The sequence below is a fragment of the Poecile atricapillus genome, chromosome Z (assembly GCF_030490865.1).
Source record: "Poecile atricapillus isolate bPoeAtr1 chromosome Z, bPoeAtr1.hap1, whole genome shotgun sequence".
Classification (NCBI taxonomy): Eukaryota; Metazoa; Chordata; class Aves; order Passeriformes; family Paridae; genus Poecile; species Poecile atricapillus.
The window spans coordinates 40,363,951-40,424,842 of NC_081289.1; the positions used below are offsets into that span (position 1 = coordinate 40,363,951).

The window sequence follows — 60,892 nt, forward strand, 5'->3', positions numbered from 1 at the left end:
AGACAGAATGAAATACAAACTTGTGTTTTGCTTATCAAGTTGAGCAGCTTTAAACCTTGTTTGTAAAAACTACAAATGCTGGTTGCTCACTCTTGGTCTTCTGCCTCTGGGCAGCTGTAACTAGCAGGTGAGTCACATACAGACCTCTCCCAAATGGCTGATGAACTTGAAATAGAGAACCACATTTAGCATACAGGGCTGCATTCTGACCATGAATCCTATTCATTCCCTAAGGAAAGACAGAAAGATGAAGAACCACTCTTTAGGGTTGGTCAAAGACTGATGGAGGAGGCAGAAGTGCAGATGATATATAAATGCTCCACAGTGGTGGCTGTTGAACATTACTGAACTTAAGAGCTGTCTGAATCCTTTCCCAGGCTGGGACTTCAAGATGTTGTAAGGCCTTTCCTCTCATCTTAAGATGAGACTGACAGTGCCAGTCTCTCTCCTGGGAAACAGCAGCCTAAACTGTTCTCTTGAAAAATTATGGAGGCTCTGCAGTCTCCCCAGGCAATCTGTCCCCCACATTTCACTGTTACATAACTTAATTCTCCTTTCTTGCAATTTCCTGCAATTAGTTCTTGAAGCTGGAGAACAGCTTGTCCCTTTCATTTTGCAGCTATTTCTATGTGTTTGAAAAAGGTTATTGTGTCTCCCCTCAGCCTCCTCTATTCCAAACTATGCAGTCACAGCCTCCCAGCTCATCACACAGAAGCCAAGCTGCTGCTGGCTGGTGATAGCTTTCAGTAACTGCTGACTGGACTGGGTTTGTACCAGCAGCCTGTAGGTGAAAGCCTTCAGCATCTTTAGCTCTCTGAGTCAGGCTATCCTTTCAAAGACGTGAAACTTTTTTCCGTAATCCATTACAGCGCATCAGTAAATATATATTACAGTACAGCATATTTCTGTAATTTTGTCCATCACATTAGGATATCTTAACAAGAGAAAAGGAAAAGACACCTTGTTTTACAAAAGTGCATTTTAGGGCCAAACTTAAAACAGGATTCCCAACAGGTCTTAAAGAGTGGAGAGGGAAAACGCAATATATTATGTTAACACCTTCCTCATTTCACCTCCTCTACTGAGCAAATTAAATGAAATGCATGAACCATGTCTTGGTCTGCAAATGAAACTTGGTATTTGTATTTGCTGCCATGTCTCAGAGTGTTGTTTTTCATTTTAGGCTTTGCATGGTAGTAAACACTGCAATGCTTTACATTCATTAAGCTGGGGCCCATTTACTCTGTGCAGGCAAAGCAAGTGCATATATCTCAGACCCATAAAGCATCAGTTCAGAATTACACAGGAAATAAATGAGACTAAGCCAGAAGCCCAATTTCCAGAGTCCAGCTCACTAAAGCTAAACAAGTACCATATATAAATATGGCCTATTCCAAATAAAACGTTAGTGTAATTTGATAACTGTCAATAATTCCCTCATTATGCCTAAATGAGCTTGTCATCCAAGGAGATTGCTGCATGGCTGATCTTAATTTGCTAATAAAAACCACAGAGAAGAATTTCAGCTAAGCTGAAACTATGTGATTCATAAAAGTGCAACAGTGCACTTTTAAAAGCATTCCTTCCCAGTTCTGGCTCCTGACTGGCTGAAGCCCAAAGCCAGTTTGCTCTGCAGCCTGTAAGACGGCAGCTTTGCTATGTAAGAACAGTGAGTGATTGTCTCCCTAAATCACTATTATTCCTTAGCCCATTATAGTTAATTTATTTTTAATCATGTTGTATAATAGAAATAAAATCATTGGATTAAGCATATATCTAGCAGCAGGAGCCCATTATCCTTTGACAATGTTCTGTGTCATTGACATTATATCTTCACTGTAGACAGTTTCCTTGCCATCATTAGTCCTAGAATGACTATTGGATTTCAAGGGTTTCTCCCTAATCCATAATGAGATTTACTTGCTAACAGCACAAAACAAAACAAAGATATGCTTCTATTGTTTTACTGACATGGGATTCTTGTTTTAAGCTATTCAGAAAAGTCAAGTATAAATCCAGATATTATAAGTATTTAAAGTTTTCCTGTATAATTCTGATTCAAGGGAAAGCCTTGATAACTTTGTAAGCTTTGAATATTTGTTGCTTATTGTGGCTTTATTTTACTTAAGCAAGCAACAATACCTTGCCAGTTCTTGAACCAAGTAAGAGCTACTATTTCTCACACGATTTTTTCAGACTGGTTAAAGCAAATCTCGGTAAAGTCCATTTTCTCCAGAAAGGGCTACAAGGGGTTCATCAGATTCCATGGAAAGAAAGAGAAACTTTCCTGCTAAGGTTGCCAGCAATTCCTCTGTGGTAAGTGCTAGCTAACAGTCAGCACTAATGTTGGGAGGTTCAAAACTCCTCCAGCATGCTGATGCCGATCCCCCTGGGATAACTCAACAGCTCTTCATTTGTACCAATGGCAGTCACAGTTGAATCTAAAGCTAGATTTTTCCACATCCTATTAACAGCAGCATTAGAATGCAGCAGGGACTATCCACAGAAAAAAAAAGCCTTTTCTGTTATCTCACAGTTATCTTTGAGGAGGTGGCAGATATCCCTGTGAAAATTATCTTTATAAATTGCCTCATATTTAAGGATATGCTGGTACTATCAAGTGGTGCCTTTTTTATGCTGAAATTGCTAGCAATACTTAAGAGTCTCTGCACGACTCTTTCAGCTGGGAGAGCAGCTTCAATAGATACCTGTTTTCCATATATGTAGACAAGCTGTGACACTTTCACCCTTATTGACATGATCTGCATAAGCCATGTGGTTTCCATTAAGAAGGGTCCACACAATATAGTCAACTCTCCATTATCTTGGCTAATAGGAGACTAGAAAAACCCAGATAAAGGAAAGACATGCATAATTATTACTTCCAGATAAGAGCCGGCTCAAATATTTCTGCACTGTGCTCCCCAGACAGAGCTTGTACTTCTGTCAGAGCTTGCCAGCTTAGAGTTTATTAAGTCAGGCATTACCTGCATCCATCTGATACAAGCAAGGCAGCTTGGGTGTCTCTATGATTTAATCACACCACAAATATTCTAGTAACTGAAAATCATCTCAACTATAATTAAATAACAACTTCCATATTCACCCTTTTATATGTTCTGATACTGGTACGGTGTAGACCCAGTCAAGCATGGCCAAGCCAAGGCTGAACGTGGAATAATAAGGAAAGGCAAATTATGCCTGAAATACAAGAGGAGTAAGTTCAAGACACAAGGGAATGTAGAATACATACAAGGATGTAGAAGGACTCCGGATTCACATGTAACAATGAAATTAAAACAAGTGCTTCCTATTATTTCCAGATTGCATTCTCAGAGGAAGCACTCTCAGGACTGCCACAGGTAACATGTGTGAACTACAACTACCTTTCTACATGAACTGTCAGAGGTTTCCTTTTATTACTGTGGTGCAATTGTTCAGCCATACTGGACATTTGTCAGCTGTGGGTTCCTGTAATGTATAATCTTCACAGACCTTTTAGTACCAATACATATCCTTCCTGATCTCTGATACCTACTGATATATAAATTGTATTGTTCAGTCACAAGAGACACTAAGTTCCATAACATATATGGCAAAGCAATATCTTTACCACTAGAGAAAGAAATGTTTTCTTACAAAGAAAATTAAAATGTTGCAAACCATTTTTTTTCTGGATTCTTATGGAAGGGAAGAGATAATGAAGAAATAAACTCAGACGTAATGAAATCAGCAGCACCATTTCTTATACATTGAAGTGAATCATTTTATGGAAACCAAACTGTTGCCAGGAAAGTTTTTAATGGTATACTTGTACATGACATTGTGCTGAAGAATTGATGACTATATTCTGCCACATTCCATGTTTCATTTACAAATTAGCATTGCCTTGGTTTTTGTGCATATTACAGTTAGACAGAGCTACACAATGATGCAAGCCGCAGGCCAAGCTGTAAAGGGAAAACTGATGGTTCTGATAAATTCGCCATCTCATGTGATGTAAGTGGCTACATACAGAGCAACTGACAGCAAATCACAGTGCCAAACATATCAAATCCCTAAATATCTGTTCATTTTACTTAGAGCATCACATACAGTGTTTAGATCACTGCGGAGGTCCTGGACAACATTTTCTATACTCCTGGTATCCTTCAGAATCTCAATGCTTTGCGTATATGGATTGAAATACACAGAGAAGGGACGATTGATTGATTTGGCGAAGTCTCTGGAAGGAAAAAAAGAAAATTAACTTACTTTTTTTTTTTCCTCAATCACTAAAGAAGAGAAAATTAGATTTTTGAGTCAGGGAAAATAATTTACCTCATCTTTTCTTTGGCCTCTTCAAAACTCTCTGAAACAAAGTAAACTTCCTGGAAAGTAGTGATAAGGCATTCTTGCAAACAGGTTGTCTTTGGATCGAATGTTTTCACATTTGCCTTGTCAGAGAGAGCATGCTGCAAAATACAGCACAGGATCTGTTAAACTGGATTTTGATATTGCATTGCATCTACATTGGCTGTTCATATATACAGCTTTTATATCACTGTCCTGTATGTTTCTCACTAATTGGTAGCCCGTCTTGTTTTACATACAGTGTTTTTTCTGTTTTAACAGCAAACAGAATTTGCTGTTTAAAAAGCTCTTACTATGGGAGATGGTTTTCCCCATAATAATTAAATAATAAAGAGGATATTAGAAATGCACTTGCCATGAACACATACAGATGTATATGTTCAGATGGAAAAAGGAAAATCATCAAATAACCATTCTTGAAAAGCTATACAATTACAAATATGTATGTCCCCAAAATCTCATTTAACTAACAGAATTCATCTCCGTCTTGTTGGGTAAATTGGGTCTGAGTAAACCATTCATGTAATCTGTACTTTACATTTTCAGGTCAAAATCATATGCTATTTTGCTGACAGTGAAAGTGAAACTACATGTCTGAAAACACATTAAATAATAGCAATGTACTGCAAGACAATGAACTGCATTACTCTTCTGCCGCACAACCTGAGCAACAATGCTTCACATAGTACTGCAAAGAGAAAATAACTAAACAGATATAGATAAGTACAGAAGAGACATTGGGCAGATACAGCAAATGCTGCTACGCAGAGCAGAGATTTCTGATTAACCTTTCTCTTTATATGACTTGCACAAGTCTCTAGCAGAACTGAAAATCAGGTACTTAAACATTTTCCAGGACAACATTTTCTAGCTCCCCTTTCAACCTGAATACTTGTGTTGGCTTTTGGATCTACCTTATCTTCTAGAGCACACATATTTTCATTGTCAGTGCTCTGTTACAGAAGTATAAGGTGAGGAAGCAGAGCATATTTAGGTCACCTTTCAACCTTCTTTAGTCCCCTGATATCTGTATAGATGAAGCTATGAATGAAAAGCATAAAGAAATGACAGGGAGGAAGCAGATCCCTGAGGTCTGAAGGTGCCTCTGATTTCTTTACTTTCTATGTGCATGGACATTCTTTATAGTGGAGTAAAGTATTAACCTTAAGGTATTCACCACAACTTTTATCCTTGGTCTTGCTTATGCTCATTCCTAAATCCCTGTGAAAGGCTCTGAAAATATCATACTAGATCTCAACCTGAAGTCTCCAAATAACAGGACAGAAAACTGGAACAAGAGCCTCTTCCTCCCACCTCCTCTCTCTCCAAAAATAAATACATGAAAAATTAATGCATGGAATCTTAAAATGTCAGGGAATTAACTTTCTTTAGTACATGTATCTTTTCCTTCTCACAAGGTTTGCTGTTTCTAGCCAGCCATCAGCTTAACAGGTTTGAAAACAAATATTAAAAATGGTCTCTCAACCATCATCCTCTTCTAAACAGACTGCAGGAACAGGCTCACCTTATTAGGCCCCTTCTATATCCCCGTTGTCACTTTCTCTTTGTAGAACCATGTTGTGGTTAAATGCTTATAAATTAAGGCATTTACCTCCTTCTATCAAAATGAATTTAGCTTTTTTCACTTGGAATTATAATATATTCCCTGGGAGGATAAAAATCTCCTCTTAAGATGCCTTTGTACTTCAAAACTTGGAGTGGGCTGAGTGAGGTTGATTCCATGCAGGGAATCGAGATTATGATACAGGCCATGATTTCATAGGAACTGACTAGTTCTGGCTGATGGATTCTTTCCAGTACTGTGAAAGGTTCAATGGAAATGATGATGCTGTCAACTTTTCTACTTAGTAATGGCCTCTGTTGGGCCAGGCCTAGTCCTTGGGACTGAAGTTATCAGTGGTGAGAAGGGATCCAGCCTGTGGCTCCTGCATTGTGAACAACTGCTCTGCTCACTGAGCCCTAATTTCATAAAAGGAGAGAGTTTAAATCCCTCTATCACAGGGGACGTCCTCTGAGAAAGCCTTTCTAGTTATTCCTCTCAGGTTATCCATGAAATGAGTCGTTCTTTCTGAAATGATCCCAGTTTAGTTATACATGAACAGAGCTGCTTCTTCACAAAGGAACTCTGCAGAGAGTGGAACATGAAGACAGCAGCACACGTGCACCCTGGAAACCAAGGGTAAAGTATTCAGATATGCCTTCAAAATTAGGCAACAACAGATCTGTTATTCTTAGGATTTCAGTTTGGAAACAAAAAGTGTAAATTCTTGTGAATTCCCACCCAAGATATCTCTGTCTCCCCTCCAGGAGAAATTCTTCTGGCTCTTAGATGTAGTAATTGTCATGGCTACCAAAGCAACGTTTCCATCTTTTCAAGTCTGGATGGTGTTTTCAAGTTCCACAGCCTGGCATCTGTAACGTGCTACTGAGTTGACATGCTGACACCAGCAATGCCAGAGTTCAGCACCTGAGCCTGCAGACAAAAACTTCAGAAAGACCATAAACTATCTAGTGTGAACTAGAATGGTCAAGACACTGACTCAAAGATGACCAGAGCATTTATCAGAAACTTTACAGTGCTGTAAAATGCAAGTCCTTGGCACTGTCAACATTATGAAGTACATAATCTCAACAACAACAAAAAAAGAAATATCTGGTGAGTCCAAAAGCTTTCAGATTCTGGCCTTAACATTTAATACATGTTATTCACTTATGGTTTCGTTGGACATTCAGTTCTTTAGTGAAGTCAAATGAGTAAGTACCTAATACATATTTCTCCATGAGGAAACTCAATGTTATCCACCTCCAATGAGATGTTAGAACTAGCACTCACATGGAAAATAGCTTTTGTTAAAACAGGGCATCTCACTGTCTTGTGGATCTGTGATAACTGTCTCTAATGGCCCATTCATACAGACTGTACTGGTAATGCTAATAAAACTATTGGTGAATCCTCAGTTCAAGAAATAAGAATTTGGAGTGAAACTTCAAAATCGATCATCACTGATTCTCAGGAAAAGCAGCAGTATCAGACAGCTTAAGGATTAGACAATCATTTGTACTGAAAATAAGCACAACAATAAAGAAATGCCTCCACTCCCTGCCAGATGAAAGGTTAAAAGAGTGATTGAGGCACCTAACCACAGGTCTCTACGGTCTAGGCTGTCTGATGCATTGTACAGAGAATGGAAGATACAGCACAGGATTTAAAGAAGACTTTTACACGTTTCTGAAGAGGCAGCTGGTCAGAAATACTAGGGCATGTCAGATGGCACCAGGCATTTACAACTGTGAATCATTTCCTAAGTGACCACTATCACTGACAGATGAAAAAAGAGTTTGGTCTTGTAATTCCTCCTATGAGTATAAAAATGGATTGCAATAATACAACTCAGAGCTTTTCAATTTTGAGAAAGAAAATAAATGAAACAAAACCCAAAAAGTAAAATCTGCAGCTAGCAAGGGGAAAACTTGAGAAGAGTTAAAAATACTGCACTGTCTGAGAAGTACAGGAGGTCAGAATAGGAACACAGGTGAGAAGTTGTGTGTGTGCCAGTACTGATTTTATCACCTTGTTTTCCCAGGGGAAGTACACAGTCTTGAAAAACATGCTCTTAAATGTTTTCCTTCTTGTCTACAAAATAAGTTGCGAATCTGAAAATGTTCTGATATTACCAGAAAATTTTGTTCAACAGTGTAATTTTATATATTGTCTAGAAAATACAGAAAATCTCTCTATTCAAAGATTCTTAAAATGAGCATCTGGGATCCAGGAGTTGTTTTCTTCATCCTCTTCAGGAAACAGAGCCAAAATTTGCATTTGAATCTTCTTGGTTATAAAGTCTAATGCTGGCACTTCTTGAATGATTATTAAAACAAAATAATACAATTGGATACTGTATTTTACTTTAAAAAGTTACAGAGAGAGATTTTAAGTCTACCTCTCTGTTCAATATAGAAGCATACAACAGGGATGTATGACTTGATCTACAGCCAGCTGAAGTTATAGGAGACTCCTTTAATGAAAGAGTTCAAGAGAGCATCACACAAATTAAATGGATAAAAGGTTCCAAAGACATTTGAACTGCTTTTTAGAAACACTTTTAATAATTGAAATGTACATTACTTCCGCCTTATCTCTAAGCCCCAAATATATACTGTGTAATAGTGTTAGCTAGAGTTAACCTGACTATATTAGGCAGAACATTTTATAACTACTTACTGTATTATTCGATTCCTCCCAGGCTTCATTTTTAATCTTCTCTTTCTCCTTATTTTGTTGTGCTTTTAATTTTTTTTTTTACTTTATGCTTTCAGAGCATGCACATAAGGAGATGCATTTTTCATTGTCTGAAATTTTAGATCTAAATACTGAGTGGGGAAAAAGATTTCAAGGGAATCCTATATTGATAGGCTGATGCACACATTTCTCTAGCTTTTACAGTTATTTGTTACTAGAGCTGTTGACTAGATTTGTGAAGTGTAGCAGTGTAATACAGAAACAGGGATGACTGAACAAGCCATTCATTCCTCCAAACAGCCCAAATACTGCTCACCATTTCTACCCTGCAAATAGACTCATGAATTTCTAGAAATTTATACAAATTATACATAAAGTTTGCCACAATTTTATTTCCTGTGCATACTGCTGCATTGAAAAGAGAGCTGATAGGGACAGAAGTTGGAAAAAGGCTTTTCTTCTTGCTCACAAAAGCATATTAATAAAAAATGCCTGTGCAGTCTCAAGGGCACCCTCAGTAAATTTGAATAGAACACCTATTTGGGCAGGAGCATTGTTCTGATGGAGAACAGGAAGGCTCTGCAGAGGGATCTGGACAGGATGGATCGATGGACTGGGGCCAATTGTTGAGGTTTAACAAGGCCAAGTGCCAGATTCTGCTCTTGGGTGTCATCAACCCCAAGCAGTGCTACAGGCTGGGGGAAGAGTGGCTGGAAAGTGGCACATCAGAAAAGGACCTGAGGATGCTGGTCAACAGCAGCTGACCAGGAGCCAGCAGTGTGCCCTGGTGGCAAAGCAGGCCAATGGCATCCTGGTCTGTATCAGCAATAGTGTGGCCAGCAGCAACAGAGCAGGGATTGTGTCTCAGCACTGGTGAAGAAATACCTCAAGTTCTTGTCCAGTTTTGGGCCTCTCACTAACAGAAAGACATTGAGGTTCTGGAGGGTGTCCAGAGAAGGGCAGTGGAGCTAGGGAAGGGTCTAGAGCACAATGATGAGGAGCAGCTGATGAAACTGAGTTTGTTTAGCCTGGAGAAAAGGGAACTCAGGGAAGACCTTTTAGTTACCTACAAGATTATAGACAGGTAGGGGTTGGTTTCTTCCTCCAAGTGACAAGTGACAGAAGAAGTTGAAATGGCTTCAAGTTGTGTCAGAGGAGGTTTAGATTGGATATTAGGAAAACTTTGTTCACTCAAATGGTTGCCAAACATTGGAGTAACCTGCCCAGGAAAGTGGTTGAGTTACCATCCCTGGAGGTATTTAACTGATGTGTGGTTATGGAACTTGAGGACATGACCTAGTGGCATATCTGGCAGGGCCGAGTTAACAATTGAACTTTATCATCTTAGAGAACTTTTCCAACCTAAACTATTCTATGACTCTAAAGTCAAGGTAGCAAAACTCAATATTTAAAGATCTGCCTTCCTAGCGGCAGGGATACTTTAGAATTTGAAATTCTGTGGGCCACAGCATCCCCTTCTAAAGTATGGCAGAAGTTATTTCTGAAAGGACATCTTCACTCTGACACCAATGAGAAGTACGAGTGTTGCACACATGAGGGGGACGTGTCACGGCCATGCAATCTGAGTCTCCTATTTATTCATCCCCACTCACCACTGAAATAGGCAGCATTGTTCTCATCATTTGCAGAGCAATTGCTGCTATCAATAAGGATTTCAGTTACAATCAGGATCTCAACAACAGTCTATCAGCATGACCTTCCTCAGGTCAAGGAAGAAATTTGCCCTCCCAGTAGGTACTAGGAGGGAGACTGCCTTCCCAAGAAACAGTAGAGTGGCAATGGCTTCATGCAAGGCTGTGCACCAAAGTCATGAATGCCCACATATTCTCCTTCCTAAGCACCTCCCTGATAATATCCTGCTGACAAGAAGAACATTCATTCCAGGATTGTGGTCTAGAAACAGCTTCTTCTATGGTCATTTTATCGGAAAACTTAGTAGTTTTTTTGCATTTTTTTTCCTTAACTTTTACCTTCTTTTCTACCCTGGAGCACACTTCCACAGACTTGAATATTTTTCACCTTATCAGTCCCTTCATGGAGACTATGTCTGCTTGTGGTATGGTGCTGTTCTGTTCCCACAGCACACAAGTGCCTAATTTCTCAGTAACTGAAATTTCTAACTTAAGTTCGGTTTATACAAGATCTGGTGAAATTTAGTATCTTATGATATGACAAGAGGTCAAATCAGATGATCTAGTAGTCCCTTCTGGCATCATATCTACAAAATATATATGTAGTATAAAAGAAAAGTATATAATATTATTGACTTATGGAAAAATTATTATGATATATATCTGGCCATAACACTGTAGCAGATCAATATAGTCCATTAATGTGCAGATTATTTAGCTTTTAGTGTTGCTTTGCAAAAGAATTATTCTTTGCATTTATACTTTGAGTTTACTGCTGAGCAAAGAACACAGATCTAGGGTCACAAATGTGTGGTACCAAATATGCAGACTTGACAAGAATAATGTATTTGTTTACAATACTGATGGTAGAAGATTTATTATGTTCTTGACTATTCATTTCCTCTTTTTTATGCCCTTAGATTTTGTAAATGATATGGTAGGTATTTTCAGGGTCATCACCTAGAGACCTTAACTGTTAGTTTGAATAAAAGGCCTGATTCTTTACAGAATCCTTCAGAGTTTGGGGCTTAGCACTGAATGTTGCTGAGCCAAAGGAAAACAAGTGGGACATCTTCATCTCTTTTCATTCAACCATCTTTGCACTGTGAATATAAAATATTGCCAGACAGATATAGAATTCTTCTGTGGCTGAAGTATGCACAGAACTGAGAGCAATTCTAATGCAATCAAAGAAAAAACACCGGAGAAGGTGATTTTCTTCAACATTTTTTTTTGTTGAAAGTATAGCAGTTCTACTAATGAGCTTCACCACAAATATTCACAGTTACAGGTAAAACAAACAGCAAAAAGGGACTGAAATACTCCTATTAAAATGCCAGGTAGCTCACTGAAAGCCAGCCCAGGAGGGTGGGAAGGTGTTCAAACACAAATAAACAACAGATATATTCCAAAATAGTTTTCAATACTCTTCCATATCTTACTAAATCCAAGTGTTTACCTGCAAAGCCACCAAGAGCTCATCTGGGTCTCTAAAGATAGTACTCATCCTTCTCTTTACCCTTCCCTCCCATCTTGCTAACAGACAGATGTATTATGTCCCAAAATACTACAGCTGTGACAAAATATCTTCTGCCTTTCCCCACGTTTTCTAGGCATTAAAAGAGGCAATAAATTATCCACTTCAACTACTCACACCATGCAAGGTTAGACACTTTCACCCTTAAAAGAATAGGGCTCTATGTATTATCACACAGGCAAGTTCCATGTGAGTTTATATGCCTTCCTAAATTTTAAATGTGATTAATCTACTAAAACAAGACCTTAATGAATGTTGTTCTTTTCATATCAATTATGAATCCACTCAAGTACACTGGATTACTTAGAACAGAATCATGTCTGATTTCTAACATTTTTTGTGGGTCTTAGAAATATGTGCTCCTCATCCAAACAAAGCTTTTAAAGCCCAAGGCACTCTTACCTGTTAGAACCCTTGAGCCTCCTTTGACAAGAAATGAAAATTCAAACAGAAATCAGTTTTTTAGTTTATAGTTGCTTTGGTACTTTGGGCCTTACAAGTCCATTTCATGCTTCAAGTGCCAGCTGATATTTCAAACAAAGCTTTTAGGTCAATACTATATATTAAATACAAGCTTTTTATCTTGAGAATTTTAACTTTTATTTTAAAGTCAATATATTTATATTCAACTATTATTTCATTAAGATTAAAAATTTACTATGCTTTAAGGGTACATACCTTTAACTCTCCAATAGAAGACAGAAGTCCTGCCCCATAAGCACGCAGTTGTCCTTCTTGCTTGCACAGGCCAAATTCAATTGTAAAGAAATAGCACTGCAAAATACACAGATATTCAGATACAAATAGTATAGTTGCAAACAGGAACTGCAGCAATAACAATCAGTACCATATTCACTCACCTGTCCCACTTCTTTAGAATTACCTACATTGAATATAATCTCATATAAAGTATATTATTGCTGTTAAGTAATTTAAATGTCATGTTCAGCAGAAAGGAAGTTTTGCACAAAAATTTGGGATTTTGTTCTTTGTCTGGGTACCCAAGCAGTTCGCAGGAATAGCCAGTTAGGAACAGACAAGCAAGATCATTTTTAGGTATCAAAGGTGCTGATAGTAACCTACCGAGATTTTTGAAACCTTCAGAAATAAATGAGATGCCTTAAAATAAAGTCCTGCAATGTAGTTAGTCTGTCTAGGAAAATCTGAAGATCTCTAAAATATATTTCAGAGCACTCAGTTTTAAACTCAAGATGATATCACTTGAAACTCTGCAACACCCTTAAGAGCTGTCTTGAGTTAGAATGAATTTACTTATATGTATGTGCTTCAGAGCCTTCTTGAATCGAGGGCTTAGTCTTCACTAGATTTTACTCTGTCAAAAATAAAGAACAAATATGGCATTTGCTTCTTAAATTACAGAAAGAAAATTAAATTCAGTCAAATGTATTCACTTGACCAATTAATTCACTTGAACAGTAACAATGGTTTTTTAGGTCTACATTCAATCAGGTAGCATATCTGACCTGTAAAACTGGTGACAAGCTGTGAAAAGAGATGTGTTAAATCAACATAACAGTATTGTATCTAACTTTGTTGTGCCCACCTAATGAAGTTAAATCTTAGGAAGATCATATGAAGCACTGACAGCCCACTGTCCACTAAATGCAAAAGATCACAGTCACTTCTCTTCTTGTGGTACTGAGCTTTACTTTGTTTTGTGACTTTGGTTTTGTGACAACACATCACATGCTTTTACATATTAGATCAAACAGCTGAGATTAAATAGTAACTATTTCTATATGTGAAGATTTTAGGAAGTTGAGTTCTAAATTATACAAAATTATTGCACATATATATATACATATCCCTATATGTTTGTGTTTATTACATTATCTGATCATTTCAGTTTTTGTGCAAAGGGGCATAACTCCACTGAACCTAGAAGAATTACATGTCTTTGCAGGAGATATGAATTTAGGATAAGAAATTACCTAACATTTTGTACTAAATTTTAATTTTTCTAAGTAACTTCAGAATAAATTCTAGTACAATGTTGTTGTTTTTTCCATTCACTTCCTCCTTAACTCCCAACTCTTCTAGACTGGGTAGCATATTAAATGTAGAAGACCAGACATTAACAGCTCTTTTAAGTTCAACAAATCTTCAGAAATTCAGAAATTATTAATTTCTTAGCCTCATAAAAGTTTCTGTAGAGCTAGTGATTCATAAAGCATAACACTATTCAGAAGGGTATAATAAAAAATAAATAAAAACATGGACCCCATGTCTGATCCAAACCTGCTCAGTCAGCTGAGAAGAAGGAACAGTGGCAGAGACTTCAAGTGTCTCAAGTCTGATTCCATCACAGTAGTCAAATGCACAGATAGCCATAAAGGGAGGTGGAAGCACAACATCATCAAACAAAACAAAACAAAGAAACAAACCCAAAAAAGTCTTATTTCCATCTCTGGCTTTGCTATTGACTCAGGTAAATGAAGCTGGCATAAAATTTATCAATACATCTGCAGCTAATATCAACACTTAGGAGGCAGGCAAGACAACTGGTTTCCAAAAATACCCCTGGGACAAACAGCCAGGTACACAAAATGACAAAGGCATCTATCACAAAGAGTACAAACTTCGTTTTCCCTGTCTAAATATTTTGCAAGAAGAACTATCAATAGGCCACAGTTCTAGTTGTGTACATGCTGACACTGTCAGAAATTACTCATCTTTGCACTTACATCCTAACATCTTTGAATTTGTCCTCCTCCTCCTCAAAGCTCCTTAAAGGAATCTATCAGGAACCTATTGTAGTTCTTATGATGTGAACATTAACATTTTGACAGACATATGGCAGGATTTGTCTCCTGATAAAACACAGTGATCATGGTCATTCTCATTCTTAAAACCAACAGCAGCTAAAAAGGAGTCTGGTGTTTGTATGTTTCAGACCTATAGGAGCAGCACTTTGTCCCCATATGTGAGGCACCTTTACTGTTGACCTCTCTGAGGCTGAAGAAGACCAAACCAATGTAATGCTGCTCCCAGGAGAAAGTCAAATGCCCACTTAGCAATCTATAGGGCCTGAAGAGAAAAGGAGGAGAAGCGTTCTCCACTCTGAGGATGTGCACTCCGGGGGCTGGAAGGCGCAGAAGGCAGAGAGCTAACACAGACACCGGAGAGAGCAATCCCTGCTGTCCTGGGTGAACAGTATCCTGCCCACCAGACAGGTAGGGCTTGATCCCACTTCCTCCTTGATGGATACACAGTACATAAAGAGGGAGCTTCTTTTACATTAGCTCCAAAATTATTATAATTGTTACTGTTATGAAAGGAAGTCATATTTATGAGCTCACGCTTGCTGGTGAGAGCCAATCTTTAGGATTTATAAGACTTGTACTCTCACTATAACTAGCTAAAAGAAAACATAAATGGCAACATGTCTGCCTACTACTAACTTGTGGTATCAGACTATGGCATGAAGAAAAGCCTTTCAAATTAAAAGCTGATTTATGAATTTGCCACATGCAACAATTACAATTTTGTATTTATAAGAGCCCTGCTCAGTCAAGAAAGTGCAAAGCTCACCCAATGCTGCCATCTTCAGATCGTTAGTCAGCAATGCACGATCCCCCCACCCCACTCACACACGCAAAGGGGGCTCAGTGCTCTAGAGTTTGCAGGCTTCAGTAAGTTGTGTTCTCAAGCCTAAAAACATCGAGGCATACTGATGAGGAGTTTAAATATTAACTATATAGCGACACTTTTTATAGACCAGAAACATACCCCAGTAAATGCATCCCTTTTTATGGTAAACTACAGTTCTGATACTCTATATTACACAGAGGATAAGTGCACTGGAGTGGGAGTGACTGAACAAAGCAGTGGCTCTTGAGATGAAACATCTTTTGAAGCCTCACCTGATGACAAAGTTGATTATTACACTGCTGTTACATGTAAGCTGGTGAATGCAGGCCCAAACAGGGGCATCCACGCTCTCCTGCTCTGATTTGAAACCTTGGACATGTGTCTGGCATGTTCCCTATGGCCCCAGATATTTGGTTCCTCTACAAACTACAGCAATATCTGGTTATCTGCCTTTACTTTCATTTCCACCTTATCTTTGGGGTAAAGTGTGTCTTTCCTATACACAACCTGTAGATAGGCTCTTGAAGTAGGAAAGGTGGCTTTCCATGTTGTATAAATCTCAAAGAGCCTTGCAGTAAAATGCTGCTCTGTTAGTCAAATCAGCAAAACAAGATGAAGAATCAAAATGCCAAATGAGGGATTAGAAATAATTTTTATACCAAGTGACATCAATCAAGACTGTGGCAGGAGCACAAGACTGTCTTCAGTATCACTTTATTCTATTTCTCTTATTTATTCAAAAATATATGAAAGATACTTTACAGTCATGCTCATGAAACATTATCTAATGGGTTCAAAAATTATTCAACAGATGCATGGAAGAAAATCCAATTAAGTGCTATAAAGTACTAATATAGCAGATTTCTTCCTTCAGAGCCCTTGGATCAAAAGTAATTGGCAAGTAAAGCAGTACATCAGGAAAATACCACCGCATGGCTTTTGACATACACTGTCCTGCAGATGTCTGCAATTGCCTGTGTCAGAGACCAGATACTGGGGTAGCTTGTCTGGCCAAGTGTATGTGTGATCTCAGGAGTCAGATCAGTTATCCTGCTATTGATAGGAAAGATATAGAGAACATCAAGCCCTGGCAAACCCAAACCTGGTCTCTAGAGTAAATTCAGTGTCTCTTCTTTACATTCAGATACTGTCCTGCAATAAAAACTGGACTACCATAAGAAAAAGAAAAAAATCAGTGACAGCTATGACAGCTAACAGAAAAAATCGTTATTTGAGGGTGCTTAGATATTTTCAAAGGCAGGAAAAAAGGTCTGATAGACTCAATTCTCCTCACCTGTCTGGTTTCTAAGCCTTTGAAAATCTCTTCTCACACCACATCATTTTGCATTTGAGAATCTCCCTCCTGGGACCTCCGCAAAGAGCTTGTGCATGGTGTTGAGCCCTAGTGTCACAGAGTCAGTGGTAGAAAATCTGACTTGTTCATAAAAAGGCCTTTCAAGCCATTTCACTTTGCTTAATTTTCTTATGGTATAGCTGGAGACCGGTACTTGTGTTCAGTTGGCAATTTTCAGCACAATGTATAGCATGAGATTTTATCTGTCCTCTGAAAGTACCTTATGAAAATGTTGTCAGGATGAGTCCTGAGAACACCAAGCATGTCAAGAGCTGATTCTCGTGTGCTCCCTGCCACAAGATGGGAAGAATGACAGCTTGTGTAATTGCATGACTGCAATCCTGGTACGTGGCCAGAAGACTCACCACTACATGAACTGCCAATGCCATGGGCCTACAGCCCCAAGATGATGTGCAGTAGCACAAACAATCAGTTTATATGTATATAAAATTAGTTGCCATGAAGACGATACAACTATTAATATATGTAAGTACTTGAAAGACCAGTGCCAAATAAATATCCTTAAGAAAATATATTTACCTTGTTTCTACTGGATTTCACATTTCAAAGGATACTTGAATGGACCACTCAATTCAAATGCATGTGATATGTTCATAATATGCAAAGATTAATTCCTCTTTTTTTAGGAGTCCTTTGGTATTTTAGTTCTAAAAATAATCACCTAGAGATTAAATCTCTCATATAGTTGTAACTATCTCATAAATAAATAATTATATACCACTGAAAGAATTTTAAAAATCCCATTGTTAGAAATTAATCCTAAGAATTAATGAAATAAAAGTATTTTTATTCCACCTGTAAAAGGTGTTCAAATTGCAAGCAACTCTCAACTCAGAAATAAGTGTGACTCTAACGTGCTTTCTTCATTCAGAGCTGGTGTAAATAAATTTTTGAATAGTTGCTTATTTTTCAATCTCAAAAACATCAATAGTCACAAAAAAACCAAAACCCAGCTGTCATTTCACATTTGACTGAATTATTCAAAATTCACAGTCTGTTGAGTAGTATCAGGAATGCTCTACTACAAGAAACAGATAGATGGAACACAGGTAACCCAGGCAACTAGCCAATACAGCCCAGTGTTGGGATCCAGACCTCCAGCAATACCAGCTATTTGACAGCTATTCATGCGGGAACATTATTGAGTAGAAATGCAGGGAGATTTTTGAACAACAAATAAATCTCATGATGAGCTTGTGAATAGATCAAAAGCAGAGAAGGAGTAAAATTCGATAGCCAAGCCTCATTACAGATGATTCACCTACCTCTAACAAAGACAGGAACCCTATTCACAACCAACAGCATTTCTAAATAAAAAAAAAAAAAACAACAAAGTTTAATTCTTCAGATTTATCTTCTTGAATAATATTGTTTAGTCTGCCACTTTGAAAAGCATTTAGGCTCAGTGAAATGAGGTTTCCTTCCGGGATTTCAAAGTGAATATATATAGCAGAAGATTCCTTTTCCCCTCATCTCTCTTCTTCACATTCAGACCTTTCACTAAGGGTGAATGCTTGGAACAATCTCTTTATAAACAATAGTTTGAGTAGATGTGGTGCTGCTCATTAGAGCACTCCGGGATAGGCACACACCAGCCTTCACATTTCTGTTGACAGTCATAGCACACAGTACCACTACATGCAAATTCCTTTAATGCATGGCTTGATAAACTCAGAGAAAGCATAGTGTATAGTGAACTCAGGGGGGACTTAACCCCTCATGAATATTTTGAAATTATGCTTGTTTTTTCAGGAGTTTCTGCAGAAAAACGCATAATGGTAACCAAAATAAAATTATCATCATGCATTTGTTAGGGAGCAGAAAATATCCCTCAAGCAGCTCAAGTAAGGAGGTAACACTGTATCTCCAACACTGGGGAGCCCAGCCAAGACCAGATAAATCTGCATGGCAGCTGCCAGCCTTGCAGGTGCAATATGACTTCAAGAACAAGACCTGGAGAACACTCCAACTAACTTTGTTAGTAGGATATATTCTCTTAGTTTAGTTATTAGGATAATGGGATAATATTCTCTTGAGAGAATATTTCTGTTGTTCATTCTCACATGAAGGAGGCCCTCTTGCTACTCCAAAGAGCAAGCAGAGAGAAGCACTTCTGGGATTTTTTCTGCTGTTGCAAAAGAAGTTGATTCCCACATAACTAAAGTCACATAATATCCCACTCCATGTTTGAATTACTTCAAAGTAATCTGAACTCAGGTTTTCTCTGTGCAAAGATGATTTCTGTCCAGCCCACTCGTTTTATCTTGGTCAAAAACCCTGGACCACTTCGGAGGTGAAGAATCAGGAACCTCAACACTTACCCAGAAAGTCTGGTGTTTCCTGGCAAGGCAGGAGCTCCCTTCCACCCAAGCTAGTGGTCACAGAGATGGTGCAAAAGATCAATGCCCCAAAAAAGCACACTTTCTCAACACTGCCAGAAAAAGAACTCCTAGCTTTTTCAACATAATTAACTAACAGTGCTGAAGCTTAACATGCAGCTAAGAGGATGAGACCACTGAAACTAGAAACTGCTGCTTAGATTATTGTTAAACATAAGTCATTGAAGCCCTAATGCTTTGTCCTTCCTATTTCCCCTTCCCTGTCATTTGACTCTTATCTAGAACAACTTCTAAAACCTGGGGGTTTAAGGTTTATTAATTTCATGTGGAGTTATTAAGAAAAAATGATGTGCAATAATGAACCATTTCCTTTCCACTTTATTTTACAACATATAACACAAATTCATGTTCAGTGCTCCCTATTTCAGCTGATGTGAGTATTCCCTCAATTCCTTTTCAAGCTGTTGATTCAAATTTCAGTCATCCAGAGATTTCACATAGGTAACATAACAGGGACAGTGAGGTTTTTTGACATGTTAGCTGGGACTACAAGAGACGGGATCCTCTGAAAGTCAAATAAAAAAAAAAAAAAAAAAAAGCTGAGTGAACATATCACTGCTGTCCAACCACTCTTCAGTCTATGCTGCCTCATATGCCATACTTGGTTCGTTAAGATCCTTCAAAAATTTACAGGCTGCAAGCAGGGAGTGTCTTTATGGCTTTTCCATTCCTATTTTACACCTCTTTTTCCTGCTACTCTTATAGATGAGGACTTAGTGTTAATACAACCTATGTTGTATTAACATAGGCAAGAATGGCCCCTATTTGCTAGACTACAGGGGCAGGGGCTAGCACCCCACAGTGTTGTCCTCAGCCTTGCAGTTTATGCTACAGCTTGGAGAGTATGACTCCTCCAGCAAAGAGCCAGGGACTTGAACAGGAGGGATCACAGAAGCAAGAGAAAATTTGAAACAAATACACATACAGAGATCATTTGTCTGTCCTTTGCCTGACAGCATACTCATTTTATGGGTCATTGACCCTAGGACTGTTACCCCAAATTGTGAACTGCCTTGCTTAGAAGAATATGCAGAGAAGAGACAAGACCCACCTCAGACACTTTTCTTCCCCCAGCATCCAGAGCCAGAATCTCTACAGAAGCCTAGCTCAGTCCTCAGGACACATTTACCAGTTACCTGTAGACCTCAGCACCAGTCCAACATTTTTCATCCTTCTCTAAAAAGGCCATCTTCCACTCCACAGCAAGCTTGCTAAGCAGGCAACTCAGAAGAGAAAGCATAAACTTGTAGCACCCCATGAAATACTCCTCAGGCTGGGGACACAGAGTTCATCCTTTTGAAATTGCTGCAGTGCTCCAAGGAAACCACAAAAGGGAAAACTGGCACAGGATTCTCTTCCACTTATCCTGGAAGAAGCTTTTGACAGAGCAGCTAAGTAAATCCACAGATTATCAAGTCACAAAGGTGAAACAACTAATCACAGTACAGGCAACCCTCGCTTTTACAAGCAGGGAGTTTACTGAACCACTGCCCTGTGCCAGTCCTCTGTCAGAATTAATTACTGTGAGCTGTGAGGCCTCTTTAGAAAGTACCCTTGGCCAGCCCAGAGACAGACCCCTGGTGTCCTCCCTAACAGGCGTGGGGAAGGCACCAGGCTCCTCTGGTGCTTCTAGTGATGCCAGTCCCTGAAGCAGGCTGTGTCCCCAGTAATTGCCAGGTCAATTACTGCCTACGACAGTTGTACTGCAGGGAGCGATGCAGGAGAGCCACTGAGCCTCCTGTGTCATCTTAGCCAAGGAGGGGTATGAACTTCTTGTGTACATGCTCAGCTGCAGAACTCCTAATGTGTCTACTAATGAGGGGAGGCTATATCATCAGAAAGGGGTGCAGCCTCCTGGGGCTGAAAGGATATCAGAACTTTTTCAAGTTCTGTAACTCTGGGGGCAAAAACACATTGAGAAAAGAGATAGAGACAACTGGCCAGTGACGTTTTTAAATTCTAATTTCAAGGAAAAAATGCAGTCATTTCTTCACAGTCATATTAATTTCAAATTTATTTTTGAGGAGCAAAAAAGAGTCAGGATTTCATTCCAAAATAATCAACATCCACACTAATTTTCTAAACATTTTAAAAAGAAAATTAAGTTCTTGTATCTATTTATTGAAAACTGATTTAATAGCTAAGCCTTGTTTTCAAACATCACAGTCTCTAACAGCAACACTGCATTTAAACTCAATGTTATTTTAATCACATAAATGCCAAGGGACTCCCAAAAGCTTTTGTGACTCTTAATGCATTAACTCAACCTGATTTGCAAGAAAAGAAGCAAAAAAGATAGTAGGCATAAGCACAAAAGTGTAAGTTCTATTCATGTCAAGCTGACAGACAGATCAAAGAAGTAGCTCAGGGAATTTTAAATATCTATTAATTTTGCTACTAAAAATATATCCAAATTGAAGATGTTTTTCACAGCCCCAAACAAAATCTTTTTCAAGTATAGTTGAGCACCTTCTTGCAGCACCCTGATATTCAGCAGTGAGGGCATATAAAATGAATCTATCATAACCACAGAGTAGTCAACTGAGTCACCACTAACTTACTTGCCAGCAGTCTGTAAACACAAAGCAAATCACATGAACATGTATTCAGCAAGGTGCAAAAAACATCCTGAGCAAATACCTGTGAGCAGAGAGGTTGTGGCTATTCACTTTACCAAAGTCAAAGGAATTTAGAGTGCCTGTGGTCTGGAAGTGACTTACCAAATGTGAAGATCACTCCAAAATTGTCACTAGTGATCAGATTCCCATGGATATGCAAGAATTCTGTGCTTGTATAGGCCCTAAATTCATTGCAGATATATAGTATAAATCTGCATATAAGCTAATATGCTTATTCAAAGATTAAAAATTAGTCCTATAAAGGTGTTTACATTTGAGAGATGAAAAATGTCTTGTTAAACTATAATTTTAGCTACTTTTATGTAGTCAAACTATATAATTATTACAATTACAGCCTACTGATTCAAGGTAGGGAACAAAAAATCTCTAGGGAACAAAAAGAGTAATATGCTTTACAGGGAAAAAAAAAATCATAATCTATGAGTACCCACTCTTTCCAGCATGTCTTGCAAAAGCTCTGAGCTCAAACTGCTTTATCTAGCACTATTAGTAGATGCCATATTTGTGAATGTCTGTAGAAAGTTCCCTATAAAGTGCAGAATATATAAAACCTACAGCTGACAACTGAAACAAGGTTCTTCAGTCTAAACTAATGCTATGTCTGATGAAAAGGCAAACTAAGAGAATAAGAGAGCGGAAGGGTTGTTCAAAGTGTGCCTGAAAGAGCAACACCATGTTGAAGTTCTGTTTCATCCACAGCTGGAATCAAACCAAAACAACCAAAATTAACAGTCCTTCCCTGTAGCCTTGTCTTTGGCTTCAACAGTTCTTTCAGGTTTAGAGTACTTATTTTAACTTTCCAAAATCATCAACAAATAAAACAAAAACCTTTATGCAATAACTTCAGAAGGCCTGCTAGCTCTAAGAAGTAGCTAACAGAATTTGTTGCATGCTGTACCACATGATTTTGGACAAAGGAAGAGACACAACTGCAAAATCATGTGTCCTCCAGAATCAATTCAATCCCCACAGAAACCCTTATTCCTAAATAAAATGTTTCAGAAAGGAAATTATAAATATTAATTTCACAGCAACAAATTCTACTTTAATTTTCATGTGTACAACCCTATGTCTTTTAGGAGATGGTACACATGGAAATGAGGTTAGTATTTAGCCCACAGACCTAGCTTACTGAAAGCAATAGCAAACTGCCCCCTGGCCCTCTGTAGCATCAGCACTGGACTAATAAATATATAATTAAGCTATACTTGCAAAATTATTATGGTAGATCACCAAAAAATATCTCAATTAAAATTTTATGGGACTATATTCTATCCAGCACTTTGATGCCATTTGATAGAAAGGTGATGACAGACATAAGAACCACTTCCAAAGCTGCAGCATTAAGGAATCAAGCCCTCAGCATAGTTATGGGTGCCAGAAATATTTTGTCTTACTTCCATACTTTAATCTGTGCATACAAAGAAACATGCTGGGTAAGATAATTAGACTGAATGCATCAGGTATGTCCAGCCCTGTGGCTGTGAACATTAAGTTGGCATCTGTTCAGCCCTGTACAGGTATGTATTTTAAGACTTTTTCCATATGATACTATTTGGGTTATGCATAATAGCTACATGTATGAATGTCCTTTTGGAAGCAAAATTATTTACTGAACTATCCCAGACAATAAAAAGAATAGTGAACGGTTTGAAGAGATCAGTGAGGCCACATCAGGAGCTGTGTCCAGTTTTGAGAGAGATGTATGAGATGAGAGAGTACGAGTATGAGAGAGAGCTGGAGTTCCTGGAGCAAGTTTGGCAAAAGGCTATGAAGCTGACTCAGGAACTTAGGAGCACATCTCTTTTTGAGGAGATACTGAGCAAGCTGGGCCTGTTCAGCCTTGAAAGAAGATGACTGAGCATGTACTTCATCAGTGTGTATCAGTATCTGAAGGCAGGGTGTCAAGAGGAGGGAGCTGAGCTCTTCTCAGTGGTGCCCAGCAATAGGACAAGAGAAAACGGGCAGAAACTGATGCACAGGAAGTTCCACCTGAACTAGAGGAAGAACTTCACTGTGGGGGTAACTGTGCACTGGAACATATTGCCCAGAGAGGTCATGGAGTCTCCCTCACTGGAGGCATTCAGAAACCATCTGGAACACAGTTCTGTGCAATGTGGCCCTTCTTGAGCAGCGAGGTTGGACCTGATGATCCACTGTGGTCCCTCCCAATCTTAACCCATTCTGTGATACTTCGACTCTGTGATTACGCATAACTGTTTTGGTTTCTGCCTGAGTGCAGAATCTCCTGGCTTCCTTCTCCTGCTGGGGTCACTGACCCCTGAAATGAGGGCTGGGCATGCAGCGTAGCAGCCATGGTTGCACAGCACAGTGCAGCAGGATGCACAGATCCCTGAGCAAAGGGAACCTGGAGCTGGCCCATCCCAGCACCACTGTGGCTTCCTGCCAGGTAACCAGACAGCTGCATTCAGGGAGCTGCTCCAAAGAGAACCCTCCCTGCAGTCACCAAAGCTACTTCATGCACAGCACTCCTCAGCTGCTCTGGCTCCACGGGAAGCATGAGTAAAGCCAACTCCTCCGCCTGTGTACCCACAGCACAGACCTCTGGCCTAAGCAAGACCTAGACACGGCTGAAATGAGCTGCCACATGCTAAACTACTTTGCTTCCCCATATACCTGTGTGCTGCTGCCAGAGGATGTCCATGTCTTGTGCAAATGACTTAAATAATGTGTTAAAGTGCGAGCAATACCTACACAGAGCCCAGGATTCTCACTTTCCTTCTATGTACTGTGAAAGCACAGGGGCAGTCAGGAACAGCAGCAGCAATATATTCCAAACCTTTCCTTTATTGTTCTTTTTCCTCCTGATATTTAAACCTTTATTCCTGTAAATTATGAGTGATTTGTTAGTAGATGTTACCCAAAATGTTTGTCTTATTGTTGCTCACTGGAAGCTTATACTGAATACTTTATTTTTTCCTGGTAATATATGTTCTATAAAAGACACTTAATGTCTTTTTGCTAATACATTATCATCTCTAGGTCAAAAGAGAAAACAAATATGCAAAAACTCCTATCAAAATTCACAGACTCCTTTCACCCATTCCTCAACCTTTCTCAACTGGATCCAACACAGAATTGGAAGATGCTTGCCACTTGCATGCACGAAATTCCACCATTTTTTTCTAAGCTATTTTTCAGGCTCACTTTCATTACTACTGTAACAGAGCAAATGTTCAGAGTGTGAGCTATTGAACTACTGGCAAAGATTACTATTGCAGAATCTGCAATTTCTTAATGAAAATGAAGTTGCTTCTGAAAATAAACAAACGTAATTAGCAAGCCAGTGCTGTGTGAAATTTGCACCATTCTCTTGTTAACCTCTATGTCAAAATGTATTACTTGTGTGCATGGAAATTTGCATTTGCAGTTCAGTAACCTCACAGATTATGATCTAACCACTTTTGGAAACAAAATGCTACAAGAAATAAAGGCCAGTCTCTGGCTGCAATTTGTTATTTTAATAGAGACTTCTTCTTTAGCGTTTCTAAGTGCTTAGGGCTTGATCTTCATAAATCACATCCTGTCTAAAATGAACTATATTATTTCTACAGTAAAGTTTCTAATTTCTTCCCTGCTCCCAATTAAGTCAAATTAGCTCTCTTTTGCATCTAGCTTGCTCATTACAGGGCTGGGCCCAAGGATACACATTTATAAGTATGTTATATAACAATACTGTTTCTAGTTACTTGTGAACACAAAATTTTGTCTGTTAGGGCAATATGAGATCTTTTCAAGAAGCAGGTTACTGGCTTGACCAACTGGGCACCCTCACAGCAACAGGTGAGCCCTCTTTCACCCTCTCTAGCTTTGAGGCACCCAGTATAAAGCACAAGATGTTTCTTTTCCAGATTAACACATCCAGTGTTGACCTACCCCTTTCTGATCACAAACTGGAGACTCACATCCTTGTATGGCGATGCAAGATGGATCCACTGGATCTACTGGAACTACTTTCCTTCTGCATCCAGCCTATTTCTTTCATCCCTAAGTAACAACGTGTTGTCCGCTCTACTACACCAGGTCCAGTCTTCCTATCATACAAGAGGTCCCCACTTCTATAGCAAGCACATCCAAAGCTGACTTGACTCCACAGTGCTACTCTTAATCAAAACTCAGGTTAGCACTCAAGCTGCTCATTTGCTGTGTTCCACAACCTGGTGACTGATATAGCCTCTCTCTTTTCCAGTTCTACCTGGGAAGGTGGAAAGGATTCAGGGGAGGAATAACATCCTCAATAGCATGAGGAGTGACTAAACAAATGATTGGTTTCCTACCCAGAAAAGAGAGAACTAAGCAAGAAAATGTGATCTCTAGTCACAATGGCATATAGAAAGCCTCCAGGGACAATTTGATCTTTCTCTCTTCATAAACAAAAAAACAAGTAGGAATCAGGTTAAAAGCAACAAAATGAGACAGCTCACCAGACAGTAAATAGTTGAGCCATAGAGGTCATTAACAAAGTTACTGAAGGTACTAAAAATTTAGGTGTTTTTGAACATAAACAGCTATCTCTGGACAAAAATCTTTTCAGGATAATTAGATACATAGAAGCTACATTTGTGGGAACAAGAGTTCCCCAAGTTCCTGATTGGTGAGAAGTTTGGAAAACATTTGAAAATAATCAGATATGCTCATCCTGTTCTTCCATCTCCCCTAAGCAGCTATTTATGATGGACACAAGCCACCAGCCATAGCCCTCACCAGCACTTCAATTCATACAGATCCAAACCTGGAAACAGACTCTCCATACCCAGAAAAAAAGGCCTCAGCAGACTGCCACAATTCTTGCAGAAAATATCAAGCATTAGCTCCCAATTCCAGTAATGGAATCCTTCAGTCTGAAGGGCTAGTTTAAAGCTGGTTAAGTATCTCTGCTGGTACTTTTCTCCTTGTGCCACAAATATCTGACAGAATGACCATAACAATGCACTCCAGGAGACCACTGCAGTATTCTAGAATATTAAATATTGATTCCTTGAATCTACAGTTGTTTTTTTTCCACCTTATGTCACTGTTTTGTGACATAAGTACTATCTTTTCTGCCCCCCTTTTTGATTATGCATAAGGTATAAAGGATGTCACATCAGTGCTTCAGCTACTTTATCAAAAAGTACTCCTGAAATCAACCCTTAAAAATGGAGACCATTACTGTTTATTAATTCCTTTAGAACATTTTTCAGAGCAAGCCCACAAATTACAGAATGGTTTTAGAGCAGTAGTCAGTAAGCCCAACACTTCACCAAACAAAGTAATCCATTAATAAGTTATCCTTTTCTCCTGATTCAAACACACCTCTGTAATGGTCAAGAAAGCCACCAAATTTCATCTGCTTCCACTTCTGCTCCTTGTTAAAGTTTCAGTTTTCACACTTGGCCGATTTCCAAATACATCTTCATATGGGTGGTTTTGCCTGGCCAAAGTCAGGACCAGAAACATAGCCCAGGCCATCTATTGATAAACAATACAGATCATGGTATACCAGGACAGTGTCTGTCTATAGTGATCCATCATACCTGATTTCAGCTTTATCTTCCTAGCTTTTATCCTGGGAATTGATTCATCTCCCTTAAATGACATACAGCCCAAATCAGAATAATTTCATATGTCTCCTGTAAGCCCAGCAAAATTTACTCAAGCAATTTTAATTAGCATATTCACTCCCAGCTTTTCTTGCTGCTGCTCCTTTATACACTAACTACAGCTGTACCTGGAAGTAACACTTATGCAAGAAATTCCATTATGTCACCGCTGGATTTAAGGTGCTCACTGTGCTCACCCTTGACATCCGTCACACATACATAGCATGCAACTGGGACACAGAAAAAAGACTAAGCAGAGATTTGAATGTCAAATTTCAATATGCTCTGTGACTGCCATAGCTCTTGGGCTGTAATACGAGGTTTCAGTTGGCCAATACATAATTATTTTTATATGTCAGAATAGCTTCAGCAGGGGAACTGGTCACGGACTTACAATGATGGTTAGTTCCCTATCAGTCATTTCACAACTATAAATGAGAAACACACAGGTGGTCTTGATTTTAGATGTAGCAAGAATGTTCAAAATCTCAAATTTTCTTCTCAGCTCATCCATGGAAGCAGACAGTAAGCCAGTTCACAAACTGTACTTACAGCCTGGCAGTACTAAATAGTCCCTATGGGAAATCTAATCTGTTGTTTGTGAAGATGAGAGGCTATTCTATCTAGTGAGACCACAAACGCTGAGTCTTCCCTAAGTTACCAAATGCTACTCAGTCTTTATCCAAAATGCTTCTGTCTCTTCCATTCTGGTTATGTCCTCAGCAAACATAATGGAGAACTGTCCTGAATAATGTGCCAGATCTCCAGTGTGGGAAAAGGACTAGAATGATGTCAACAAGACAGGAAAATAGAGATTCTGAGGTAAGGCAGGCAAGTAAAGTCACAAGAATTATCACAAGCCAGAGAGAGGCAGTTTTTTTAACTCAGTATATAATTCTAAAATACTTTGTTCGTGATACATACAAAGATAAATTGAAGTTAGCTTTAGAAATGAGCTATTGTCCTCAGTCATCCAGGCAAGGTAAAACTTTTAGATTCATAACAAGTTTTTTACAAGATCTCATCACACACAATTCCTTCAGATTTAGAAGCAATTGTTGTGGTTTTCCACTTAAAGGACAGCCAGAACTAAAGAAATTTCTTGATTTTTACTGTCCCATGCTGTTAAAATTCAAGAACAAATATTATCAAGATGAAAAGGTGAAAGTTTTACAGCTCTAAAGAACTGAATGTTTAAATATAACTTACTGTGAGTAATGACTGGGAAAAAACTTAGTGAAACTAATTAGGCCCTAATGACCAAATTCTTGGGCAGAAAGACTTGGTGATGAACTGCATGAAAAAGACACTCTGCTATCCCCTTTTCTGAACTGCCACCCACTGAATTTCGCCTACACAAACACATCCTATACATACTGCATCTTGAAGGGACAACCTGAGCTGTGCTGAAACAACTTAGCAGAAGTCAGGAGTCATTTCTGCCATTAGCAAGACAAGCAGGTTCCTGCTTAGAAACTTGCAGCTTTACAAAGACAGCTCCCAAGTCCACAAATTACAAGTTAGCACTGAAATGTAAATCGAGATGTATTTTTTGGTACAATTTTTCTGACAAAACCTTACGTTACATGCTGTTAAATGTTGTAAATGATATACTACATAAATTAGTTGAAACACCTCATGTCAAGTCCTCTCCATAGCTTATGGTTTGATAGGTAAGCAGAAAAGACAGCCTTTTTTATTTCTGTGCTATGTGAAAATAGGAAGATCAGACATGCTGAAAAATTAGCTCAAAAGCAGTTTTAGAAAATCAATCAGAACAGGACAAGACATGAGTAAAGATGATGATAATAATAAGAAACCAGATATGCATGGTTGATATTGTATTGCCTAAACCAGTAACTGCATTATACCACATTCCACAAAAAGAAGTGGATGGTGCAAATACCTCACTCCGTTTCAGTAACATTACCTCTGCCAACTTTTTTGTGTCTTTCCTCTTTCTTACTCTCCTAAAAGATTGTAAATGAAAATGAAATCTCTCAACAAACCACTAAAAGACAGTCTTTTGGCTCTTTCAGTATTCCACTCTCATGACAAAGCAGAAGCAGTTCCTTTCTTCTTTCCCCTATCTGCGTACAAGACCCCATGAGGATGAAGGGAACTTGCATACTGTCTTTTCAACTCTCTTCCCCTGCAGCCATTCTTCTCCCTCCAGCTGGCCAGCACCAGAGCCCCTGCAATGCTCTCCCATTTAATTCCTGCCCTCAATGGGGCTGCACAGACATGACTAATAGCAATTTACAAAACGCTTCTAGTCTGCCCAGGCACCAGGCTCCAGTTTGCTCTACACCCAGTGTGTCAGCCCTGCAGGGACAAAAGCATCAGACCCTTCCTTTGCAGCTCAGGGCAGGGCACAAAAAGCAGATCTATCAAAGCTGATACACAGTGTCTTTTTGAGAGCAGAATGGAGCAAAAGATTATGAAATCACCTGCAATAATTCCTCTTTCTGGTCTGAATTCCTAAGAGGTGTTTTCCTCTCTTCCTAATGTCATTGTCATCCCTGTAATGGCTCAGCACTTAATGTCACTATCTTTTGAAGAAGGTCAGGCTAATGGCAAGCTTGCTTTGGGCATATTGTTTCAAGCTCATTAATATGCATACTCTCTCTCCATTAGTTTCTCTATTTACTTTGAAGTCACCTCACTGGAACCTGCAATGCTTTTCTGTGTTAAGGCTCTTGGCTGGCATTTCTCAGCTTGCTGCGTCTGTTTTTTATCTGGGATGGAAATGGGACTGAACGCAGCAAATGTTAGTCAATGGCACCTCAGGTGACATTTGGTGCCTAGCTGAATGAATTTCTTGGCCTCCTCACCCTCACCACTGAGAGGTGTTCTTTCTACTTGCTCTCAAGTTGGCTGTTTACATTGCACATTTTAGGGCAAGTAACATCTCTGTATTTGTCAAGCATCTACCCCAGGGGAGTGCAGCCCCTCATTGTGCTCCTGTAGAAAAATAACTTCGCCAGACTCTTCCTGAATGTCTCTTCCACCTGAAAGAGCTATTTCCAGCATGGGAGGAGAAATCAACTTTGACTCAGATATCAGATTCTCAGTGTGATAAGGGAAAGTGATTCAGCTGCCTTCTTTTATTTTTTGCTTTATGATTCAGGAGCAGCTCATTGTTCAGATGACACATTCAGTCATAACTTGGAACTTTTGTGAGGGGGAGGAGTACAACCATTTATATAATATTCAGAGGTCACTTTATATTAAGATCTCTACCCAAACAGCCCAGTACCAACTTCATCCTCTGCAACAGGCCCCTGTCATCCAAGGTTATTTTGGGGTGACATATTTGGGCATGCCATTTTCCTCACAGTACTTACAGAGACAGCCAGTTAGGTAGCTTCTCCTGAGACTGCAAGGTAGGTCTGTTTCCTACTAAGTCCCTTTGAAGCAAATGGTGGAAATACCCACTCAACATTAATGATTCCTCCAAACAAGCAGTTTCTTCTCCCCAGACATCCATTGGAAAAACAAGGAACACACCCATAATCATGAGAGAGGAGCTGGCCATGAGCAAGGTGTCAAGCCTGTCTAACTAGGAGTGAAGAGAGTTTGATTTAGTTTAGTGACTTCTTCTGGGAGAAGCCAGGAGATTCGAATCAAACAAGATTCAAGTCAAAGGGGTACAAACACCTTTTTTGGCAAATAGGACTCTAAGCCTCTGCTAAGCCAGTGCATCAAAACTTCTGCGTTTTAATTGAACCTAATTTGACTCCACATCCAACACTTATTTCCAAGCCTTTAAATCCCCACTGCACTTCTTGTGTAGAAGAGCAGCAGTATGCTGCAAAAGTTTTAAAGTAACCAATTCCCCTGCCAGATCTCAGAATTTTTCAGAAGATAGAATGTTTAAATATGGAGCTTTATAAATACGGAGTTTTTTAATCCAATACAGCTCCTTAAATTATTTGCCGCATTAGTTTTAACAGGATCCACCAAAGGAAATATACAGTAAGTAAAACAAATGAACAAAGCAAGAGGTAAAGACCACTAATTTATGTCATGATGCAAAGGATTGCATCCCAGTTATTGGAATGTGGCAATAGAACAGGGCTGTCAGGAGCTCAGGAGTGGAGACTCATGACAGCTTAACAGGGTCCCTCACACAAAGGCCATGAAAGCTCAGTCTCAGCAGCATCTAACAGCTTTAACACACAGACAGCTCACACTGTCTGCTGACTCGTGCCTCACTTGATTCAACATAGAATCCATCTCCCAGCTGCTGGCCAAGGCACTTGATCTTGATCTACTGCTACACAGCCTTGGCTTAATATTCTCCAAGGGGAGCACGAGGTAAGGATGCAATGTCATCTTAAAATCCATCACACACTGGAATAAAATTAAGAGATGCAAACCTGAACAGTGAGTACAGAAATATCAGTGCTAGGAGCTAAAGTGACCACCTGTGGAGGAGCTAACAGTCTAAAGATCAGAGCACACATCAAAATGTATTTTTTTTCCCAAGTTTACCTTTCTTATTCATTTCCAGCACCTTAAAGCAAACAAAAGCAAAAAAATTCATTGCAGCTAGCCCTGAAAATTGGTGATTATTAAAAATAAAAATTGAAACTGATTACTCAGTGTGATCAGCTTTGGTCTTCTCAAAAACAATGGGGAAAAAACCAAAAGCTCTGTGATTATCACATCATAGTCACCTGGAACCTGAAAATGTAGTCACCTCTAATAAGACAATGCACATCAGTTCATCAGCTAAAAAGGAGGAGAGATGAGAGAGCATGTCACAAAAAGATTTTGACTCACAGTGGCTAATTTCTGAACATCTTCATCAGATGCTCCCAGTGAAGCAAGTCCTATTTCTTGTGAAAACTGTGCAAATTTGGGATCAGCAAGTAGAGGCACATGTCCCAGGAGTTCATGGCATGTATCCCTAAGGGAATGAAAATGAAAAGAGAGTCATTACAGAAATTAATACCATAATAATTCTGTAATTAATTTAACATAAGCCATTTTACATGGGTCTGACACCTATCTTAGAAGCCTTTCAATGAAGCATGGTTTTTACAGTGTAGTTCTTCCCTGTATATATGGTTTCTACGTGTAGGTAGAAATACATTTGTTTCTGTTAAATAGGTTATATATCATTTAACCCCAGCTGTTCTGTGATTTGCTCATCATTTCCAGACTGAGTGGAAGAGCCTGATCACTACAATCTTTCCAGCTTGGTGACATGAAGGCTGAACTGCCCAGAGGAAAGCCAGATGTCCCATAAGAACAGTTTTCAGCTTTTCTCTCCACATAAATGAAAATCCAACACATTTCCTCTTCCTTCTGTCCATTCCTCTTTCTGTACCTGGGTAGCACCCCACAGCAAACATTTTTCCACTTGCCCCCAGAAATATGGGGCAATACTTACTGAGGTTTCTGTGCACCTGATTTCTCATTTAGTCAGAAGATTCTACTGCAATTACCGGGTACTTTTGTTATGCAGTCTACTTTTCAGCAAGCCAATTTCAGAAAAAGCAGAGAATCCAAATCATTTCAAAAAGAACAGCTGTTCACATCTGTAAGTGCATTGTTAGTCATGACAAAGTGCAGACATAAGTGTACAAAAAACTGCTAACGGAAGTGCACATGCATCATCTACAAAAGCTTTCAAACAATTCTGAAAGTTTTGCTGCACTTGTTCACAGGAAATAATGGACTTGGTAGTAAAGTTCACTTTAAAAATCCAATCTGACATTTCCTTTGCTTTTGTCTCTTCAAAGACATTTCTCTCTCTCTCTCTCTCTCTCTCTCTCTCTTTTTTTTTTTTCCTTATCCTAAGCTGTAAACAAATGTTTTAAAGGCAGGAAGAAAACATCAAGTTTTCTGCCTTCTACCGAAAATCATCCAATTTGTCTTTTACAAACTATTTTTGTTTGAAAAGTCACAGAACATGACACTTCAGATAAATCATGAACAGAAAAACAACCCCCTATATAATTTAAAGTCTTCTTACTCGTTATCCTCACCAAAAAGTCTGAACCAATAATGTGTAGGTAGATAGTAGTAAATAGAAGTTTCTGAATATACAAGTGAAAATTAAAGTTTTTGGTATTCCTAGTTTGCCTCACCAGAAATGTATCAAATACAGTTCCAAAACTGGAGGGACGCATACAAGTCTTCCCTCTCAGTCCAAATGGTCTCACTGACAGATGCAGAGCAACTTCTGCTCATGTTGCAGTCACACTTTTTGGTGAGACAAGCACCACAAGAAGTGGTGTGTGACAGGTTTGACCCAACTTCACATGTGAGCAATTCATTCAACAAGACCCATAGTCTAGATGGTAGTCCCTTTCTCATTGGAACTGAGACTGGAAAAATTGGTTAGCTCTGCATGCCTCCATTTCTTTGTTCAGGAGGCAGTTTGCATCGCTTAACTGGATTATCACCAAAGCTAAAGGCCCTGCTTAAATTAATTCTGTTCCAATCACAATTTCTTCTATCATCTCTTGCAAGATTTAGTTCACTAACAATGCAAAGGACAGCTGAGAAATTTGGTTTGCAGTCAGACAGACACACCACTTCCCAGTACCAAGCAATTCACTGGCAGAGCCTGATTTCTCCAACCATCAACTTCCAACATAAAAATGGGCCACAATGCCATTCTCTGGAAGCCCAGCACAACAATTCTTACCTCCACTGGGCAAACCAACACTAATTGCTGAGCATCTGTGCTACACTCCATCAGTCCAGATATATTTAGCTTTGTATCAGCAGTTCAAGCAGAAGCAAACAATGAAACTGGCTCCAAGTTCCTGGCTCCAGGTAAGCACACTCACCTGCAGGCAGGCTTTTACAGCAGCATCACTACTACTGACACCTGAGCCTACATCTCTGTTTTCCTGTGCTGAAGCCACAACCCCCAGAAACAAATAAGCAAAGCTGATTTATTCCCAGTTCTGCACTGGGACACATGGTCTTTCTTCTGTCCACTCTTGCAGACAAAATGAGAACAGACAAAGCCTAATCCCATTAACTTGTCTCTCTTGGCAAGGGGAAAAGAATGAGGAGGCAGAAGATATTTCTCTCATGCCTTTAGCTTGTAGATTCTTCCATTAAAGCTATGCAAAGTAGTATTTTGAATGTGCAGTTACAAAGAGGGGAGCTTAAAGCAAAAAGCATAAGAACAATAAAAAAAAACCAAACCCATAAAATCTTTCAGGCAGAAACATGAACCAGCATTTGGGATTGTCATTGAAGTCTTTTAGACTTCCCTGCTAGTCTGGCCCTTTATAGATAGTCTAAATAATATAATTCTTTGCTTAACTACCAAGGCTTGATTCTTTTGTTTTGTCTTATTCTGAAAATAATTAAGTTCCTTTAATTTATTCACACACATTGCTCAGAGAAAATAAGATTTTTTAATGCACTTTTCACAGCAAAAGATTTTTCTTGGAGTAAATTAGTTAGTAGAGCAGAAGAAATCTACATAGCTCTGTGAATGTAGTAGAAACATAATTAAAATCAGGAAGAAATATGTTTTAAAATGCATATGGTTGTGATACAGATCAAACCAAATGAACTCTCTAATTTGTATCTAGCTCTGTAGCCTGGGTGTTAAATCTGATGGAAAGCCCACTGAAGTCAAAGGGAGCCTTTTAACCAGGTTTATATCATTGAAATGCAACATTCACCAGCCAGGGACCTGCAGCAAACCTCATTATGGCCCCATATATCAACCAGGAGATCTCAGGGCATTGCAGCTACTGCAGAAGATTAAGAGCTGTCCCCACTCAAGTCAATTTAGTTTTTCCACTGATTTAGAAAAGCACCAGGCTTTCACCCTACACTTCTGGTAACACTTATGTGTTCTATGTTATGGAAAAAATCATAAATACATTTTTAAAGGGATTTTCAAAATTTTCCTATGGAGTTCCTGAAAGTCAGTACACATTACTTAACTAAGGTGAACCAGTAGGTCTGCAAGAAGAGGGTATAATATCATTAGAAAATGACAACTTCAATCCTCTGTTAGTCATATTTAGAGGTGTTAAGACCATAACCTGTATTTTTAAGTTCAGCTCAAATAAGGAATAAAAACCTTCATCCTAACTCAACTGTTATTATTACTCAGCAACTTTCCAGACAGCAAGTAACCAGAAAGGTTACCAAACAAGCCGCTGCCATTACTACTAAGGATCAGCTAAGATCCACTGCATAATTTTGAATGTAAAAGCAGCATCCTGAGAACTGCAGGGCTCTCAAATACACAAATCAATGAACCAGAAAGCATCAGGAAAAGCACAGACACATTTAATTGCTTCCTGGAAGATGTTATTGCCTTTATCCTGTTGGAGTTATGTACCTAAATATCTTATCAGTAGATGAAAATGTTCTTCTAGTTTGTACTAAGTTAATAAACGTCATCATTCTTTTGCTGAACACTGGTACCTGCTGCAGCCTGAAACACTGGCTTCCCACAGGAGAGGAAATCATTGATGCAAAGCCTGGTACGTCCCCTGTATCATTTATTTATATGAAATATCAACAGATATTTTTAAATAGACCAGAAGAGGTTCAGCCCTTCTTTCCACCCAAGCCTTTCTTTCAAGATTTTCCATTCTATCAATTTGCCTACAAATCTAAGAGATTTAAGTTCTAATTACAGAGGTTATAGAAGCGACTGAATTCCTTCAGGGATCACCACCTCCTTTCCAAAAGAAACAAGCACACAAAGCTAGCCTCAGAGCATTTCAGCAAGTACTTCACCCAGCTCAGGGGCTGAGGAAAAAGGCAGCTGAGTGTCTAACAGCACCACCTGGTGACTCTGCCTGAATAAAGCTTCCACATTTTTACATACAGCTTAGTATGCAGTGCCATTAAACCTTCTATATTCAAAAACATTACTCCATGGTTTTGGCAGTCAGTTCATGGAATCAAACTGAGGCATGAATCCAAATGTTTGCAGAACTGGAGCTGAATATAGGTGTATGAATCCTCTGTGTAAATTTGGGAAAAAATCAAACACACTCAAGCTGATTAAACCACAGCTACAATTTCATGCTAACTGCCTGATGACTGATTCACTGCAAAAATGTCATTCCTGTGGTTACAAGATCAGCAGATACCTTTGGTAAAACTACCTCCATATTATCTAAATGACATGTACTGTTCTGCTATTACTGCACAGAATACAGCATATATAACACAAGACAAGAACTACAATCTCTTTGATCTTCTTTTTCCTCACTTTTCATCAAAAGACCATATGCCAAAATATTTCACATTAACTTGCAATATTCTGTTTTGGAAAAGCTGCAATGCTGTCCTATAAAAGTTGTAATTAAAGTGTCTCTTATTTCTGTCATAATTTCCCTGTAACAAGGCTTCATATCTAATATTCACTCTTGGTAAGAGAATAGTGCCCCATGTCTTGCTTGTGCTGTGTTATAGGAGAGAAATGAAGTTCAGCTGTGGAACCTGGTCCAAAAAAAAAATAAAAATAAAAATGGGGACACAGGAGACCAAATTAGAATTCTGAAAGCAGGGTTTTTTCAGGATATTTGGGGGGATTTTTTCCACAACTTCTTTCTAGTTGTCCAGCAGAAACTAAAATTATAGACACTTTCTTAAAATTTTTAGGTGAAAACTCCATTTTCCACTGAAATATAATCTAATAGTATTTCAGGCTCACTATATAAATTACCCAGTTATTTAAGACCCTTGTAAAAGTCAACAAAAAATTCCTTGAATTAAATTCTGGCTCATGATTGTGAAGGATTTTGTACTCAACAGTGTAAGAAGAATTTCACATTTTGTAGAAAGGTTTCTCTTTTCAATCTTGGCAAATTAACTTGTTTCACTCAAGAAACTGGTGGGCATATTTTTTCAGTACTGAGGAGAAGGCAGCAACTTACGGTTCTGGTGTGTAGAGGGGATCTGAGCCGTGCCGTATGTACTGAGTGCAGTGAAAGACTCTGTATGCTAGGCCAGCTAAAAAGTCACGGGGAGACAGGTATCCAGCAACTGGTCTCACTGTGAAGCCAGACCTCTCTGAAGTGAAGGAGATAATGAAAGACCACATTACACAGATCACTGTATCACTTTCTGGTGGCAGATCTGTTGTGAATTGTTCTACCAGAAGCATGACGCAAAGAATCTTGACCATCACCACACATCATTTTCAATTATTACATACAAGAAGTACTTTGCATTGCTAGTGTACGTATAATGAAAACAGCCTGAGCTATTTCAAAGTTGGCCTGGATATCTTTGTCTAGAAAAAAGTGCTAAGGTACCGTAAGTGATGTTCTTAAAATTTTTATGTCTGGTACCAAATGGGAGAGAAGATCCATATTGGAAAATATGCAAAATACGTTAAAAAAACTAACAGAACAGAATAGGATTAAAACAAAACTGTCCTTATTTTTACAGATAAAATATTGTTCGTGTCAATAAAATAATTATTTTTATAGTTGAGGTCCTCATTGAAATACTTTACAGTGTTCCTTTTTCAGATTAATCCCAGAGTGAAACAATTTCAGACTCAGTGACTTCAGAAAGCATGTTTCTCTCAAAAATTAGCTCCTTATTTCTTTCAAAATTTGTACATGACAATGTTTCAAGTTTTTCTGCAACAGGTATCACTGCCTGCTTTGCGTAGTCTGAAAACGTACTAATGAAAGAAGTGTGAGATTTTGAATGGCAATGAGAGAGCAGCCCTAACTCAGCTTTTCCTTCTCACCATATGGAGGGATTTTCTCCCTGTACAAGATAACATCCTGCTCTACATGTTCAGCTGATTCATTTCTCTCCATTTCATACTTGCAAATACTACATAATACTGTCTTGACTCAAAAAACTCTCTGCCACAGAGAACACCAAAACCAGAAGGATACTTCAGGTAAAACCAAAGGCCACTGACAATGCTGTGAGTGTTTTCTTTCAATGTGCTTTGTACTCCATACTAACAAAAAAAAGAGTGTTTTATGAAACCATATCCATTGATAAACCAAATATGAATCTTACCTTTAAGAAAAATAGAAACATCTTCCAACTGAGGCACATTATCTTCTCTGTATCCGCAGTACTTGCTCAGCAGAGGAAAGTTTTTTAAATATTCACGACAAGCATGAGTGGGATAGAGTTTACTGAGTTCCCTAAATACCACCCCCCAAGTTTTAACTTCTTCAGCTGTGTACTCCACTCTGGGAATGGGTTGACCACTATTGGAAAAAAAAAAAAAAACACAAATACAAATACAAAATACATCTAAATACAACCAGACTGCAGACAGATTGTAGATAGCAATATTTTCACAAAAAGTATTATTGAAATAAAGGCAAATGAGACTATTAAAACTATTTGAACTATTTTTAATTGACAGCTTGATGCTTCTTCTTTAGAATTATTTCTTGATGCTATGATGTACATATTCTATAATTTCCTTAAGAATTGTGTTTCTTACTAAGCAATCTCATTACTTCTTAATCTTTGTACTTATCATAGTAGAAAGATGGATTTCTTATATATCATATAAGAAATATCAGTCTGGTTCCTATACCAGATTAATATTTCTCTGTTTACTGCCACTGGTAACTTTGCAAGTGGATGGCTGAAGATCCTGATTCAGTCTAACAAGTAGATTGATTAAGACCTCCAGCAGACTGCATTCTCTATCCATTCTTTAAAATACATAATATTCATACAGCATCAAATGCTGGGTGAAGATTAGGCAATTACATAAATGCTTAGAAATGTATGGATCCGATTTTAAAAAAGTGTCTTGATTGCTTAGACAGTTGCTTACACGTGCAGATATGTTTGGAACTCCGAGTTCATGCAGGACTACATTATGAGGAAGCTCATCTCAGAGCCAGGAGCCCAGCCTAGAGGAAACTAAGCCTTTAAACACATCACTCCTTTTGTTTAAATTCTGCCCTGTTCCTGTGCCCCCTCCTGCTTGCACAGATGTACAGATATTGGAAAGCAGGAGCCTTCCCAGATACCTGTAAATCTGTTTCTGACATCCAAGATTTACCTTGAGTAGTTACAGTTAATTCAAAATTGACTGATAGTGTGAACATTGTGAAGAGCTCCTTCCAACTTGCACTGCCTTGTATTTAGCTGTAAGGAATTTCCCATGACATGGTCATGGGCCATCATCTCATGTCATTAATTCCCCCTAGAAATACTGTGATGTTCCTCTGGATTTAATATTCACAATCTAGAATATGTAATCTCTGCAATCTGCCTTCTCCTCAGGCATCTTCTGCCACACTGTAACGATGTACAGATCGGGATTCACAGCATCCTCCTCCGCTCCATCAGTCCTTATCTCTCACTCCCCTGCCACAGGGCTGGCAAGGTGGGCACTCCCAGCCCGGTGCTGCAGCTTCCCCAGCAGCACAGGCAGCAGCTGAACAGGCACATCAGGCACGGGCAGCTCCACTGCAGCACGAGAACCGCAGTGATGGGCTTTGCTGGCGGCTGCTGCTCAATTCATAATCCTGTCTCCACTGTACGAGGTAACAAGGAATAAGCCCTCATGTCACATTTGATTGCTGCTATGCAGTCCCTACATGCACAAGAGAGGATCATCTGCCCTACATTCATTGTGGTTGTCCCCTCATCTTTATTGAAAACTTACCATTTAATCCCCTTGCCTTTCATGATATCAAAGGATTTTGATCCATGGCAGTTATCTGTCAGTCAAAGGCAACTTTGTATGAGGTGCTCGTACTTGGTAGGGACTGCAGAATATCCAATACAAGCACTAGCTCCCTGTCAGCTACTTTTGCAGACATGACAAGAATTGCAACACACTTAGTGAAGTATTTCTCATCTGCAGAAGCTGCACTGGGTCTGTGCCCATCCTGCAGTGGCAGACAGTCCTTCAGGCCTAGTATCCGTCTTCCCCCTTAACACTACACCAGCCTTAAGCTGCCTGCCAGCTCATGGAAAGCACGGCACAGCTATTCTGAATTGTGCTGTGCACAACAGGTTGCTACTCCATGCACTTGTGCTTGCCAGAATACCCAGCCTCATCCCCCCTCCTTAGGCCTGACCTCTACTGTGGATACAACCAGTGTGGATCAGCACTGGCACACCAAGGAGGAAAATGTGTTTTACCAGTGGAAAAGCTCACGTTTCTATTTAGCCTGTCACTAGAAAGGCATAAACACAATCAAGGATCTGAAGCTTGTTCACCACTTACTAAAAGGTTTATAACTTAGTTATTGTTTCAATTAATTCATTAGTACTGAAGTAAGGTTCACTGAACATTAATTCCTTAATAGGTTTTATGCCTAGGAGAGCTGATCTTATTTCCAGCTGATCATGATACTGCTTTCTTTATAGAGAGAATCAAGGCAGCCAGAATTGTGGGAGGATCTATGCCCTTTTCCCTCAGCTCTGCAACCCTCTTATTTCTTACCTTCTTATTTCAACAGGCAAGACCCACATTGCACTCAAACATTTCAATAAATCATGGAAATGGCCAATCTGCATAGCCAGTTTCCTTGTGTTTAAGATGACTCTACAAGCTAAACAAATCTAATTTTTTATTTCTCCTTATTAAAATAGGGTCTTTCCATTTTGCTAAGGTCATGAGCTATCAACTCAGATTATTAATTCCCTCTTAAACATTGTATGTTTCCTACAGATTTAATTTTCTCAACACTTTTCCAAACCCTAATCAGTCTCAAAGGACCAATTAGCAAGATTAACACATTTTCACTATCTTTAGGATAGAAGCTGAGTGAAGGAGGGAGGAATATGGTTTTTTTATGGCTTTTTTGGTCCATTTATTTCATACAGCTGATCTTCGCTGCTGTGCTCTATTAACGTGTCTTTTCCTTTAACAGCCAGCTCCACCAAATACCTGCTCCTCCAAGTTCACTTTGTAATGTTTTTCTCTCTCTCTTCATTAAAAACATCACTTTATGTTCAAGCAAAACAAAGCATCTACCACTATAGCAATTCATGAAGGAAATGCTGATCTGGGATCTTCAAATCAACTTTTTATGAAGTCAATTCCTTGCAGCCAAATCTCTGGGTTTTTTTAAGGAAACTAATGTGGGTTGTTGTTTTTTTACAAACTAAAATGGAAAGTAGAAACACATCAAGCCTCAGTAAGTGATTAGGAGGGTTACTTGACTGGAAGACACTGAGAGATGTTTACCCCAAGGAGTGCAGCTCTTGTAAACGAGCTGATCTTTTTGTAGGAATAAGTAAACAGTCATTAAACAACAGAAGGGAGTGTGGTGAGACTGTGCTGTAGTGTCAAGACACCTGTAGTAACTCAGCTCCACAGCTTGGGCAGCAGAAACAGCCCAGCTGTAGCAGCACAGTCTTCCCTGTGGGTTTGATTTGCCTTTCCTCAGCATGGCTTGGGCTGTGCTGCAGCAGGATACTGAGGCTGTCTCCCAGAGCTGTCTCTGCCCAGATACCCAGAGACAATGACTGTCCAGACAAGTAGATAGAGCATGTCCCTGGGGGAAGGATAACCAGTGCAGGAGACCTGAAGTATGAATGAGATTTCTGACACATTAGGTAACTGCACAAAGCACTGATCTCCCACTTTTCCTGGTCCCTGGCTAAGAGATTTTGGAGCCACTTCTTTTCTTTCTTCTTGTAATAGTAGGACAAGTTTGAAATCTTTTGAAGGTTTGACAAGATGAGTGGAATGAAGGAGTACATCTGAGCAGTTTTGCTGAAGTTTAAGATCTGGTCCTCAAACAAGCTCTGGTTTGGATTTTTAGTTTTCGAAATGTGACTGCAAAAATGTTCCTAAGCCTTCAAAATCTAAAGAAGGAAAAGGTTTCTGTATCCTTTATTTGTTTTATTTTCTGGAAATATGCAGTATTACTTTATGTTATTTTGCAAAAAAGCTGTTTCTCTTCTGTTTTCAGGGTGGAAAAAAATACCACACTTAGAAGCAAAAGACTGACTACTGCTTAGTAAGCCAGCTGTGTCGCCTTTCCAGCACTTAGGCAGCTGAGAGGGAGAAGGAAAGAAGATCTTATCAGCAAGTTAGCAGCTGTGAAATGCAGGGCACTACTGCTACCATCATGGATAAATGGAGAACTATCCCACTTACTGAAGGAGCTGAAAGCACACACAGCCTGCCCTCATCCACAGGTATCCACTTGACATTTCACACTGCAGTAAATGCTAGGCAAGAAGCACTAACTTCACTTCAAGCATTAGACTAAAAGGAAGATAATAAATCAATCAGCTTTAAACAAACATTCTAACAAAAAAAAAAGTATCTCAATCTACATTTGAAAGCTGGCTAAACTCAGAGATTACCTGGGCAGCCTAGAGAGCTTCTCTACTAATAAACACCTGCCTCAGCAGGCAGCAGCCCAGTGTGCTGGATGGATGTCATCAGCATCCAGCTAAACAAACACCACTGTGGGCAGAAAGGGGAGAGAACACTAGCACCTACATGAGTAGGACTAGTAATAGCTTAATGACTGGCATGGGACATAAGTAAAGGAAAAACAGAATCAAAATTATGTGGTCAAAAAGCAGAGTTAATTCTCCTGTCCCCCCAGCCTTCTGCAGGCTGTATAATAGCCTTATACTGAAAAACCTTCAAAAATTCAGTTTTGACTTGATTCCTGACAGGAATCCTATAAGTGGAAGGAAATTTTGCACATTTCATATTCTTAAACCACGTAGGTAGAAATCTCAAAGGAGAAAAAATGAAAAACCTGAAGAAGTGTAGAGAAGAAAATGGAAAAGAACATGAAATTAATATGTTCTTTCCCTTGAGAAAGAGGGCTTAAACCTGTTGCAAATAAAACCTAGAGTAGGATTAGAACTAGTTGAGTGCTTCTGTGACAAGAAAATTGCAACACAGTAGGTGTTTGTAGGTAGAACAGCAAGTTTCCTAACTTCCAGGCACTGTAGCAAATTGAAAATACTGACTTGAAAGAGGGAAAAAAATCAGCGTGAGAAAACACTTGCAGTGTACTTGTGCTCAGCCACCATATTCTCTAACTACATAGAAATGCACTGACTAAATTCTAAGAATTTTGGAACTGTATTGGCAAAACCAATAAATGGCATTTTGCAGTACCCAGTACAATCATAGAATCATACAATTGTTAAGGCTGGAAAAAACCTCTAAGATTACCAAGTCCAACTGTTAACCCAGCACTGCTATGTTCACCACTGAACCTTGTCCCAAAGTGCCACATCCAAACACCTTTTGAACACTTGCAGGGGTGGTGATGCCACCATTTTCCTGAGCAGCCTACTCCAACACCCAACCATCCTTTCAATAGAAAAGTTTCCTAGTATCCAATCTAAACCCTTATGCAGCTTGATGCCATTTCCTCTCATCCTGTCACTTGTTATCTGGGAGAAGAGCCCAACCCCCACCTCACACAATCTCCTTGTAGGCAGTTGTAGAGAGTGATAAGGTCTTCCCTGAGCCTCCTTTTCTCCAGGCTAAACAACCCCAGCTCCCTCAGCCCCTCCCCATCAGGCTTGAGTTCCAGCCCCTTCACCATCTCCATTGCCATTCTCTGGACACGCTCCAGCACCTCACTGTCCTTTTTACAGTGAGGGGCCCAAAACTGAACACAGGACTTGAGATGTGGCCTCACCAGTGCTGAGTACAAGGGGAGAATCACTGCTCTGATCCTGCTGGCCACACCATTTCTGGTACAGGCCAGGATGCCACTGGCCTTCTTGGCCACCTGGGCACACGCTGACTCAGGTCAGATGCTGCTGACGAACACCTCAAGATCATTTTCCACTGAGCAGCTTTCCAGCCAATTTTCTCCCGGCCTGCAGCACTGCAGGTTGTTGAGACCCAAATGCAGGACCTGGCACCTGGTTTGTTGAACCTCATGGTATTGGCCTCAGCCAAGTATAGTATGTGCATCAAAAGAAAAAAGTAATTTTGAGGTTTAGTGAGCTCTTCCAACTATGTAGGGATGCTAGATACGTGTGATTCAGCAGTGCATCAGTTTGTCAGTAAGACATGTAAATACCCATAAAATATTTTCCAAGGTTTAAGCAGCTGTGAATAAAACACAAAAAGAGAGACTGCTTGCCTTTCGAATGCTTTACTTTCCTGTAGCTATATCAAAAACGTAACAGGATTCTAAGCATCAGGTTCGCAATTTATAGCCTACACTAAACTAGTCAAAGTTTAAAGGATGACTTTGTCTACTGTTAAACTTCATCCTACAGAATTAAGTAGAGCATGAATTCTAACTAGTCAGCAGCACAAGGAAGAGTTATGCCAGTACTTACTATTTATAGCTCATGGCAACATCCACAAAGTACTTTCTTCTCTGTCGATAGACATTGTCTTTAAATCCCTTAAGCAAGGAAGAAGAAAGTAATTTACAATAAGGACATAAAATTAGCTGTAAGAATTATAAAATAAATCATTAAAGTGTTTATTTAGTACTTAGTTGCTTTGTATTTTGATTAACAGTCTCTACTGGACTGCAAGAGAAAATAAGGATGTTTTTTTCTTCACTGGAGTTCCACAGGAGGTCTTTCAGGACAAAGGTACAATCATTCATCCAAGATGTTGAAAAGGGAAACTTTTTTCCCTGTCATTTTATCTCACTCATGTTTTCCTTGATCTGAACTGAGATCTACACACAGGTACATGGCACAATAATCTACCTGTTCTTAATACTTCTTTCTTCTCTAGAAAAAAGCATCTAAAGATCATCTATGCAACTCATGTTGAAGATTCTTATTTAAGCAGTTGCCATCTTAACAAACACATTAGGAACTGAACCATCAGCCTCCAGCACCAGTCTGAGTTACAAAGGAAGGGCTCTACCTTATGGGCTACAGTAGACTCACACCTTTTCCATATTAAGAGCAAAAGAGTTGTATAACATATCCATGCTGGTCAGTTACAGCTCTTTGAGCTATTCAAAATTAGAACAAGATCTTTTCTATATCTTGAAAATATAAAGGCACTTCAGGTTTGGACTACAAGAAGAGTAAATTATTTTCAAAGTAGAACTGCCAAAGTCCTGAATATACAAAAGGGTAAAGTGTTGTCTAAGTTGCCCAGAAAGTGCATTTAAGTTTTCCCCAGCCAAAGCTGAAAATAAAAATGTCTTTTTTTCCTTACTGCTTACATAGACAAATGCAAAATACTGAAACAAATGAAAAGATAACATTGCTTGATTTCAAATACTTGTATGAGCTTCCATAAAACTCAGAAGACATTTTACTGCCCCATAACAAAAGCTGTGCTGCTGGGGCAGAGCATGGGAGGATTTCACAGGACTACAGAAAGCCTTCAAACCTCCACTCCTGCACAGAAAAACTTCTTTGACTGGTAAAAAGTTACTGTGATCTGGGGGAGCCTCCTTATCTCCTTATTAAGGAGACCTTTTGAGATAAATTTTGAGTTACTCAGCTGAAGACCATTTAAGAGACCTGGAAAATGATGGAAGACAACAGGGGACTTAAATGCCCGTCAAGTATAATGAAACTGAGACTGAAATCATTAGCCATTGTGGAGTGGGTTAAGGCTAAGCTGCTGAAGTGGTGCTATCCATACAGGCTCTGTAATAGGGTAATTCTCTTTGGTCCTCTGGCACATACACAGCACTGCTAAGGAACAGGGCAGGCACCTGGAGTGGCCTTTCAAAGGTCAGTCACAGACTGAAGGGTTCTTACCCCATTTCCAACATCTAGCATGCTGCATAGGCTACCAAATGGTGTGTAAATTGTGTTTGTAAGAGTCCTCCCAAGTGTAAAATATATGTTCATATCATGCAAATTTCTTTTTTTGTTTTCTGTAAAACTGAAGGCAAATTTTCAGCAGAGTGCTCAAGTATTTAATGAAGGTACCAGCTCAGAACATAAAGCAGCATGTAATGGCCTGTCACAGCCATAAACTCAAAGCTGGAATGAGCTGTCTCTACAACCTCTGTTTGAAGCAAATTTTGGTAAATGGTTGAAGATAATCAATAGGTTTTTCCTTTCAGAGAAAATGTGAATTAAATCCCAGTTTGTCTTCCAAAAGTACATGGCAGAAACCTGGATTCAGGAACGTGCTCTCTGACTATGGACCCTCAGTATGGGAAGGGTTCCCACATGATACAGGAGGCTGAGAACCAAGCAAGGTGATGATGATGATGATGATGATGATGATGATGATGATGATGATGATTGTGGCTGGTATGTGGGCAGGTGATACCAGGGACAGTGGGGCTGCCATGGAGCTTTGTGATGGTGCCCATTTGGCTTCTGTGTGCAGGGGTGAGAATCTGTGCCTGAGCACCCACCACTGCACAAAATGTGTGCAACAAAAACCAGAGGAAACCATCAACAGTTAGAGTTTAATCTGATTCTATTACAAGACAGTCTTATGGTCCGGTATCTTAGTTCACTGCCTACTTCCTTTCAGATGGAAATTTCTGACAATAACAGTTTAATCCAGCCTGGTTTAGGAATTAATATAACTACCTACCACCAGTATCTTTCAGTCAAGTCATTTGATTAATAGAAAGAGAAAATATTTTAACACAAATGCTTGCAATCATCTGCCATGTAAAAACTCAGAGATTAAGCATTTATAGCCATTAGCCAGAAGAAATAAAATAACAAACCCCTTTTTTCTGTCTTTTGCACTGAGCATTTGACACTACTACAGATACAACTTGTGCATGAAGGCTTGTCTCCTGCCACCAAAGTCAGGAAACAATGAGAGACATCTTACCATCTGCTGCATTCATCAAAAACAGGAACATGTTTCTCTGTTTTATCTTGTAATTATCTCCTGAGTTCCAAATACTTCCTTCATAATTCTTTCTTCTCTGTCACCTACTAACAATAGTAACTCTTACCCAAGATCTACTTCTGGCAGAACTGAAGGTCACATTGATCCAAATTCTAAAGTTTGAAACCTTTCTATCAACCAATTTATTTTTTTTTAAATGCAAGCAGAACAAAAGGGGATATACTCACTAAACAATGAATAAGTTTTGTGGAGGACCTGTATCTTGTGTATCTCTCTACAGAAAAGGAAAAATAATTCACTGAAACTACCAAAGAGAAACCAGTCCTCATCTTCTGAAAACAATCAGCAGCCAACAGGCTTTTTACTTGACTGGCAAATAACCCAACAAATCATCTACTGGAGAATTTTGTGTTACACTTACGGGGTGATCAGCATCCAGCTCAGATCCATACATCAAAACTCTCTGAGAACATTTGTCCAACTCAGAGATCTTCCTGGGGAACCAAGGGACACAGTCGAGATCTGCAGGAGACAGAATGCAGATTGAATGTACTGGAGTGTAAGATCATGGAGATACCTGTGCAAAACATCTGTCAGTGTCTAAACTGAGTGATAAAAACAGCCTTGCCTTCTTCATCAGTCCAGATGTTTTCTGGTGGATTGAGAGATACTATATTAGTTTGAAACTTGAGCAACTGGATTAGTTCATTAAATTCTTTCTTACTGCAGTCACAGTCCACAAAAATTTCCACCTCTGAATTCCTTCTCTTTGATTTTCGTGATTCAATATGAACCATACTCACGTGTTTTTCCTGTGGAAAGATGAAATAACAGATGAAATACAGACATACCTAGAAGAGCAATGTCAGAAGAGAAATATTGGTGACACATTCCTCAGGAAAGTTTTCCAGATATTAAAAGGTCTTTTTATTGAAAGTACTCCCTTTTTCTATTTACAGGATTAGTTAGTGGCACATGCTAAATATCAATGACAAAAAATAACTTTACATGGAAAGTAAAAAAAAAAATTTTTTTAATTAAGAAAGCCAAGTAATTATTTCATTTTATCTACCAAAACAATCTCTTACAGAGAACAGTATAACACAATTTTTTCATTTAATGCAATTTTATACTTATCGTTGCTATAAATATTAAATTCCAATGCAATTTTAGTCAGTAATTTGCATAATAATGCTGCTAATTTAAATATAATTCAGTATGCTTCTTTAAACAGATGTTATTAAAAATATTACTAGACATACCTTACTACCTGAGGAAGAAAATATTTTTATGAGAATAAATTTGCATCAGTCCTCACCTATGTACTGTGCAGTTATCAATATCATAAGCATTAACAGCAGTATAAATAAAATCTACCTCAATTTATTCTGTACTGCAATGTCCCCATCAAACACAAATCATGCAACAAACATCACAGTGTAAATACTTTTACCATGAAAACTTTCCTGAGGGGTCTCTCTCCTACCACAACTACTGGTCTGCCAAGGGTATCATAAAAAGACAGATAACCATAATGTGCTATGGCTGTCCTGATCTAGCGTGACAGCCCTGCTTCAAAACAGGAGTTTGGATTAGATGGTTGTTCTCAACATGACTGACCTCCTATGGACTCCGATTTTTCCTTTCTCTTGCTAGACAGAAACAATCTGTTACTTTTCACAACTATTCTTGCACTTACTCAGTGAAGCCAATAAAATACTCGTTGACTCCCAAAAGGGAAGAAATTTGTGTCTGTATTTCCACTTGCCCGCTGTATTTTACAAAAACATCCATTTCAGGTGGCCGTCTCCTCTGGTAGAGCCAACCAGCAATGTCTGTTTTTGCACCTCTGGATACACAGACGGAGTTCTTTCACTGGCATGCACCATAGCTGTGTATACAGTGTAGCAAACCAATCACAGAAATTCAATTTTGTCTTCTCTAGGTTGAGAACAAAACCCTGCACTCCCCCTGCAGTACTCAAATTGTAATGTGACTGCGTGGATGGGGGTGGATATTCCTACCACATCTTCCAGACACAATTTAAGAGACCAGAGTTCTATGCCTATTCACAAGAAGGGGCAGCAGATGTTTAAATCCAGAACTTCAGGTGTGAACCCATACCAGCATTTCAGCCAGAGCTGCAGTTAGACACTTAACCCTTGGAGAACAGCTGCTTTGAGAACACAGCTCCTACTGCAACTTCTGTTCACTCACTCCGGCTTCCCCTCTTTGCCAAACACCCTGCTTCTTGGCAAACTCTCTCCTGTGGGTCTAACTCACATCTTTTTCTTGGCTGGAGAATTTACATGTCTAACCCACATCAGCCCTGGGAATCTGTTCCCAGAGCCAGCTACTATGAGTGAGGACTGGTAACACCCAGTGATCCCACACTTACATCCCTCTGATGGTTTGGCCTGAGAGGCATGGTCCAAGCCACCTCCTAACATTCTCTTCACTGCACAGACTGAACAACCTAAGACTTTTATTGTGCTGCTTTAATTATCCTCAGACACGCCTCCAAGCATTCTGACCAGAATTCTGACTGAAAAGCACTGATTGCATGGGGATCTGCCTGGGAACCAATATCTAACAATTTACATTCCAGTTAGACACATAAAACCCTGACCCTGCAAACACTTAAAGGTGTCTCTAATTTCAAGACCAAGCAAGGCTGCCACCAGCATCACCTGTCTGTATTTAACTTAGATCCCAAACTGCTCTCTTAAAGTTCCTCCTTTCATTGTGACCTGCACAGACAACTTCAAACCTAGCTTACAGTGTTGAGAATCATGTCAGAAACCTAAAGTGAATCATGTGAACATCAGTATCGCTGTCAAACTTTATTCCAGAAAACCCTTCACAAGCACAAAATGCTTTGTTCAATGGTCCATAAAATTTAAAGTTACTTTTATTCAATTCTGCTGGGTGAATGTAGCTGCACTCTGTTCCTCCTGCCACGGTCCATTAGATTGATATCAACAGAGCCTAGCCTCAGTAGCCATCCTCTGTCCAGCCAGCATAAATTATTTGTAAGTGTTACCTGGAAGAGTCTGAGAGCTTTCACCAATCCACCCACTTCATTCTTCAAAGAAAACACCACAGCTGTCTTTCCACCTTCAGAAGCAGATTCACTTTTCCCATTTCCCTTATTCCCTTTCTTCTCTTCATTTTTCCCAGAACTTGATCTGTTTAGCTACAAACAGATAAAAAACATGATCATCTCAGATGAAAATGGGAATTTCCTGCAAGAGAAATTTTTGTTTGAAAATAGCTGAAGAGAACTCATGCTGGCTTAATTTGAAGGAAAAGGTCTTGTATTTACTTGAAGTCAGGATCACAGATTAAAGGCAGCTGCTAGAGATGATTGTATAAGAGGACAGTCCATACAGAAATTTAAATAAATAAATGAATAAATAAATAAATAAATAATCCTAAGGAAAAGCATAAATGGGATAAAAATATGATGGCATTACTTGGGCAACGCTATCATTAGAAGTAAATGTGAAGCAAATGGAGACAGTCTAAATTACTGGTAAAGCCTGCAGATCAGTTATTGTAAACTGAATATTGCTGAAAAATCCCAGGGATGCTATTCTAACTTGTACCAGTCAATTTATGAAGATGTGCACTGGTCTGTATTTTTGTATTAAGCATTATTACATTTCAAGCCAAAACTTTTTGTTCTCTGTTGTAGCACAATTAGTGTTATCAGGTAATGGAATTCCTCCTGAGAAAACAAAACCTCTGTTGATTATAGAAACAAGAACAGAAATACTTAGACTGCAACACAGAATATCAAGTTGGAAGGAACCTCAAGGACCATCTGGTCCAATTTTGCTTGGCAAAAGCATGGTCTAGACAAGATAATCCATAAGCCAAATGTTTAAATTGCTCATTGCTGGGGAATCCACTGCTTCTCTCAGGAGATTTTTCCACTGGCTGATTGTTCTCATTGTAAAAAACTTTATATCCCACAGAAGATGAGGAACTCAAAAAATACAGAAAATTACACCATCCTTACACCTACACTCTTACATTCTTCTCACAATTTGTGAGTCCAAGACTGCTTTAAATGAAATTTCAGTCAGCATTTTCCAAAAAAGGTCATTTTATCAGCTTAAATCTTGTTGAGATGCCAACAGTACACCCTTTATTGACAATTTTTATAACATCAAACACGATTTTCAAAAAGCAGCCTGCATTTTCCTATACCTAGGCTGTTGCTCCTGGAGAAATTAAATCTCCAGTGAAATGCTAACCGCTTTGTTATAATCCATAAAAAAATATGAAAATAAACATCAAAAAATATAGACTATTTCAATGTTTTAAATGTATTAAATAGTCCTTCAGTAATTTCTAAAGCAGCTTACAGGAAATAACCTGAAAAATCAGCTTTTTACACAGATCTTTTAACATTCTTTAAATGGCACAGGTGAAACCAGCCAGGTTTAAACTAGGTACAGGACACGCTAAGAAGTCTTTGTGGTCTTTTCTTATCATTTATTAGACTACAACGAAACAACCTGGAAAACGTATTTGTTTGCAGAATGATATATGAATGGTTTCACACATGTTTATTTTTTAGCAATTGAGCTTGTATGGTTCTGCTCCTACCTGATATGGTAGGAGGTTTGCCCAGGGATAGTTATGGGGAAGCTCACTTTTGTTTTAACTTCAGTAATATCTGGGATTTGGCTAAGTCTTTTTCACGTACATCAAGCACACAACCTCCCCCTCAAGTGACAAAGGTGCTGCTTTTACAGCATCTGTGTTTTTTTCCATGTATGCTGCCTTCTAGAAGCTTTGTACACATGATCAGCCAAGTCAACCAAGCGTCGGAGAACCTCAATACTGCCAGTTCCTCTGGAAAACAAGGGCACTCGGCACTTTCCCAGCCTGTCACATTAGCTTCCCCAATACTCTCAAGAGAGCGTTACCCAAAGTGAAGTCTGAAAGGCCCTCTCAAGCATTTGAACACTAGAATGAATACCTATTTGTTATGAGCACAGTAGAGAAGGATGAACTTGAATTTTGTTAGCCACGTTCATTAGTACACCTCATAATTAAACGACTGACAGACCAACTTTCCTAATGGAAATTAATTATCTGGAGCAAGTGCAAATACCCGGGAAAATAAGTCATTTACAGCAGATCTCAGTGAAGAAAGTAACTCAACTATAAAGACAGTAAAACAAAGTTATTCCATATAATTCAATGCTTTCAATAGAAGAATTAGATAGTAGAAACAGGGATATTCCACATTTTACTATAAGGATATTAGGCCAATTCAAAACTGGTACAAGTTCATATATTCTGCTGGCTTTACCCAAGTGATAAAAAACTTCATCTGTTAAAAAACTTTATAGGAGTCACAGTCTTCATTATCCTAAGTATTTCATGTATTCAGAGCAGGTTGCCTTATTTAATCACACATACATTTACCCGTTAGAAGTTTATCCCACGCTTGAAACCACCCAAGCACCTGTTGCACCCATCTCATCACTTCCAGAGAACCATTTCTGTCTCCTGGCAGTGTTTTCCAGCAGCCCCCCGGCACGGTGTTCCCACACGTGTCCTTGCAGCCCTGCCCGTCGGCAGAAGCCGGGAGCACAGCAGCAAATCCACTGGCACCACCAGAGCGGGTGCACGGCACTTGTGTCTTGCCAAAAATGCTTTGTAGATGGTGCTGCGAGGCTTACGAGCGCACTGAAAAGACAATCTCTGCTGGTGTATAAAGCCCGCTGGACTAACCAGGGACTTCCAAAATCCGAGCATTTAAAACCATCTGAGCTGGATGCTTCTCTATTGCTCCGGTAGCAATACGGCTCATTTCTGCAGTAAGGCTTGTATCGCTAATGAAACTTTTTTCTGTTATTTATGACACTTTTAAGGCAGCGTTTTGAGCGGGGACCGACTCGACAGCAAAGTTAGTTTCACCGGCCCCCGCAGCTGCTGAGAAACTGCTGATTTGACCACGGGGCGAGGAGCGAGGGGCTCGCACGGCCTCTGGCACCGGGCCCCGGCGGAACCCGCCCCCCCGGCGGCTCGCCCCGGCCCCGGCACTTACGGTGAGGCTGCCGGCGGCGGGGCGCTCCTCCGGCAGGGCCGAGTCCAGCGAGAAGCCCCGGCGCGCCCAGTACTTGCTGGAGAACATCATCATGGCGGGCTGCATGGGGCCGGCGGCGGCGGGGGCAGCGCCGCGCTCTGCCCGCCTCGCCCGCGCCGCTGCCTTTATACGCCCCCGCCGCGGCTGATGGAGGCACGATTAGGGGACACCGTGTGCGGGTGACGAGAGCCGCCGGCAGGCGGGCGCTCACGGTCCCCGCTCACCTCAGCAGCCGGGGCTGGACGGGACAGCGCAGCTCGGGGAGCGATCCGACCGCCTGACGCCGGCAGTGGCCCCGGGCAGCGGTGGTGGCAGTGATCCCGGGCAGAGGTGGTGACAGTGACCCCGGGCAGAGGTGGTGACAGTGGCCCCGGACAGAGGTGGTGGCCGTGATCCCGGGCAGCGGTGGTGGCAGTGATCCCGGGCAGAGGTGGTGACAGTGGCCCCGGACAGAGGTGGTGGCCGTGATCCCGGGCAGCGGTGGTGGCAGTGGCCCCGGACAGCGATGGTGGCAGTGGCCCCGGACAGCGATGGTGGCAGTGATCCCGGGCAGAGGTGGTGGCAGTGGCCCCGGACAGAGGTGGTGGCAGCGGCCCCGGACAGCTATGGTGGCAGTGGCCCCGGACAGAGGTGGTGGCAGCGGCCCCGGACAGAGGTGGTGGCAGTGATCCCGGGCAGCGGTGGTGGCAGTGGCCCCGGACAGAGCCGGCAGCAGCGCACAGGTCCCGCTGAGGAGCGGCTGCCCCCGCCCGGGCCGGGGCTGCTCCGGGCGGCTCCTCCGCGCTCCCCTGGCAGCCGCTCCGCTCCGCAGCCGCCCCAGCACGGCCTCTGGCTCCACCGCCGCACCACGGCACGGCAGGGCTCAGAGCCCGGCAGCAACAGGCTCGAGAGAGTGGGGACAGCACGGCAGAGACCTGCAGGAGCTGAGCTTCAGGACACGGCAGTTGTGCAGAGATAACGAGAAATGCTCTGGTGTAGAAATTCATCTCTCTCCGCTTAAGTGAGCAGGAGGCAACTGCTGAAACAGTAACTTGATTGCAGGGTTAAAGGAACTCTGTCTCCCAAATTTACTTGAGAAATTTAGGATTTCTAACTTCTCTTTCGTTGGAACATTTTGTGAAGTGCCACCACCACTTGCCATCTCACCTTCTCCTCACTTCTTTTCACTTCCAAATCTTCCCCACGACATCCTTTGAATAGGTTACCTTACAGCATGTAGCACTGAACAACACATCTGAATTGGGAGCACTGGGTCAGTTTCCTTCAAATACAGACTCAGTTTTCTCTGTTCCAACACACCAGCAAGGGGAAACTTACTACTTCCCCTTGAAAAGCACCTAGCTGAATGCAACAGCTGGCTGCACGTGGCCTTAGCTTGGTATACACACAGATCATACAGACTGAGAAAGAAGTTGAAATCAGATCGACTGAAGGTGGGACACTGAGCAAGGAGCTGCACAAGGAAAGTAGCAGAAAGTATCCCTGAAAATACTAAGTTCATGTCACATCTAACTCAGTTGCAGACTGGCCCCCTTCACAGCCTCAAGGCCTTCACCCCTGAAAGACTCCTCACCTTGTAACTATCATTTACATATCAGCATCACTAGGGAAATCATCTTGCTCTTCTACAAGAACAACACAGAAGCACAACAGAAGATCTGAGGCTTTTTCTCACACAGAATATCATGGAATTGTATTTTATCACATTGAAGGAAAAATAGCAAAAGCTTCCAGTCTAAACTGGCTGCAGTCAGTCAGATGCTTCCCTTCTTAAAATGAATGCCATGCTTGATATTCAGAATTAGGAGAGGTTCACAGCTGCCTCAGAACTCATAAGAGGCCAGAAGTAAACTCTCTTAGATTCATTTGTCCAGAGGAGTAACATGTAATAAATCCTTTGTTTTTGTTGGCAGTACATTTGTAATATTTGGTTCCTCTACCTGCTCCTTTAATGTAAATCAGTCATTTTTGTTCTGCTAGCCCAAAAAGTTTTACTTCATTTTCCCAGTCAGAGAAAAGCATGTCCACACATATTATTAGCTCAGTCTCATATCCTAAGTTATCAAGAGATGTTCCCTGTCCTGTTTTCTCATTACTTTTGAAGATAGGAAAGCAAGCTGGCATCTTTGGACCTGGATATTCCTATCTGCTGTGTACGAGATACATAGACACGGTTCCTGCAGTTGAACAATTTATGAGGTTGATTAGCACTTTCTGAATGTTCCAGTGACAAAACCGAGCACAACTGAGCTGCCTTTCCACCTACAGGTGGGACTGAGCATGATTTTATTTACTGTTAGATCCTGGCTCTGCAGGCGGGACATCACACAAATCAATGACCCTACTGCTCCACAGCCTTGCTGTTGCACCTCTGTGCAGCAACCAGAGCACAGCAAAGGTTTTGTCTCTGACTCCTGAATGCGAAACAAACGAAGGTGCATTGTGCCAGCAGGTGTTAATAACAGGTAGGAGGACTCAAGTTCTTCAGCTGTTTTGACCACACTGTTGTCTGCCCATGTGTCTCACAGAGAGATTGCTTCTCTCTAGAAAGGAAGTTCCTCTTTTGCAACTTGTATTTTGTAGGTGGACTTTGCCATATCAGCACCAGACCAAAAGACATTTATGGACTGAAAATGTTTATTTCTTCTTTGTTCTAGCTGCTGTACAACAGAGCTGGTATATGGCTCAGGGAATATCATTAGCTACAAATTTTGTTGAGAGCTCAACTGATTTTTCTACAGTTCACAGTGCTGTATACTTAGGCCAAGTAACTTCTTAAAATCACTGACCAAAAAAATTAGATGTTCATCAAAGCAACTGTTCAGAAGTACGTGATCTAGAGCATGTCAGAGTGTCAGCAATGATATTTCATCTTGGGAAACAGAGTTAACACTGACAGTAAGAAATGGATAAGCTTACTCTTTTTAGTAAAAGGTCCTCATTGCCTATAATCAGAATACAGAAATTGCAAGGTCCTCTTTACCTTCCACACTTTTTTTCTCTCATGGGACAGCAGAGTCACTGTTGCTTGAAATCCTCATCTATACACTTTTTAAGCTTAAAAATTTGCAGAATTCTCAAGTGAAAATTGAAATCTAAAGCAAATCTGCAAGATGTTTTCAATGTTTGAGTCATTTAACCCCCACTAGAGACAGAAGCATATTTTTCTTAAAAATATTTGTAACCTTTATCATAGCTTGATTTAACTGGAGGATGAAATTCACAGGGCAGAGCAGCTAGTATTGACCAAGAAACTATCTGAATTTAACCCTGGCTCTCCCAGATCACCAAGTCTTGAGGCACACTACGGCAGGAAGAAGAATCCTCAAGTCGTCATGTGGCAGAAAGAGAAAGAAATGAAGCTATGAGAAGGTATCAAAAAAGCATGGGGGAAGATGACCTTCGCAAGGATCTAAAATGTAAACAGCACCATTATTCAATGTCAGGTAAAAAAGGCAGGGCAGAGAACAGATGTGCTAATTATTCATGTAAGAGATGTTGACACAAGCAGAAAACAAACTTCCCAATAGCTTTTCAAATCACAGTTTTGTTGGTAAAACAATGATGTTGTGAAACAATTGATAAGTGGACTAACCAAGGAAGCTTTTTCATCAAAGAAAGAAAGATGCAAAATCCATTTCTGTTTATCAGAGATACACACACAAACTCCTAAGTCCAATTCTCTGAGCAATGTAGGTCTGCTGAAAAATCTCTGATGACAACGTACATTTAATTTTTAAGTCATGAAGATATGGGAAGCATGGGTTTTCAAGGAACCAGCAAAATCATCCCAAGCTCTTGTAACACTAAGGGGATTTTAACCAACCAACAACCATTGGGCAAGGATATCTACCAAAAGATAGAAAGATCCGGAAACACAGATGATATGAGCATAAAGAGAATTCACAATCTTCAGCAAAAGAAAGGTTCTGAGAAAAAGCAGAAACTGAAAATTTCAGGAAAAAAAAAATCAATAAATTCAGTACAAGAGCCAAGAAGAGGGAACCTAGAGAAGAAAGGCAGTTCTTTTTCTGCTCCATGGAAAACATAGTTTAATCAGGAAATTATTTCATTACAGAGGAAGTGCAGTCTTCTACTACACTTTTACTAGTCGTAGCATAAGCCATTAGTTCGTCATTACCTTCAGTTCAAAAGAGGAGCTTATAGGAGATGCAAACTAGGACCAAGCTACCAAATACAGGCAGAATAGCACACCAATGAAGGTTGTGGTACAAAATTCAATGTCATTAATATAGGACATCAAAAAAAACTTTTTAAAAAATTACTACAGCAGTAGCTAGAAGAAGCGAAATATCAGACCACTGAACACAAGGAAAGGACAAAAAAAAAACCCTTAAAATTAGCTAGGTACTTCATGCACTTTTTTTTTTTTTTTTACATCAGTCTATGTTAAAGAACCAACTGTGACCAGATGTCTATCATAACTAATAGCAAGGGCAGAGAGATAAGCTCTTGGCTTTTAACAAGATGAAACAATGTTGGAGAATACTCGTGATGAGTCCGATCATAGCAAATGAGAGCACAGAAACCACATACAGAGGAGGCTCATTAAACCTCTGCCATCAATAACTGTTTGAAGAACTATGGGGAAGGACAAGTGACAAAAGACTGGGAAAAGGCCAAAATTATGTCAATCTCCAAGAAGATAACAGGGAAGAAGGGCTGAAGAATTACAGACCAGTCTAATTTCATTTGTTTGAGGAAACAGAAGTACCAAAATTATTTGTAAAGATCCAAAAGATAACAGATGATTAAACAGTCAAGACAGATTTGCTGAGAACAAATTGAGTCAAGCAAATTTCATTTCCTCTTATGACAGTCCTGTGGAACAAGGCAAAACAATGCACGTCATTCATCTTGATGGTAGTGTAGCATTTGGCATAGTCTCTCATAACATTCTCACAAGAGAGATAAGGAAAACAGGTACAGATGGAAGTAACAGATCATACAAAGGGGTGGGTTAAATGGAAGAGCGCAGAGAACAGGAGAGTTTCAAGTACCTACCCTCACACCTATACTATTTAGTAGAAGCCTTACATGAGCCCCTGGAGCCCAGCTGTAAATTCCCAGACTGTACCTACATCAGAAATGCTGTAATGGTTACAAAACTTAAACAGATGCTGGGGCACAGAGGGCTGCTTACAGATAACCAACTGCACAATCACCAGGGAAGGCAAACCTCATGTGAGGGAAGTCAGAAGTTACAGAAAATCTCCAGCTCCATGCAATCACTCCATCTGCCCTGGAAATCCACTAACACCCAAAACTTGCTTGCATAATACAGTGCAGGATCTCCAAAGATATTCTGCAAAGGATTAGACAGGCATTTAGCACAAGATATGCTTTCCAACAGGAGATACTGTAGCTAACCAATTACTGACAAGTTTTTTAAAGTGTCTTCTAATATTGCAAATCTGGAATTTTAACAAACTTGTATGCATATATACAGGTATTCACCACATGATGAAAAAACGTGTGATATGATTGATCTAAGGTAATTTAGGTCTGAAATTTATCAGCTCCTTTATGTTGTTAACCACATGCTGCACAAGTAAATCATAATGGCATAAAATGTGTAGCAGCCCAGGGCAGAGTACAAAGAACTGGGATTGCCACTTTAGGTCACAGTAGTTGTACTGTTTGTTGCTTGAGGAATTATCAAGTCCCTGAACCCAAAAGTTTGTACTTTAAAGATCTCATTCTCCTGCATCACTTACTGGAGCAGAAAACCAGAGGAGTGTGTGGAAGGTCTCCAAGACCAATGCCCAAAGCTGGCATGTGCTGATGGAACCTAAAGGTCATCTGGACCAATTCATACATGAAAAGTGCTTTGGAAAAAATCTGGTGTTGCATTGCAACTCTCATTGAGTTTTGGCAAGCAAAAGAGAATATTTGCACACCAGTTGTATGTAATACAACTATTTTTTGCACCAGATATAGATGGGTGCTTAAAAAGTCCTCTTCAATATGGCAAGGATTTTTTCCTAACACGATCTCATTCATCATCAAGAATCATCACACCAAAGGGGTCAGGCTGGGACTGGAGCTCACTTTCCTCATAGCAGCCTGACAGGTGATGTGTCTGGGTTTGTGCCTGGGTCAGCGTCAGTAACTCAGCAGGGTTTCAGCTGCGGCTGAACGCTGCACAGCACTCAGGTTGTCTGGCTGCTCCCCAGGGAGGGACACGAGCCTGACAGCAGTCACAGCCAGGACAGCTGACCAAACTGACCAAAGGCACATTCCACACCACATGCCATTGTGCTCTGTAATAAAAGCCCAGGGAAAGGAGGAAGCAGGTAATGGCATTTCATTCATGATCATGGCATTTATCTTTCCAAGGAACCTGTGCTGAGATCTTGCTTTCAGGAGGTGCGTGGACACCTGCCTGCTGATGGGCATGAAATCCTCTTTGTGCTTTCCTTGTGGGAGCAGCATTTTCTTTTCCCGTTAAACTGTCATTACCTCAGTCCATGAGCCTTCCTGCCTTCCATTTTCTCCCCATCCCATGGAAGAGAGGAACAGTCAAGGGGCTGGCTGGGTGTGTGGCCAGGGCCAGCTACAACACTCCAAGGGACACAAGGGACCGCCTTTTGCTGAACTGCTGAAGCCTGGGCAGCAGTTTTGGCTCTGCACACTGGGCTCTGCAGTGATTGGTTAATAACAAGATACACCTGTAGAAACAGTCTAAGAGCTAATGTTAAAGTAAGGCATGAGGCCTTGTGTTGGTTATATGTTAGTTTGATTATACAGGCCTGTGTAATCAAAATATACACTATAATTGAATTCTTTCAAAACAAAACCCATCTAGAAGAAAGGAACAGACAAACGGAATTAATAGAATTCATCTCTTTGAATTACATAGAAAATTTGAAAAACTGTGAAATTCATTTTGGATGAGGTAAAACTTGGTATCTTACAATATATCTTTTGTTTGCAATTCATCAGAAAAATTCAATTTGTGCCAAAGATATTGTGATTTAATGTGAAAAAGAGCACACATTCTCTAAAAAATGTTTAAGAATAAAATCATCACTTGAATGAAAGACTAAATTCAAGCTTAGTTTATACAAGGCATGTACTGCAATAATATCCCTTAATTGAATAGCACATTTTGAAGTACCGCTAAACATGAAGCACAACTTATCTTTTAACACCATAAAAAAATCTTTAAAACCATTTGAAAGCATCTTCAAATCAACTATATAGTATCACACATATATGAAATCTGTCTGTTAAGTGCTCAGTTATGTACCTGTGTGTCATCACCTTATCAATGCTCACGTACAAAGCTCACGGTCGCACCAACTAATGAGCTAGACATAATTATTATGGATTAGGATTTCTGGCTTTAAACTCAGCCACCATAGAGCAGCTCATGGCATTTTTCTTTTCATTTCAAGAACAAGCACTGACTTCTCCCACTATGGTTCTTTCAAAGATTGCTCCAGCCACTGACTAAATACTCAGAAAAAACACACAACGGATTTGAAGAACATATTTTAAGATATTTAGCCAACCACAGGTAAAACTTCTACCAGTCACTCTTCTGCAGCCCACAGACCAAACCTCAGCTTTAAATTGCATCCATGCAGTGATGAAAATCGAGTCTGAGGAACAGTT

General features: G+C 39.8%; 1 protein-coding gene across 1 annotated transcript; it reads right to left on the reverse strand.

Moving 5' to 3' along the window:
• Positions 1 to 3,256: 3,256 nt before the first annotated feature.
• Positions 3,257 to 53,517, reverse strand: LOC131572829 (tryptophan 5-hydroxylase 2). Its single transcript, XM_058826212.1, has 11 exons — positions 53,213 to 53,517; positions 50,186 to 50,338; positions 47,771 to 47,954; positions 47,564 to 47,664; positions 44,676 to 44,743; positions 38,430 to 38,626; positions 37,319 to 37,454; positions 32,220 to 32,346; positions 12,482 to 12,577; positions 4,321 to 4,454; positions 3,257 to 4,225 (listed from the first exon to the last, which is right to left on the reverse strand). The coding sequence occupies exons 1-11, from the start codon at positions 53,315 to 53,317 to the stop codon at positions 4,051 to 4,053; spliced, it is 1,476 nt and encodes a 491-aa protein (XP_058682195.1). The 5' UTR covers positions 53,318 to 53,517; the 3' UTR covers positions 3,257 to 4,050.
• Positions 53,518 to 60,892: the final 7,375 nt, after the last annotated feature.

What these genes read in the sequence shown, in the direction of transcription:
- LOC131572829 (XM_058826212.1), bottom strand. Translation starts at nt 53,317, where the DNA reads ATGCAGCCCGCCATGATGATGTTCTCCAGCAAGTACTGGGCGCGCCGG. An exon ending in CCGCCGCCGGCAGCCTCACC is followed by an intron (nt 50,339 to 53,212) that starts GTAAGTGCCGGG and finishes ATCTGTTTGTAG; the next exon opens with CTAAACAGATCAAGTTCTGG. An exon ending in CCCCTCTACACACCAGAACC is followed by an intron (nt 32,347 to 37,318) that starts GTAAGTTGCTGC and finishes TCATTCCCTTAG; the next exon opens with GGATACATGCCATGAACTCC.